General features: G+C 40.9%; 1 protein-coding gene across 2 annotated transcripts; it reads left to right on the top strand.

The window, feature by feature from the left end:
• Positions 1–32,148: 32,148 nt before the first annotated feature.
• On the top strand, positions 32,149–70,433 carry DDX59 (DEAD-box helicase 59). 2 transcript variants are annotated; one of them, XM_049858410.1, is made up of 8 exons: positions 32,149–32,345; positions 34,198–35,012; positions 36,674–36,841; positions 41,407–41,496; positions 55,459–55,710; positions 62,974–63,126; positions 63,855–63,983; positions 66,443–70,433. In XM_049858410.1, the coding sequence occupies exons 2-8, from the start codon at positions 34,209–34,211 to the stop codon at positions 66,704–66,706; spliced, it is 1,860 nt and encodes a 619-aa protein (XP_049714367.1). In that variant the 5' UTR covers positions 32,149–32,345; positions 34,198–34,208; the 3' UTR covers positions 66,707–70,433. The 2 variants fall into 2 exon arrangements, with proteins under 2 accessions (XP_049714367.1, XP_049714366.1); XM_049858409.1 differs by having other exon boundaries at positions 32,150–32,355.
• Positions 70,434–72,089: the final 1,656 nt, after the last annotated feature.

Genomic DNA, 72,089 nt, shown 5'->3' with positions numbered 1-72,089 from the left:
AAGGCATTCAGCCTGGAATGAATCACCACACGAAATGAAAAAATAGAAACACCCACTGATTTCATTATTTGAAGGAAAAAACTTCCCTATTTTACAATAGAGAACAATAAGAAAATGTGGGAAATGGGATGGGAAAATGGACCAGTTTTATTCCAGGGCCTTATTTAATTTATGAATGCTCTTAAATCTATGAACCCATATTCTCAGAAGTAACTTCGTTAAGGATACACCATTTAAACCAACACCTTTGTTTCTTTTTCTCTTGCAATATTAGATTTGTTAACTGCAGAAGATACAGATGAACAAAAATAAAAATCACCAAAAGCCCACCATCCAGGAATAATTACGATTAACATTTAACAGCTCTATCGACATGTTGGAAACCCTGGTGGCATAGTGGTTAAGTGCTATGGCTGCTAACCAAATGGTCTGCAGTTTGAATCCACCAGGTGCTCCTTGGAAACTCTATGGGGCAGTTCTACCCTGTCCTGTAGGGCCGCTATGAGTTGGAATCAACTCAATGGCTATGGTTTGTTTTTTTTTTTAATTGAGATGTAATTCACGTATCTTACAATTAGCCCATTTAAAGTATACAGCTCAAGAGTTTTTAGAATTTTCACAGTGTTCTGCAACCGTCACCACAATCTAATTTGAGAACATTTCATTTCCCTGGAAAGAGACCTATTAACAGTCACTCCCCACTGCGCCTCACATATATATCCCCTCCCTCAGCCGTAGGCAGCCATCGGTCTGCTTTCTGTCTCTATGGATTGGCCTAGTCTGGATATTTTAAATAAATGGAATCATACAATATATTCTTTTGTGACTGACTTCCTTCCCTTACCATATTTTCAAGATTCATTCATCATATCGTAGCATGTATTACTACCCCATTTCTTTTTATTGCCGAATAATATTCCATTGTGTGGATATACCTATTTTGTTTGTCCATTCTTAGCTGATGGACATTTGGGTTTTTTCCACTTTGGGGCTATTATGAAAAATGCTGTTAGGAACATTCATGGACAAGTTATTGTGTAGAGATATGTTTTCATTCCTCTTGTGTACATACCTAGAAGTGGAATTGTTGGGTCGTGTGGTAACTAAGTTTTGCAGAACTACCAGATTGTTTTCCACAGTAGCTACAGCATTTTACATTCAAGTAGGAGGCTCCAATTTCTTCGCATCCTCACCAATACTTGCTATTGTTTGTCTTTTTTATTGTAAAAGAGAATCTGATGGCATCTACGGACTCTTTTACCTACTTTCCCTACCTCAGTTTTACTCCTCTATAATCATTTCTCTATAGTGTAGAATGAATGAAAAATAAACCTTCGTTTTTATAGGCTACTGAGATTGGAGTTATGTGTCACTCCAGCATAACTTGACCTATGTAGACTGATACTGAATTCCTTTCTGTTAGTTGGATGTGTTAAACTCTTACTTTGGGCTTTGCAAAAAGGTTTTCTCTTCTCCTGCCTTTCCTGTATTAATAGTTTCAATTCCTATTCAGCTTGCAGATAACAGTTTCGATGTCTTTTCTCCTTGAAAGCTTACCCTGATCTGCCATGTCTGGCTGACTAAGTTTTCTTAGAACTGCCAGATTTTTTTCACAGCGGCTGTACCATTTTACATTCTATCAGCAAAATATGAGGCTCCAATTTCTTCACCAATACTTGTTATTGTCTGTCTTTTTCATCGTAACAATCCTAGTGGGTTTGAAGTGATATCTGATTGTAGTTTTGATCTGCATTTCTCTAATGACTAGTAATGTTGAACATCTCATATGCTGGTTGGCCATTTGTATATCTTCTTTAGAGAAATGTCTATTCAAGTCCTTTGCCCATTTTTTCATTGGGTTGTTCACCTTTTTATTGTTGAGTTTTAAGAGTTCTTTACATATTTTGGATTGCTAATATTAAATTTTACCTGAATCCTGTGATTTTGGAAAATAATCATGATTAAAGAAGTCACCCCACCCTTTGAGTTCAGGAAAATGGCTTGCTGCCAATAGCCACTTATCCCATACGACTTAGATAAGAACTCATGGATGCCCTCTTGTTTACCTATGACAAGTCCAAGCACAGATCCTCCAAATTCCCACTTCTTGCCTCATTAATTAGTAACTGAATTGCCTGTCCCCACTCAGCAATCAGAAACAAAGTGCTTGCTAGCCAAACTTTGGTTAAGCTTCTCTCCTTCCCCCAAGTCCCTAAGCTTTAGCCCACCCTCAGCCTGACCACCATAATGAGGCTGACAGCCTCCGGGCACCTTTACCAACCCCCAACTTGTAAGTAGAGTAGCATGAGCCACCTCCCCTTCGAACTGGCTTCTCCAGGTGTTTTTTAGGCAGTCTGCCAACCTCCTGCCCAAGATAAGAAGAACAAGGCTGGAAGAACCAGTTAAGACAAAGTCTGGCCCGCCTGACATGCACAGAACCATCAACCCAGTCCTCTGGGTGGCCCTAGAACTTTTCACCCACCTGACGCAACCAAACTGTAGTGGCCTAGGATTGGGGAAAGACTTTCAGAAGCAAAGAGTCCCAGACTAAGATCCGGTTTGAGAGACCCCCCTTTTTCAACTGAGCAAACTCAGCCGATAGAACTGTTCCGGGAGTGCCTTTTTTGGGCCAGACCAATCAAAGACCTTGCTCCTTCCCACCAGCATTCTTCCTCTTATAAACACTGTTCAGGCCATCGTTCAGGGAGCCACCTTGGTGACGCAGTTCTTGGTGTGCTCGTTTGCTTGGCCAACCAAATAAAGCTTCTTCTTTGGCTTTCACCTGTTTTGTCTGTATAGCCTCACCAGGACTTGAGACCCTGGTAACAATACTACCTATCTTTAAGGGCTTCTCCTGGAGAATAGGCTGGCCTCAGCATAAAACATTCATTTATTATCTAATGAATTCAACCTTTCATCCCACTTCCCCCACCTGGGTTTTTTTCTAGCATTGTTTACTCTCAATTTCTATAAACGGGAAAGTTTTTTCCCTAATTCTTGATAAGTTTGCAGATCTTATGGTTCGAGTGTGCTCCCTTTGTCTAGTCTCCCTCCCCAACTACTGCAAGAGTGCCTTTCCCTTTCCCCCTCTTCCTTCTGAGTAAGACTTCTCCCTACACAAGTCCCTTATTGGATAGTATTTGCAAATCACTTCTCTCAGTGGGTTGTCTTTTCACTTCATTGATGGTATCCTCTGCAGCACAAAATGTTTTTAGTTTTGACGAAGTCCAATTTATCTACTTTTTCTTTTGAGACTTATGATTTTGGTGTCATATCAAAGAAGACTGTGCTTAACACAACGTTATGAAGATTTACTCCTATATATTCTGCTGAGAGTTTTCTAATTTTAGTGCAGACAATTAGGACTATGATTCATTTTTGAGTTAACTTTTTTGTATGGTGTGAGGTAAAGATCAGACTTCATTCCTTTGTATGTAGATACTAGTTGTCCCAACACCCATTATCAAAGAGACTACTCTTTTCCCCATTGAGCTGTCTTGGCACCCTTTTCAAAATTCAACTGAACATAAATACAAGCGTTTACTTTGGGATTTTCAATCATATTGCACTATTGTATCCATAGTCCTCTTATCCATCCTTATGAATTACTAATAACATTTGCCAGAAATCCTTCCTTGTCTTTTTTCTCTGTATATTTACTCATATTTATTTTTCCAAACCACTGGATACATACAAAACATACAGTTTTTAACCTGTTTTTTTCTCAATAGATTATTAACATCCTCTCGTGTTATTCATGAGACCACAGCCTTCAGTATGGGTTGCACGTCAACATAAAGAAAGCAAAAATCCTCACAACTTGACCAATGAGTAACATCATGATAAACAGAGAAAAGATTGAAGTTGTCAAGGATTTCGTTTTACTTGGATCCACTATCAACACCCATGGAAGCAGCAGCCAAGAAATCAAACGACACTTTGCATTGGGTAAATCTGCTGCAAAGGACCTCTTTAAAGTGTTGAAAAGAAAAGATGTCACTGACCTAAGCCATGGTATTTCAATCGCATCATATGCATGTGAAAGCTGGACAATGAATAAGGAAAACTGAAGAAGAATTCACGCATTTGAATTGTGGTGTTGGCGAAGAATATTGAATATACCGTGGACTGCCAAAAGAACCAACAAATCTGTCTTGGAAGAAGTACAACCAGAATGCCCCTTAGAAGTGAGGGTGGTGAGACTGCGTCTTACATACTTTGGACATGTCGTCAGGAGGGATCAGTCCCCGGAGAAGGACATCATGCTCGGCAGAGTACGGGGTCAGCAGAAAAGAGGAAGACCCTCGACGAGGTGGACTGACACAGTGGCTGCAACAATGAGCTCAAGCATAACAAGGATTGTAAGGATGCGCAGGACCGGGCAGCATTTCGTTCTGTTGTGCACAGGGTCGCTATGAGTCAGAACCGACTCGACGGCACCTGACAACAACGACTCAGGTTGTTAAACATTTAGCATCGTTGTTAATACCAGTACCGGCTGCTGTGCAGCCAACTCGCACTTGTGGCGTCCCCGTGTATGTCAGAGTAGAATTGTGCTCTATGGCGTTGATTTTCCAATGGCTGATTCAGAAGCAGATAATCAGGAGCCTCTGGGTGGACTCAAATTTCTAACCTTTTGGTTAGCAGCCAGCATGTTAACAATTTGCGTCACCCAGGACCTCTTTCATTTTTAATGGTTACATTGTATTCCATTGTACAGATGTACAGCAGTGAATTTAACTAATTCCCCTAGTGTTGAACACTTAGGCTATTTCCAGAATAGCATCATTTCCCAAATAATGTAATGAACACCTCGAAAATACAGCTCTATTTGTATCAGTGACTATTTCATAAGAAAAAAAAACCCTAGAATAGAAATTGCTACTGTTGAAAGGAAAATTAATGACAGACATCTTTCTTTGATTCTGGAGCTCTGGTGGCACAGTGGTTAAGCGTTTGGCTGCTAAACAAAAGGTCAACAGTTCATATCCACCAGCTGCTCCTTGGAAACCCTATGGGGCAGTTCTACTCTGTCGTATAGGGCTGCTATGAGTCAGAATCAACTAGAAGACAATGGATTTGTTGTTTGTTTTCCTTTGATTTTGAGTTTTTTCTTATCCACAAAACCAAATACTAACCACAGAAAGCCTGACACAAACTGCAAAAGTCTGCCGGACGCTGCTCTATAACATTGTAAATTTGTCTTATGCTACAAAAAGATAATTGTCAGCCCATTGCCTTCTAATTTAAATCCCAAAAAGCCTGATGGCTGCATGTAGGTGAAAGTCCAAATTATTAGGAGACAGACCAGAAATCTTCTTGAAAAACAGAGAAAATACTGAAGTTGTCAAGAATTTCATTTTACTTGGATGTACAATCAATGCCCAAGGAAGCAGCGGTCGAGAAATCAAATGATATATTGCAGTGGGCAAATCTGCAACAAAAGACCTCTTTAAAGTGTTAAAAACCAAAGATGTCACCTTGAGGACTAAGCTGCTCCTGACCCAAGCCATGATATTTTCAATCGCATTATATGCATGTGAAAGCTTGTCAGTGAGTAAGGAAGACCGAAGAATTGATGTCTTTGAATTACGGTGTTGATGAAGAACATTGAATTTATCATGGACTGCCAGAAGAACAAACAAATCTGTCTTGGAAGAGGTACAGCCAGAATGCTCATTATAAGCGAGGATGGCGAGACTTTATCCCTCGTACTTTGAACATGTTATCAGGAGGGACCAATCCCTGGAGAAGGACATCACACTTGGTACAGTAGAGAGTCAGTGAAAAAGAGGGAGACCCTTGTCATGGCTTGAATTATGTCTCCCTAATTTTTTTTTTAAAGATGTGTGTATCAATTTGGCTGGGCCACGATTCCAAGTATTGTGTGATTTTCCTGTATGTTGTAAATCCTGCCTCTATGATGTTAATGAGGGAGGATGGGCAGCAGTTGTGTTAGAGAAGCAGGACTCAATCTACAAGATTGGATTGCATTTTGAGGCAATCTCTTGAGATAGAAAAGAGAGAAGCGAACAGAGAGACGGGGGACCTCGTACCACCAAGAAAGCAGTGCAGGAAGCGGAGAGTCCTTTGCATTCCGGGTCCCTGCGCAGAGAAGCTCCTAGTCTGGGGAAAGATTGATGAGAATGCCAACAGACAGAGAAAGCCTTCCTCTGAAGCTAAAGCCCTGAGTTTGGACTTTTTGCCTACTTTACTCTGAGGAAATAAATTTCTCTTTGTTAAAGCCATCCACTTGTGGTATTTCTGTTACAGCAGCACTAGATGACTAAGACAACCCTCAAGGAGATGGATTGACACAGTGGCTTGAACAATGAACTCAAACATAGTGATGATTGTGAAAATGACATAGGACAGAGCAGAGCTTCGTTCTGTTGTACATAAGAAGCTATGAATCAGAACCGGCTTGATGTCACCTAGCAACAGGAAGCCAGAAGTAAAATGATATCAGCTGATCTCAGTAAAGGGGAAAGGCTGGGTTCAATCAACCGCAGTAAGATTAGTCAATGTTTAATCTATATTTCTCCCTCCTCTTCTCTTTATAAGCCCATTGTTCCTAGTTTCTTCGAGCCATTTGTTTTTTTGGGAATCAAAATGGCCTCGGTAAGAATCCACCAGTGACTCCTTGGAAACCCTATGGGGCAGTTCTACTCTGTCCTATAGGGTCACTATGAGCCAGAATCAACTCGACAGCAACAGGTTTGTTTGTTTGTTTGTTTGTTTTAATATGTGTATAGAATAACCGCTCACAATAAATCTCATGTTTAAAGTTCGGTGAGCTTTGATTATTTTTCACACTAGGTATGAATATTTTTAAGCTCTTCATGTTGTTGTTGTTAGGTGCCATGGAGTCAATTCAATGCATATGCCGAACTTCCATTGTACCAATTGATCAGCAGCATACAACATCATCAGCTTCCCCACACTCTTAAGTTTTGACTAAAGGTCAAATAACCAACTTTCTTCCATGCCTTAAAAATGCCAAATTTTGATGTTATTTTTATTTCCTGTGTAAAGTACTTATTTAGTTTGCTTCACAGGGTAAACTGCCATTGAAAGAAGACATAACATCAATTGGTCTCAACCCACCTGGATCAAAGGAGAATGAAGAACACCAAGGACACGAGGCGATTACAAGCCCTAGAGACAGAAAGGGCCACATGAACCAGAGACTACATCATCCTGAGACCAGAAGAACTAGATGGTGCCCGGCTACAACTGATGGCTGCCCTGACAGGGAACACAACAGAGAACCCCTGAGGGAGCAGGAGAGCAGTGGGATGCAGACCCCAAATTCTCATAAGGCCAGACTTAATGGTCTGACTGAGACTAGAAGGACCCCGGTGGTCATGGCCCCCAGACCTTCTGTTGGCCCAGGACAGGAACCATTCCTGAAGCCCACTCTTCAGACAGGGATTGGACTGGACAATGAGTTGGAGAGGGATGCTGGTGAGGAGTGAGCTTCTTGGATCAGGTGGACACTGGAGACTATGTTGGCATCTCCTGCCTGGAGGGGAGATAGATGAGAGGGTGGAGGGGGTTAGAAGCTGGCGAAATGGACATGAAAAGAGAGAGTGGAGGGAGAGAGGGGGGTGTCTCATTAGGGGGCGAAAAATTGGGAGTGTGTAGCAAGGTGCATATGGGTTTTTGTGTGAGAGACTGACTTGATTTGTAAACTTTCACTTAAAGCACAATAAAAATTATTTTTTTTAAAAAAAGAAAGAAGACATATCACATTTGTTGTCCTAATGTAGTAACCCACCCAGCCCAGTGCGGTCGAGTTGATTCCAACTCATAGCAACCTTATAGAACAGAGTAAAACTTCCCGATAGAGTTTCCAAGGAGCACCTGGTGGATTCGAACTGCCGACCTCTTGGTTAGCAGCCGTAGCACTTAACCACTATGCCACCAGGGCTTCCAATGTAGTAACCGTAAGATATAAACTAAAAGAGACAGGCTGACCACTCCAGCAGGGTCCAACATGTTCACTTTTTATTGATGCAGTCACCAAGGTTCAGGGGTAGTTAGGTAGGTCCTTAAAGTCAATTTTATCCATGTACAAGGGATGACTGGTCTCTGGTGAAAGGACTCTCGATTACGATGTTACAAAACATTTATGTTTAAAAATGGAATGCCTGTTTATTAATTTCTTGGGAGACCTCTCATGGACACAGACTAAGTTGTTCATATTTGCTCAAGCAGGTTTTTCCTGGCATGAAGCCGGGCACATAGAAAGTACTCAATAAATGTCAGCTATTATTATTGTCATTATTATGCAATAGACAATTGCTTTGCTCTTTGTCTCTCCTTTGTTGAGAACACACTCTAATCTCTAAGGTGGCTTTTGATCTTTTAGGGTTGTACTCAGTTTAAGAATCTAATGGCATCTATGGACTCTTTTACCTAATTTCCCTACCTCAGTTTAACCTGCCTCCCCCCCCCACCCTCCAGTCATTTCTCTGCATTGTAGCATGAATGAGAAATAAATTGTTGTCATTATACACGACTGAGATTTGGGGGTCACTTGTTACTCCAGCATAACTTGACCTATGTAGACTGATACCGAACTCCTTTCAGTTAGTTGGATGTGCTATACTCTCACTTTGGGCTTTGCAAAAAGGTTTTCCCTTCTTCTCTCTGTCCTGTTTTAGTTGTTTCAGTTCCTATTCAGCCTTCAAATATCACTTTAGGTGTCTTTTCCCTAGAAAGCTTACCCTGATCCCCCATGTCTGGCTGACCTGCCCACCCTATACATTCTTATGACATCCTGTACTGCCCCTATTAAGGCACTTGCTATGTAATTGTTCTTCTGTCTCCTGCCCTTGACTGTAAGCTCAGTGAAGGCAGAGATTATCTTTCTTGTTATAGTCCCAGGTCTGGCACATGGTAGATGCCACAAATCTGTTGAATGAGTAAATAATTTGATTTTTTAATTTTGAAGATTTGGCCATACTACCTATTAAGACCACAAAATCTGAATTCTAGTCTGATTCAGTGTAACAGTAATACTAAACAATGTTAACAGGAATCAGATGCTGTTAACCTGTACTCTCCTGTCTTCACCATGATATAAATTTTTACAGGTTTTCCAAGACTTAGATGCTAAAAAAAGTAAGCTGTTGCTATAATAGTTACGGGTTTAAGAATCCTGAGAAGAAAGAATGATAGGCATAATTATTTCTATACATGTCTCAACAGCACATGAGACTGGCATACAGGTCAGCTCACATTATTGCAGTATTTCCTGTTCTAAGACACAGCTTACAGCAAACTCTTAAAATGATTATGTAGGATGGATGCATTCCACAGCTCCTGTTTAATTGAGTTACCCTGGATATTTTCCTGTCCCTCCCTGCCATAAAGCATAATAGGAATGCATCAGTAATGCCATCTGTGATTTCCATGTGAGCTACTACAGGCAAGGCTTTATGTGGCCTCAGCTTAAAAAGTCATCATAATGCCATGCCAGTGAAGAACTCTTTTGAAGTAAACAGAAATGGTAGTTTAAATGAACTGGATTGTGCTCTAGTGAGACCCAAGAGGAAATATGAATCTGAGCTCTTTATTAAAGAATATATACTGAGGGATAGCCACAGTCATTCTGAGGTTTGGCTTATTAACCCAGAAAGATGAAGGGCTTGATGGTAAATATTAGGCTCCATACAACATGCCTAACTCATATGCACATGAATCAGAATCAACTTGATGGCACATAACAACAATGACAGGCTGTACATACTCCAGAAATGGGTGAACTGTTGTAGGGTAAAAAAACATCACAAAGTTTAGTAAAGAAAAAGAAAGTTTTATTTGGCATATATTCAAAAAGACAAAAGTGGGAAGCAAACAAGCATGTTGCTAGAGTCTGCCCGAGTCCAAGGAAATATTACAGAACACGCAAGAATGGGAAAATGCACAAGTATGCCATCACGGCCATGTCTGCCTGAGTCCAGAGAATATTACAGAGTAGGCAAGAATGGGAAAACGGACAAGTATGCTGCCACAGCCATGTCTGCCCGAGTGCAGAGAACGTTACAGAGTCATCAGTATAAACTAACACTACAAAACGCACAAAACCTCTGAAAGCTTCACCTTTTCACAGATGGGCTGGAAACTGTGATTCTACATTTTGAATAGTCTTTCTTAATCATTGGTGCAGGTTTCAGTAACGACAGTCAGGAGGGTCTTCATCGGTCCAACAAATTTCAGTTCACTCAATGTTCACAGAGAAAGGTAAGAGCGGAAGGCCCTTTGTGTTCTGGCTTCCCTAAAGCTTCTCTAAGGATATTTGCCAAGATTATTCTATCTACTGTCTTTATCTCAGGGCTCAGCTGAAGCGTCCTTGTGAGCCCAGCAAAGGAGCAGATGGTCCTAAAGCAGATCGTTGACAAGTTCTTTTTGCTACAGTGGCCATCTGTGTTCCTTCCATCTTGTTTTGATGCTTCCTGCATCTTTCAATATTTTATCCATAGAATCCTTCAATATTGCAACTCAAGGCTCCCAAAAAGAACACTTACTCAAGCAGCTCCCAAAACATCCATAGATTAACAAGATGTTAACTGCCTCAAACTTTATGATTAACAAAACAGTGTTTAAGGGATCTCATAATTATCTTATGTCTGTTAAAGCATGATTTTGTAAATGTCAACAAATGGAATTCTTTCCCGGTAAGTTTCTGAATTTTCTGTACTTAAACTATATATAAAAAATTCCGTTCACTGGAGTGCTTTCATGAATTCTCACGAGGTGCTGCCTGATCAAGTTCACTCAATTCCTTCATTAAAACCCTTTGCTTCAATTTTAACAGAAGCTCCAGTTTGCTCTTTAACATTTCTTGGTATCAGAATTATGGGATTCAAAGACTCCTTATGTTAAGTGACCCTGAGAGGTCAAGGACCACTGAGCTCATCCATTTTCACAAGCTCTTGGGAGCCACTAAGATAAGACCTTTGGAATTTTGAGTTCAACTTTCTTGCGTTGAGCACTTTGCGATTTATTGAAAGATCTGTTTCATTTTGTCTTGGTTTGTTCTTTCAAGAATTTGCCTCCACTATTTTTTTTTTAATGGCAATGATGTGAGGTTCTGGGCAAATTGGCAAACCGTTGTCCTACAAGTTTTCAGATTTGTGGCATCTCAGGCTCCATAAGATTTTGTTGAGTGTGAGAGCCTTAAATTTTGAACACACTCGAATCTTCTTTGCAAAAGGGAAATATCATATCTAGAGGCAATATGGAATTCCCCTCTGGTAGTCTTGCCCAATATATGGACATGCACGATGGCTCTGCTACCTACCTGTATCTACCTGTTTTGCATAATCTCACGAAGAAGAATCTGGAAAATATGTGGCCACTTTGGGGTTGTTTTGAATTACCTAAATTGAATTTTCTGCACAGTAAATTAGAAGAGAAGGGCTCCTGAATTAAGCCAAAACAATGGAATGCTTATTTTCATTGGTATCTTGAAGCCTCTATGAGATGTGATAAGAGTAAAAGCGGTTCCCTGCAAGATAATGTTTCTAAATTACCTAAATAAAATAAGGAATTGCAGTTTTAGATTTCTGTTACTACCCAATTTGTCCTGGACCATCTGCTCCTTTGCTGGCCGTCTCCTTTGTATCCTCCTCCACCTTCTTACTCCTTTGATCCTACTAAGGATTCCTCTGATAACTTTGTCTGAACTTCCTTTTTTTCCCCCTAAGGAAGCTACTGGGAACATAAAGCCTATTGCTGAAGTGCCTTTTAAAATCTGTCCCAGTGCATATACTGAGGATCCTCCCCAAAATACTTTTACTCCTTGGATGTGCTAAGAATTACACAAAATTGTGAAAAACCAAAAGCCAAACCCATTGCTGTCAAGTTGATTCCAACTCATATAAAATTGCTAAAGGTTTCCCAAAACTGCAGGAGAATCCTTACAAGTTTGCTGAGGAAATTAGAATCCTTGTCAAGGCTCCTTGATTTATATCAACTATTCATATGATAACTGGGCCAGGGGAGGCCCAGTTGCGGTTAGAACAGGATGAATGGAGAAATCCTAAACATAGTTTAGCTCTAGACCTAAATAGAACAGCTGACCAACTGTTAGAAGATTCTCAGTCTATTAGTAAAAGATTGCTAAAGGATATTCCTAAGGCTTTCCCCCCAATAATAGATTGAACAAAAACCCCACTCCTGCATACAAAACAAAGATAAGAGGGCATATATAATTAGCAGACCAGATTATTTCAAAGATTTGCTGAATATTCCTGTATTGATCCATTATCCCTTGGGGCTACAGGAGCTTTCAATGCAGTATTCATATCTGGCCTCAAACCTGAACTTTCAGCCTTAGTAAAAAGGCATCGACCAGACTGGAAAGCAGCCCTCATTGCTGAACTAGCTAATCTGGCTCACTAACTCTTTCAGACTTTAGAAACAAACCAAACCTCCAAGGCAAATAACTTAATGGCTTTAAAATTACAACAATTACAGTCTCCTAACCAGCAAAACAAGTCCAAGCCCTTTGGAGGCATTAAACCCAGTACTTGCAATTATTGCAAGAAACCCAGGCGTTGGAAAAAGAATTGCTATAAGTTAAACAGCTTAAGCCATGTACATTAATGGAGAGCACTGCAAATTTTTAATTGATCCTGGGTCACCCTTGCTGTAATTAACCCCACTTGTTTACAAATGCCCTCGTCTCAGAGTACCAAAGCTTCAAAATGTGTGGGAGTTACAAATTAAGAACAGACTTAAATTCATTCAAACCATTTTCCTATTTCCTTTGATCCTATTGAAGATTTACATCCCTTTCTGCTTAGTCCTGACACACCGTTAAGTTGGGCCTTTGTCTAAATGGACCTGCCATTTACAATTTTCAGAAAAAGATTACCCTGATTTGTTCATAAATAATCATAACCTTAGCGAATTAACTTTAGAAAAATTAATTAAAAAAAAAAAAAATTAGCTAAAACTGAGGGAATTGAAAAATGGAAGAAAGTAGATTGTTATCAGGATCCCCTAACTAAATTATGGCTCAGGCCTGATCAGAAGCTTGTCTTACTTAAATCATTTTATGTTCCTATTTTGAAAGCTCTCCATGAAAGATCTCATTTAGGATGAGATAACATGATTAAAATTTTGGAAAAAATACTGGTGGGGACAATATTTTGAGGTGCCAAGTATATTCCCTCTCATTGCTCTATTCGTTCCAACTATAACCCAAGCAAACCTTTTAAAGTTTCTCCTGGGAAATACCCATTACCTTCAGGACCAATGCTTGAATGGCAGTTAGATTTTATCCAGCTCCCACCTTCAAAAGTTTATAAATATATATTAGTAATGGTTTGCAGATTTTCACATTGGGTAGAAGGCTTTCCTAGCCTCCATGCCACTGCAACTTTGTAGCTAAGAAACTTCTTGAAGATACAATGCCCAATTGGGGAGCACCAACACTTCTTTGCAATGAAAGGGGAACTAACTTTAGTAGACAAGTTATTACAGAGATATGTGAGATTTTTTCCCATTTATCAAAGACTTTACCCTCACCATCCACAATGTTTTGGGCTAGTAAAAAGAACTAATGGACTAATAAAAACCCAATTGGCCAAGCTTTCTGAGTCCTTAGGCTTATCCTGGACTAAGGTTCATTCCTTAGTCTTAAATTTTAGGTCCACTCTGTTTGGGCCACATAAATTAGCCCCACATGAAATTATTAATGGAAGGCCTATGGCACTTCCTTATTTCTCAATCTATATTGATTCTAGTTTAGTTCAACCTGAATTATTGAAATATTGTCAGTCTTTGATTCAGTACTCTAAAAGGCACATTTCAGGAATCAAAGAAGCTTTTGACAGCCAAAACTTAAGAATAAAAAGATTACCTTCTATTGAACCAGGCAGCTGTGTATATTGGAAGAGGCACCAATTAAAAGATTCTCTGGCGCCTTGTTGGAAAAAAAACATATTTAGTCCTTCTCACTAACCCTTGTGCTGCCGAAATACAGAGTTAAAACTTGGATCCATCTGTCTCAGTTAAAGAAGGCTAAAGATCCTGTTAAAACTACAGAAGGACTTAAGCTGAAGAGGAAATGCTCTTGTGGCTAGAAGCAAATGACTTCAGAAGCAGCTAGCTCTTCCCAAGGTCATGGAAAAGACTTCGTGCAAGTTCTTGGAACTGTAGGACTGTATTTTGAGAATGCCTTATTTAACAAGCTTAAGTTTATTGACTGGTACGAACTTTTTATGCAGACTACTGACATTTTTGCAATTTGTTTTGTACTTGTAGCTATCTTTCTATTAATTGTTGTACTAGATGTTGTTACCCCTTGTTTTAATATTCTCTTTTTTCTATGCAAGTAGCTGAAGGAGGAGTTTCCTTTATCATAGCTATTATTTTTATATTTGTCTTACTCTATTACTTTTAGTTAATATTCTTCCACTATGAAGGCTTTCTTGCATATTCTTTTACTATATATCAGGATGTTTACTGATGCCTGGAATGATATCTTTGTTAGATGAGCTAAATCAGCGGCCAGTACCGGTAATCTGACTAACTGTTGGGTTTGCCATCAAATCCCCGAATCTGGACATACTGATTCAGACCCTTTAGCTCTGTCTGTATTTGCCTATAGCTGTGTACCTGATCTATTGTAAATCCTAATATTTATTTTAAATAGGCTATATGTGTCATGTTGTAACAGCTTCCAGAATTATTAACAAGTCTCCAGGTGCCATGTTTCAATGTAACTCAACACTCTTGAGTCAATGATACAGAGGAAAGCTTGAAAAACTGTTCTGAAAATACAGAGAAGTTTACCCATGTACAGATTGGTCATTCATACTCCCAAAGAATCCCAGGTATCTTCAAACTTTTATACAAGGACCTTGCAGTGGTACCAAAGGTTAGCCATCCTTTCGTCATAGAACTTAACACTCTATATATTGAGGGCTATTGTCTATTTGTAATAAATTTTGACTGAAGAATGGCCCGTAAAAGTCAACCAAAATATTCCTTCTCTACAAAATGGCACCAGGAATACATGATATATGCTCCTAATGGTTATATATTTTTAGGTAGGGGATCAAAATACCCCACTAATAAAAACCCAAATCTGAATAATGAGCTCTTTGCTTAGGCATTACCATGATAGTTTAAAAATGACAGGTCAATGTAGACTTGGCTTTTTAGGAGTCCTCCTGAATCTCCACTCTTATAATGAAAGTGTACACTGGACCAATGATCTGAAACTCTTTTTCTGACACAAAAACAATTATGAAACCCTATAATGATCAGATCCAGGGACAGATGGGCATTTCTCCAAGGCCTTTTTCCACTTGTAGGTATTCTCAAACTTGAGAAATATATTTGCAATTTTTCTGCTACTATGTTGCAAATAACAAATGAACTAGCTGATAGCATAGAAGCCCAACAAGAACATTTAAACTCTATTGTGAGAGTTGTATTGGTTAATGGAATTGCCCTTGATTTTCTTCTAGTACAACAAGGAGGAGTTTGTACAATTGCTATTACCACTTGTTATACTTGGATAAATTCATCAGGAAAAGTAGAACAAGATCTTATACAAGCCAGTTATAAAACTACATAGCTTTAACTACCCCGTATGTCCAACTCCCCTTTTCTTGATATTTTTAGTTGGCTACTTACTGAAATTTTTTCTTGGCTATGTTCAATTTTACAAACTGGATTAATTCTCTTAATCATTATAATAATTACCATAGGATTAATCAAACGTTTTATGAAATATCTTTCAAATGCTTGTACTCACAATGCATTACTACTTGCTATGCAAAAGATCATGTAATTTGAAGAAATGGCAATTCCTTAGAGGACAGTTTTGCTTTTCATCTTGTCCAATGCCCCTTTCTGCCAAATATTCTTATTAATTTGGCCCTACTCTTACACTCCCCTTCTTAAAAGATCACAGAAGCAGAGGTCCAAGCTCTGGCATGGTGAAAACATTGGCAGTGGTGCCCAGCTATCTGTATGATAGCCCCAGGATCTTAAAGTCTTATTAAGGTAAGCAGCTATGAATAAACAGATGGTGTGCAACTGTATGCCTGGAGCCTTAAAAGCTTATTTTAAATAGGCAGCCATCTAATAAATGCAAGAAAAATCAGTCCATGCAGAAGAAGACACTCTTATAATAGTGATCATCCAATTTCTATAGAAATTCTTGATAAGACAGAGGGGTTGTGAAGGAGTCCTACAAACCTAGGTGCTTGGTATCTGCCTAGGAAGTAGGTTGACTCCATTTTTGTTGTTTACACTCATTCTGAGCTGACTCTCAAAAGCCAGCCAGCCAGGATACTTCAGGAAACCTGTGGGCTCCCCTTCCTTCCCTTCCTCTCATAGCATGCTCCCAGGAAGTTGGCCCCCCAAATATCCATAGATTAACAAGATGTTAACTGCCTCAAACTCTATGATTAACGGAACAATGTTTAAGCGATCTCATAACTGTCTTGTGTAAGTATGACTTTGTAAATGTCAACCAATCAGAATTTTTTCCTTGTAAATTCTTGAATTTTCTGTACTTTATATGAAAAATTCTTTTCACTAGAGTGCTTACGTGAATCCTCACAAGGTGCTGCCTGGGAAAGATTGTTCTATTCCTTCAATAATTCTCTTTGCTTTAATTCTTACAGAAGCTCCAGTTTGCTTTGACACTATCAATGCATCTTAATTGCATGTTTGACCAATTTCAGACTGCAGAATTTGGTAAAAATCTTCAATTTCATCTTTGGCATTAATGATTGGTACATAAATTTGAATAATAGTCATATTAACTGGTTTTCCTTGTAGGTGTATGAATATTATCCTATCACTGACAGCATTGTACTTCAGCATAGATCTTCAAATGTTCTTTTTGACAATGAATGCAACACCATCCCTCTTCAATTTGTTGTTCCTGGGATAGTAGATCATATAATTGTCTGATTCAAAATGGCCAATGCCATCTTGAACTATTTCAAGCATGTGATCAAGAGCCGATGGTACTGAAGGAAAAAGTCCAAGCAGCACTGAAGGCAATGACAAAAAACAAGGCTCCAGGAATTGATGGAAAACCAACTGAGATGTTTCAACAAAAAGATGCACTGCTGGAAGAGCTCACCTGTCTGTGCCAAGAAATTTGGAAGACAGCTACCTGGCGAACTGACTGGAAGAGATCTGTGTTTACACCTATTCCCAAGAAAGGTGATCCAACTGAATGCAGAAATTATTGAACAATATCATTACTATCACATGCAAGTATAAGTGGCTGCAGCAATATATCAACAGGGAACTGCCAGAAATTTAAGCCGGATTCAGAAGAGGACGTGGAACCAGGGATGTCAGTGCTGATGTCAGATGGATCCTGGTTGAAAGGAGAGAATACCAGGAAGATGTTTACCTGTGTTTTATTGACTATGCAAAGGCATTCAATTGTGTGGATCATAACAAATTATGAATAATGTTGCAAAGAATGAGAATTCTGGAACTCTTAATTTTTCTCATGAGGAACGTGTACATAGATCCAGAGGCAGTCATTTGAACAGAATGAGGGGATACCACTTGGTTTAAAGACAGGAAAGGTGTGTGTCAGGGTTGTATCCTTTCACCATACCTATTCGATCTGTATGCTGAGCAAATAATCCGAGAAGATGAACTATATGAAGAAGAAAGGGGCATCAGGATTGGAGGAAAACCCATTAACAACCTGTGATATGCAGATGACAGAACCTTCCTTGCTGGAAGTGAAGAGGACTTGAAGCACTTACTGATGAAGATCAAAGACCATAGCCTTCAATATGGATTACACCTTAACATAAAGGAAACAAAAATTCTCACAACTGGACCAATAAACAACATCACAATAAATGGAGAAAACATTGAAGTTATCAAGGATTTCATTTTACTTGGATCCATAATCAACACCTATGGAAGCAACAGTCAAGAAATCAAACAATGCATTGCATTGGGCAAATCTGCTGCAAAAGACCTCTCTAAAGTGTTAAAAAGCAAAGATATCACCTTGAAGACTTATGCCTGAGCCAAGCCATAAAGTTTTCGATTGCCTCATATGCATGCGAAAGCTGGACAATGAATAAGGAAGACTGAAGAAGAACTGACACCTTTGAAGTGTGGTGTTGGTGAAAAATATTGAATATACCATGGACTGCCGAAAGAACAAACAAATCTGTCTTGGAAAAGGTACACCCAGAATGTTCCTTAGAAGCAAGGATGGCAAGACTACGTCTCACGTACTTTGCACTTGTTATCAGGAAGGACCAGTCCCTGGAGGAGGAGGACATCATGCTTGGTAAAGTAGAGGGTCAGCAAAAAAATACGAAGACCCTTGACGAGATGGATTGACACAGTGGCTGCAACAATACTCTCAAGCATAGCAATGATTGTGAGGATGGCGCAGGACCAGGTCGTATTTTGTTTTGCTGCACATAGGGTTGCTATGAGTCAGAACTGACTCAACGGCCCCTAACAACAACAACAACAACAACAACAACAACAACAACATATCAAGCCATATGTGGAGTTCTGGTGGCACAGTAGTTAAGAGACTAGCTGTTAACCAAAAGGTCAGCAGTTCCAATCCACCACCCACTGCTTGGAAAACCCATGAAGCAGCTCTACTCTCTCCTGTAGGGTCACTACTAGTTTGAATCAATCCTATGGAAATAGGTTTAGTTTTTTTTGTTTTTTTGGTATGCCAAGCCATGGTGTTTTTAATTGCTTCATATGCATGTGAAAGCTGAACAGTGAGTAAGGAAGACCGAAGAAGAACTGATTCCTTTGAATTATGGTGTTGTCGAAAAATACTGAATATGCCATGAACTTAATGAACAAATCTGTCTTCAAAGAAGTATAGCCGGAATGCTTCTTAGAATCAAGGATTGTGAGATTTTGTCTCATGTACAGTATTCTTTACCTGGCTTCCTCCCCTACAATGTTATATTGCAAAATCATTTCCTTTGCTGGCCACCTCCCTCCGTCAGTTTTGCATTTGAATCCTGCTTTTGCTTGGAGGTTATATGTAAACCCCATTGTGTCTGTGTAGTCTGGCATAACTTGTATGAACTCCCTACTTCTAAACCTCTTCAAAAGTAACCTGCCTTCCTGCCATCGGCCAGCAGTCTTGGCAGCAATAAGCTCCGACTGACTCCATTTCCTCGGACAACGAAATAAAGGTGCGTTTTTGTTCTCTCACCTTGGTCTCTCATTTATTGGCCAATATGAGTCACGCCAAGTAAGAATCTGGGATTTCCACCTGGTAACATTCCTGGTGAGCCAGTCAGAAGCCATCTGCTTGGTTCCTGAGGGGGCCTGGAAAACAGAACAGCCCCAACGTCTGGCACCACCAGGAAATTTCTCCTAGAGACCTTGGAGCGGCTTTAAAAGTCGATTCCCCTCCCCCCCCCCCCACCGCCCCGCTCCCCCAGGCCCCAAAACGATGGCTCTGTGAGAGACATGAAACACACCTGGGTTGTTTGTTAACTGCCTAGGTAAGGCCTTAGAAGAGTTCCAAGAAATGGGAGAAATTGACCTTTGAGGGTATTAGGAATCTGAGGTTATTTGGTAAATGACAGGGTAATTCCTAGGTAAGGCCTTAGAAGAGTCCCAAGAAGCGGGAGAAATTGACCGTTGAGGTCATTAAGAATCTGAGGTTATTTGGGAAGCAGGGGGAATTGACCACTGAGGGCATAAAAGGCTCAGGTACCTGTTAAATTGGTGCACTGGGTTAGGTTGTGTGAGTGTATAAGTGTGTGTATCTACAGAATGGAGAAAGTTCAAAGAATCCTGAAATGCAGCCCGCTAAAAGATGCATCCTTAAGAACTGGGAACAGAGACACAGAAAGACATGGCTCTGGCAGCATGCTTGTCTGCTTCCCACTTTTGTCTTTTGAATATATGCTGAATAAAACCTTTATTTTTGCTTTACTAAACTTTGTGATATTTTCACCCTACAAGGGTTAGTTGCTGCAGGGATTCTAAAACCGTGAATCCAGTCGTCCTCGAGGAGACCCAGACTGTGGAGCAGAAGCTGGCAAAAAGAGAGGTCCTATCTTCTGGACCTAAGCATTCGCACTTCAGGTCCCTTCAACACCCACAGGGTGAGTGCTCTCGGAAAAGCGAGACTTTACTTATTCTTTCTGTTCTTTTTCTCATGTTTTCTTAAGTTTTATTGAGCATATTTGTTTGAAAAACCATTTGTTTGATTAAGGAGGATATTTCTTAGATTTTTGCTTGATCGTTTGTTTTAAGATAGCTGTAACCCTTGGTGAACCACAGTTTAAGCCTGGATTTGGGGGGTTGAAACATTAAAGAAGTAATTCTATTTTCAAAGAGATCTGAGCCAGGGGTCGACCAGTAAAAGCCATTAGGGTGGTCGCTGGTGCTCATCACGAGGGTTAAAGACTCCTATGACAGGATAAGGTGGTCGCGAGACAGGCTAGAGCACTAGGCTGCCTGCCACCCACAAGATCACGTTCGCACGATGAAGGTACACATTGGCTTAGGTAAAACCTGTCTCAACTCCATGATGTCCCTCATTAGGTTTCTTTTTGTGGCTCAGAGAAAACCTGGAAAATAGTGCTCTGTTTTGACAAATTCTCAGGGAGAAGTGGTAGTTCCACACCTGTTTTATATAATTTCTCAATTAAAAAATCTCAATGTTAAAATTAAAATCATCAAACAATACTTTCCAATTGGAGGAACTAGTATATTTAAGGTCTAAATAAGAGACTAGGTCTCTAGCCATCAGAATTAAGTTTAAAGAAAACCAAAAGCTTGAAACCTGGAGCATAATATCTTGATAAATGTGCTTGAATTCTACTCTCGGCTACAGAGACACTGGTTTGGGGTTCATATTTTAACACTATAAGCTGAGTATACTAGAAGTAATTTGGAATTTCAGTGACCACTTTGGGAAAATGAGCTTTGATTTGTGTTATTTTACTCTTTAGGGAAACTTTCCTTAATGCTCAGGTTTTGTCAAAAGGCCTAATATTCCCCCATCTGAGGCTGTGGAAAGTTAATAAGTTTTATCTAGAACCTGTTTTTTCCATTGCCTTGGTATATACACTTTAAGAAACTAGACTCTCCATATCCTTGTTTTGTGTGGTAATGTTCAGTGTGTTGATGTTTACGTGGTCTTTCTCTTTTTGTTCTGACAGCTTGCTTCTGGTCTAGAGCATTGTGTCTAAGTTTCTGTCTTGTATTAGATTGGTGGCTATGGCTGAGAATTTTTTTTTTTTTTTTTGGTAAGGCTTTGAACCTCAGCTGTTTCCTTGTCAAGAAAAATAGGAACTTGTCTCTGTCTTAGGATTTAGATTTTAGTAGCTACTTGGAGAAACTTTGATATAAATTGGTCTATTTGAAAAGTATACCAAGATCTTTATGTTCTGTACGTCAATCTTAGAAGTGAAACCTTTCCAAGTAACTTAAGCTAGATATTATATGAAATGTGTTTTATTTACAGAAAAGGGATAGTTTTTTCTTAAAGTAAAAGTAGCAGTTCCAGAACAGTAATAAAGAAATTAGTTATCTTTTTTCTTTCAAAATGCCTAGGTCAATTTAAATGTATGTAAATGAATTGTAATGACCTAATCTTGTCTTCTACTTTGAATCAAAAATAGAGAGTGGGCTGGATCAGGCCTCTCCAGCCTCCAGTCTCCAAGGCCATGTAGCTCTAGGGAAGCTTTTGAAAGACCCCTTCCAACTAGGTGGAGACCCTTTTAAGACAAAAAAGGAAGACAGGAAAGAATTGCTGCTTTGGTATAGTTACCAGAAATGGGGTGGATCTCAACTGTAAAAAAGCTATAAATAAGTTCTGTGTTGTAGGGAAACTTTAAGAAGCCAAAGAATGGAAATCACAATGACACACAGCTGAAACGGCCTGGAAGGATGTTTCCAACCTTAGCCAGACACTGAAAATTATATCCATATCAATGAATTGATCAATCGATACTTTGTGATTTCCAAAGCCAGTTGATAAAATCTTTAAGAGCTAAAATTAGATTGGGAAAATATGAGAAATAGTAAAAGTTGAATGAAAACTTAGAATGTTTAAACAGGGTTTCTTTCAACAACAGTTTTATGTTTTATGGTATACAGGCTTCAAATAATTTCCAAGACTTTTAAAGTAACTTAATGATGTTAAATTGAGTTGATAGATATTTGTTATAATTTAAGCTTACATACTTTTACTTTTTATACCACAAGAGAAAGGATATATGTGTGTGTATTTGAGTCTGCTAATGAATGTTCATTTTTGCCATTTAAAGAAATGCAACATAAGAGGTATGAAACAAAGACAATATTTAAGAGGTTTATTAAAAAGAAATTTATTTGATATTGAGACAGATAGGGTTAACTGTGCTGGCAGAACAAAAGAGCTGTTAAAAGATTACCATCTAGAAGTTGGGTAAATAGGAACCACACCCTGTCAACATGAGATAAGGTTGGAACAATCTCCTTCTTAGTGTTTTTCTAGTCCCTTCCCCCTTTACAAGCTCCCACATGCACAGATGAACAAAGTGTGACCACTGTTTAGCCTTCTTTAGCCCTCCAAAGATGGCGATGTAGTGCCAAAGATCGGTATGCTTGCACTATATCCCATAATAAGTGATGCCAAGGGCTGCAGAAAGGACTCCATCTTGAATATCAGTGGGTTCCATCTTGGATTCCAGATGCGCGTGCAACCTAATGAACAGGCACCGCCCTCCTGAGAAGTGCCCACTCCTCGAAAGAAGCCCACTGTTCATTATTCTCTCGTCTCCACCGAACCCATATAAGCCCTAGCCTTGCTTCCCTTTTTGAGTCAGCCTTTTGGAGAGGCTTAGTCCCCCGCTGACTCCTTTTGCTTGACTGAAGCAAAATAAAGCTTGATCAAGATAAAGTTTGTCTTTCGCATGTGTTCTTACTTGGGAAAATACAAGGACGCTTTGTGTCAGATTGGTGATTGGTAACAATATGGCCAAAAGTTTTTTCTGCCTGACCAAAGTTTGATGGTTTAATTTATGAGATTTTTAGGAATTTTAACAATAAATAAAATATAAAACAAAAATTGAGTTTCTTGCTGTTAAAATAACAAAATTTTCTTTGATTTTTGAGTTGAAGGGTTAATTTATTCTTTGTGTAATCTGCCTCAAAGGCAGAGGTTCAGCCTCTCATTAGAATAAGATTCCTAAGCCAAAAACCAAGCTGCACCGGCTTTTGGAAAAAAAAAGCCAAGGTTTTTACTTTAAGATCTTTGGTTAAATAACTTAAATGTTGTTTCAAAGTGACCTATAATAAACTCCTGACACCTCTGAAACTTCATGGAAAGCCACACACACGCACAAAAATTATAAAGGAAAAGTGCTAAAAAGTTTTATTTAATAAATTACGTGGAGGGTGTTGTCAAAATCAAGAAAAAGACCCTGATTCTCTTTGGGTTAAGACTTAAACGTTAGTACTTCCTCTTTTGTTTTTGCCTAATGTTACATAGCAAATGCATAATATTATGTCATAATTTTATCATTATCTCTTAATTGCTAACTTGGTGGCAACTTTATCAATGGCAGTGATTTGAGAATTCACATCATTTACCTATGAGCTTTATTCAGGTATTTAAAGATCTGAGAATCTTTGGTATATTCTTGGTATATCCTGACTTGTATTGTCTCAAGACTATTATGTATTATATCTGAAGCTCTTTAAAAATACAGTTAATGGTTATATTTAGAGATATTTTTACCTGAAGTTTTTTTTAAATGATTTTATTTGGGCTTTACATTACACTTGTAATTAATTTTTTTCAGATCTTTCACTATAAGAGTATTGTTTTTATGAGTTAATCATGGCCATATTAAGTTTTGTTACCTGCAGGTAAGTTTATACTTTGTTGAGAATGTTTGACCAAAATATCTCAACGGAAAAAAATGGACTATATTGGACTTGTGAAAAGGACTGTGACTAGACTGAATAACATTTCCAGAACTGCTATTCAGAAGCTGACTGTGGCTGATCCATAATCATGTGGAACAGAAATTAACTACATAAGACTGAGTAAATGAAAGGAAACTATGAGTTTTATGTGGGAATATTGCTGACGTTTTAGAGTCATACTTTCTAGATATAAGAAACTCCTTTCTTCTAATTATTTAACTGAAGTTCTTCTCTCTTAAAAACAGTTTTGTGACATTTCTGCTTCTGAGAAAGTGACCCATGACTGTTAACAGGTAAGCCAAGGAGGGGCAGCTTGCCCTCGAGAAGAACACTTAGTATGTTTTAAACAGATTAACTGAAGACCTCCAACAGGAGAGGTCAGTCCTATATCATCTTGTTAATCACATATTCTTTAAGGAAAATCTGGTTGTCACGTGTAAATTTTTCTATACCTTGTTTCTAGACAAACTTTGTGTGTGTGTGGTGGATCTAACTACACTGGTTTTAAATGATCCCTTTCCAACTGACAGTGAGTTTACTTGGGCAATCTCTTGTTTAGATTCCTGGTGAATGCATGGGCAATGCACTTTGAGAATTTTAAGATTATCTTTAGATATTCATAGTAATGATACTAGTAACATCAAATTGTTACAACTACAGTCAAAAGAAACCATTGATCTAACACCCAGTGTATAGTTGGTAGATTTAATTCCTACTTATCATATAGTTGAATTGGAGAAATCTTTAAGAAATTTATCAATCACTATGGGACTAATAGCAGACAAAGTTGCTAAAGGGGACGGAAACACAACAGCGATCTACCTCATAAACCAAGCTGACATGAGATAATAGCCTTAGATTTTTTTTTTTTTTTAGCCTAAGAAAGTGTATTTTGTGCTGTAGCAAATACCTCTTGTTGCATTTGGATAAATAACACAAGAGAAGTAGAACAAGGTATACATGGAATTAGACTGCAAGCTATTTGGTCACACTGTAACACCCTTATGAATCCCAGATTTATTTGGTTGGTTACCATCAGGAATAAGTATATGGGTTAGATCACTACTGCAAGGGATAGTTATTTTTTTTTTAATTGAACTTTAGAGGAAGGTTTATAGAACGAACTAGTTTCTCATCAAACAGTACACACGTTGTTGTATGACACTGGTTAACAACCCCATGACATGTCAACACTCTCCATTCTCAACCCTGGGTTCCCTATTATCAGCTTTCCTGTTCCCTCCTACCTTCCAGTCCTTGCCCCAAGGCTGAAGTGCCCCTCTAGTCTTGTTTTGTTCCATGGGCCTGTTCAATCTGTGGCTGAGGGGCGAACCTCAGGAGTGGCCTTACTCTCAGGGTTTCTCCAGTCTCTGTCAGGCCAGCAAGTATGGTCTTTCTTTTTGTAGAAATTTGTTCTACATTTTTCTCTAGAAAAATCTGACAGATCCCTGTCAGAGCAGTCAGTGGTAGTAGCCTGGCACCATCTAGTTGTACTGGACTCAATCTGGTGGAGGCTGGATAGTGATACTCTTAGTCCGCATCCTGATAGTATTAGGCATAATAAAATTTATCTTCTATTGTCTTACACCCCTAAAAGGGGAAAATAAAGGTCTCGGGCTAAAATGTTGTACAATGACTCTGCCCACTCTGGCAATGCAGTTGAGAACATCGCTCTTATTTAATATCCTGGCTGCAACAATTGGCTCAAACATAGCAGCCATTGTAAGGATGGCACAGGGCCAGCCAGTGTTTCATTCTGTTCATAGGGTTGCTGTGAGTCGGAACTGACTTGACGGCCCCTAACAACAACATACGGTATTTATGACTACGGATTTATTATAGCCAAAATATATACAAATGAAGAGACACATAAGGTGAGACCTGGGAGGGTTCCCAGAGCAGAGCTTCCATGTCCCAAGAGATGTTCTACCCTCCTAAGAGCAGATGTTCTACCCTCCTAAGAGCAGATGTTCTAACCAACCAGGAATTTCTCTGAGCCTGAGGGTTCCAGGTTATCGGCCAGTCCTGCATTATAGGCTAAATTGTGCCTCCTGCACCTAGTTGATATCGGCTTCCCAGGTGAGTCTTTTGTGGTCTTCCCAGGCCCCCACTCAGCAGCATAAATTCTCAGGTGTGGCCGAAATTGCTCTTAGGGTTATTTCTCCAGAGCCAAGGACAAATGCCACCTTGCTTGAAGTAAAACTAGGTCCTTTACCCTACAGCTGTATATTAGGTATTAGTATTACATCAATGTTAAACTCTCTAAATTTGAAAATTGTTCTGTGGGGTATATAAGAGAGTATCTTTGTCTTCACAGATACATGCTGCAATTTATTCTCAAATGGTTTAGCAAAAATTCTGTATATATACTCTCTCTTATACATTGTGAATCTCTATAAAGGCTATACTAGAATTCATTGTACCAAATCTGCAAATTATCTGTAAATTTAATTTTTTTTAAATAGTTAAAATTTTTGAAAAATGAAAAGCTATAAACAGGGAGAAGATATTTGCAACACATACAATTGACAAAAGATTAGTATTAATAATATATTTTAAAGGAGGAGGAGGAAACCTGAATGATCAATTAACATATGAAAAAATTCACAAGTTTATCAGCAATTGTTGTTGTGTGCCCTTGAGTTGGTTCTGACTCATAGCGACCCTATAAGACAGAATAGAAATGACTCATAGGGTTTCCCAGGCTGTAATCTTTATTGGAGCAGATTGCCAGGTCTTTTCTCCTGCAGAGCCAATGGTGGGCTCAAACCACTGAACTTTTAGTTAAAGCTGAGCCCACCAGAGCTCCTTTATCAGTAATTAGGGAATGCAAATTAAGACCATAACGTGGCACTGATTTATTCTCAGTAGACTGGCAAAAATTAAGAAGTCTGATAATAACCAGCATAGGAGAGAATGTAAAACAACAGGAAAGGCTGATCAGTGCTACTGGCAGTGTAAATTGGTACAACCACTTTGGAAAATAATTCAGCGTTATTTTGCAAAGCTGACCACCCCCATACCCAAACCACTTGGGATGCTCTGGCAGGTATACAAGAGGCATGCGTATGCCAAGAGGACTGCATCAAATCTTTTGCCCTCCAGTTGATACCAACTCATAGTGACCCTATTGCCCCACAGGGTTTCCAAGGAGAGACTGGTGGATTCCAACTGCTGACCTTTTGGTTAGCAGCCAAGCTCTTAACCGTGCCACCAGGGCTCCTTAGAGGCAAAGCACAAGACATATAGCCTTGTTAGTAATAATCTGGGGCCAATCCAGGTTCTGTGGGGCCAGAGTTTGTATAATTGGGGGAAATGGGACTGTTTAAGCAAATGATACAGAATTCTAAATAAAAGTTCAAAAGTTATTATTTGTTTATAATAGGAAAAGAAATCACCACAAATTAAAACATCACAAAACCCAGAGAAGTATCATATTTTTATTATGTCACACATCTCTAGAGGAGCCCTGGTGGCAAAGTGGTTAAGCACTCACTGCCAACCACAAGGTTGGCCATACAAATCCACTAGCCACTCCACGGGAGAAAGATGTAGCAATCTGCTTCCGTAAAGATTAAAAAAAAAAAACAAACCCATGATTACAGCCGTAAAGATTACAGCCTTGGAAACCCTACGCGGCAGTTCTACTCTGTACTGTAGGGTCGCTTTGAGTGGGAATCAACTAGATGGCAACAGGTTTATCTTTTTTCATTTTTTGGCTGCATATTCTTTGATCCCCTCTTCATTTTTTTTTTCATGTAGCAATAATTTCTGTAATATTGTTTTATATATAGAGAATAAAAAGATAATTAATTAGCATGATTTGGAAACCCTGGTGGCGTGGTGGTTAAGTGCAACGGCTGCTAACCAAAAGGTCTGCAGTTTGAATCCAACAGGCCTCCTTGGAAACTCTGTGGGTCAGTTCTACTCCGTCCAGTAGCATCGCTATGAGTCAGAATCGACTCGACGGCAAGGGAGTTTTTTTCGTAGCATGATCTAGTCGAGATTTGTTTTTTATTATTGATGTTTGGGGTGCAAAGAAAAAAACTCCAGCAGCAGATTCGCTATAGCTCTTTATAGGTTTGTGACCTACAGGGAGTCTTGAGACAGGGAAGAGATCGGGCTGGCTGAATTAAATAATGGCTACATTTCAAGGCCCTGTGTGCTCGACTAGCTATAATTAAATCTAAACGTAAGGGCAGACCACCATATAACTTTTACTGCTGGCACCCGAGAACTACTTGTAATTAACAAATTAGGTGCTTAGACAAAATATGGGGCTACATCTCAAGGCCCTGTGTGCTTGACCAACTATAAATTACCGATAATTCTCCTGAGTTGTTTTTCAAGGTCTCCCAGGTGCAGAATGTGTGCAGTAATGATCAACGTGGCCTATGAATAACCTTCCACATGGGACAAACATGAACAGGGACCCCTCGCTGGGGCTCAAACCAAGATCCAGAGGCATCACGCATGCACAACATCCCAGAATGAGTCCTGTTTGACATCCCAACAACCTTTGTGACAGGCTCCATCTTGGTTCCGGTAACCTCTGTGAGGAAGTTCCTCTTGAATTCTAACTCCATGCACATTTGATTTTCATAACCCCTCCCCTTCTCCTGGAAATCTCTACCCATCTAATTAATAAAGACAATGCCTTCCCCCCCGCCCCGCCCCCGCCTAAGAACTTTTATAAGCCCTAAGAAATCCTTCGTTCAGTGAGAGACTGGAGGCTAGTGTAGGTGGAAATCCCTCTCCATCTCTCCCTCGTGAGCCTTTTTACTTTCTGTCCCTAATAAACCTTGGTTCGTGTGGAACCTCTGAGCCTCTCCTGGTCATTCTTGGTCAGAAGGTAAGAACCTAGGCAGGGCTTAGTCCCGAGCTGGGAAGCCCTGCCCTGTAAAAGTCTGATAAATTTTACTTTGTGTAATTCCTACCAATAAAGAAAAAACGTGAAGTGCATTTACAATCATACCTACCACAGTACTGAAAACAATCCTGAAAAGAGAGAATTTCCATTTGACTAGGCATTGGTCAGAACTAGATTCTCTGCTTACAGTTTTACACATCTGATGACTGATAGAATTTTCTACAGACTACCTTCTGGTTCTCCATTTTCAAACCATATTTCTTCTCTACCATCCACATACTTCTGGAGCTGGGCACAGTAGGACACATTCATATCCTGATAGGGCATCTATCCCTCCAACTTCTTACTCTGAATGGAATAGCAATAGGCTAACAAGAACACACATAAATACCCTCCATTGAACCCAGGTAAAAGTATCTCTTACTCAATTCCACCTTTGCTTATTCCTAAAATGCCTGCAGTTATTCAACACTGCCCAAGGAGAGGGGAAGAGTTGAAGAAGGGGAGGTTGGAGTGCAAAGAGAAAGTAGTCCTAATCCACTGTGCTTTAAATACCTTACTTTTGCAGATTTTACAAAAACATATGACCATGTGAACACATTGCCAGCGCTCCTCTTTTAGGGCTATAGAAGGAGTTCCTGTGAGTGAGGGGCCCTGAACTCCGTTAGACTCATGGTAAATCTGCCTCTGATAATAACAAAAAACGAGATAACTCATGTCCACCGGAAAAATGGATAAACTACTATATACAATCTAGGCTGTTGTTGTTGGGTGCCCTCGAGTGGGTTCAGACTCATAGTGACCCTATAAGGCAGAGTAGAACTGCCCCATAGGGTTTCCAAGGAGCAGCTGGTGGATTTGAACTACCGACTTTTTGGTTAGCAGCTGAGCTCTTAGCCACTATGCCACCAGGGCTCCATATGAGCTACAGTCACTCAATATAGAATCAGTGAAAATAAATGTTTTAATGCTACGCTTAACAACACGTAACGAATCAAGAGGCAAATGTTGAGTGATAAAAGCAAATCCCAGAAGGCTACACCTTGAGAGAATGTATTGTATTTTTATAAAACCTCAAAAGCAAGAAAAACAAAACAAATTGTTTAAGGTTGTATCCAAATATGATAAAACTACTAAAAATAGCAAGGGAAGGATAAAATTCAGGATAGCGTAGCGGGTAAGGAGCAAGCGGTAGAATACTGGCAACGTGGTGGATTCACAAATTTCTTGTTTCATTGTGCTTTAAGACGTAGGTATTTGTTAAATATATACTTTGTATTCATTAAATATTACACTGAGTGAAACACTTCCGATGAAACAACAACAATAAAAATCAGGTATTTCTCAGGACATCAACCCCCGCTTTCCTTCTTCCTCTCCCTCTGCCTTCTGTGACCGCGTCCTCACTTCTCGGCTACCAGCTGCTACGGGCACGTGGCGAAGCAGAGAAACGGCAACCCACAGACGGCACCAGCCGTGACCTGAGTTTTCTTTCTGGTGCTTGGGGGATGACTTACACTCCCAGTAAAAGCAGACTAGGGTTTCCCTGCCCTAGGGCCGCCGCCCTCCCTCCTTCCCTCACACTTCCCACTAAGTGTGCCAGGTCTCCGCGCCACCTCCTCCTTTCCGGGCGCTCTGACGCTTTCTCGGGCCCAGCCCACGGTTCCGTAAAATCTTCCAACAGGAGCTCCAGACCTGCCCTTCAACACGCAGCGCGCCGAGCCCAGCCAGAGGCGGGCTTTAAAACGAAGCGGAGCAGGGGAATTCAAGCATTGCCGGCCGCCAGGGGCGGGCAGCGGGGTGTGGAAAAGGCGCGGAGCTTCCCTCGGCCCGCCCCTCCTGCCTGCCTCCCCGCCCCTCCGCCCGCCCCTCCTGCCTGCCTGCCTGCCTGCCCCCTAGGCCTGCCCTGCCTGCCTGCCCCCTAGGCCTGCCCTGCCCGCCTGCCTGCCCCGAGGCCCGCCCCTCCTGCCTGCCTCCCCGCCCCTCCGCCCGCCCCTCCTGCCTGCCTGCCTGCCTGCCCCCTAGGCCTGCCCTGCCTGCCTGCCCCCTAGGCCTGCCCTGCCTGCCTGCCTGCCCCTCCGCCCGCCCCTCCTGCCTGCCTCCCCGCCCCTCCGCCCGCCCCTCCTGCCTGCCTCCCCGCCCCTCCGCCCGCCCCTGCTGCCTGCCTGCCTGCCTGCCCCCTAGGCCTGCCCTGCCTGCCTGCCCCCTAGGCCTGCCCTGCCCGCCTGCCGGCCCCTCGACCCGCCCCTCCTGCCTGCCTCCCCGCCCCTCCGCCCGCCCCTCCTGCCTGCCTGCCTGCCTGCCTGCCCCCTAGGCCTGCCCTGCCTGCCTGCCCCCTAGGCCTGCCCTGCCCGCCTGCCTGCCCCGAGGCCCGCCCCTCCTGCCTGCCTCCCCGCCCCTCCGCCCGCCCCTCCTGCCTGCCTCCCCGCCCCTCCGCCCGCCTGCCTGCCTGCCTGCCTGCCCCCTCCTGCCTGCCTCCCCGCCCCTCCACCCGCCCCTTCTGCCTGCCTGCCTCCCTGCCCCGAGGCCCGCCCTCTCCTGCCTGCCTCCCTGCCCCTCCACCCGCCCCTTCTGCCTGCCTGCCTCCCTGCCCCGAGGCCCGCCCTCTCCTGCCTGCCTGCCTGCCTCGAGGCCCGCCCCTCCTGCCTGCCTGCCTCCCTGCCCCGGAGGCCCGCCCCTCCTGCCTGCCTGCCTCCCTGACCCCGAGGCCCGCCCCTCCTGCCTGCCTGCCTCCCTGCCCCCGAGGCCCGCCCCTCCTGCCTGCCTGCCTCCCTGCCCCCGAGGCCCGCCCCTCCTGCCTGCCTGCCTCCCTGCCCCGAGGCCCGCCCCTCCTGCCTGCCTGCCTCCCTGCCCCGAGGCCCGCCCCTCCTGCCTGCCTGCCTCCCTGCCCCCGAGGCCCGCCCCTCCTGCCTGCCTGCCTCCCTGCCCCCGAGGCCCGCCCCTCCTGCCTGCCTGCCTCCCTGCCCCCGAGGCCCGCCCCTCCTGCCTGCCTGCCTCCCTGCCCCGAGGCCCGCCCCTCCTGCCTGCCTGCCTCCCTGCCCCGGAGGCCCGCCTCTCCTGCCTGCCTGCCTCCCTGCCCCGAGGCCCGCCCCTCCTGCCTGCCTGCCTCCCTGCCCCGGAGGCCCGCCCCTCCTGCCTGCCTGCCTCCCTGACCCCGAGGCCCGCCCCTCCTGCCTGCCTGCCTCCCTGCCCCGGAGGCCCGCCTCTCCTGCCTGCCTGCCTCCCTGCCCCGAGGCCCGCCCCTCCTGCCTGCCTGCCTCCCTGCCCCGGAGGCCCGCCCCTCCTGCCTGCCTGCCTCCCTGCCCCCGAGGCCCGCCCCCAGCCAAACTCCGCCTCCCGCGGTGGCTCCACCTCCCTCGCCGCGCAAAAGGCCCGTCGCGGCCCCTTCCCAAAACCCGGAGAAGTGGATCCAGCGCTCCGTACAGCCCCGCCCAGGCAGCAGTCTAGACGAGCCCGTCCGGGCGTGTCGGCAGGAAGCCCGGCCCAGCGCCTCGAAGAAGGAGCCGTTTCCGAGCACAAGCGGATGCGGCCCCAGGTCCGCGCGGGTGAGCTTGCCGCGGGCCCCGACAGCTCGGGCCTCCTTCCGGTCCCGCTCCCCGTGCTCCGGGATCCGGGCGCTAGGCCGCCGCTGCAGTATATGTTCCCCCTCCCCCAGCTCCCCATCCCGGTCCTCGGTCGGGAACCCGGCACCCCCTCACCGTCTCCTAGCAGCGCCGTGACGTGTTCGCGCTTTAGGGGTGTGGGGCGACGCCCGAGGCGGGGTCCGGGAGCGCGCGAGGGGGTGTTGGCAACCGCGGAAGGGTGCGTCGCCCGCCTGCCCTGTTGGCTCTGCTGGAGCGGTTCCGTTTCGCCATTTGGGGACTTCGCGTTCCAAGCTCTTCCCCGCCCACATAGGGCCACCCCCTTCCCTACGCTACCCCTGACATTATCGGAGACTAGTAATTCTAGATCCTCGTTTGCACTTTTGTTGGAATTTTCCTGGAAAGTGGGCTCTGGCAATTTATCCTAAGAAATTTTTTTTGGAAAAAAAAATTAGTTTATTTGATAGTCTAAAAATTAGATTGAAATTCTTTATATCAACCACTATCCTTTTGCAAAAACATATTTTTTGTGGTAAATAGGTATAGTTATTATGGTTGAGAGTTCGGAGCCAGAGTACCAGAGTTCTAACATTTAAGAATTGTGTGAGCTTGGACAAGTGACTTAATCTCTCTGAGGCTTAATTTCCTAATGTGTAGAATGAGCCTAAAATATTTGTGAGTATAGATTAGGTAGTACTAACCTAATTTTGGAACCCTGGTGGTGCAGTGGTTAAGAGCTGTGCTGCTAACCAGAAGGCGGGTAGTTCAAATCCACCGGCAGCTCCTTGGAAACCCTGTGGGGCAGTTCTACTCTGTCCTATAGGGGAGTTCTACTGTCCTATAGGGTCACTATGAATCGAAATCCTCTTGAAGTTTGGGGTTTGGTTTGGTTAACCTAATTTAGGGTACTTCGGTGAGACAAGAGTTAAGCACTGGGCTGTAAACCGAAAGTTGGTGGTGCAAACCCACCGGCCACGCTGCTGGAGAAAGGTGGTAGTTTGCTTGCCTTGGAAACCCTATGGAGCAGTTCTACACAGGGCTACTATGAGTCAGAATTGACTTGATTGATGGCAGTGGGTTTTGTTTTTTATTTTTTGGTATTAACCTAATTTACATGGTTGTCAGTTGAATCGACTAAGACAAACAACAATATGTAAAGTACTAAGCACTGCTTGACACATAATAAGCATTATGTATGTGTTGGGTTTTTATTATTATTTATTATTATTATATAAAAATAGTATTTTTCTCTATGGCTTCTGTGACTTCAGTTTTCAAGATTCTAATTGGAAGACCCTCAGTGAGATGGATTGACATAGTGGCTGCAACAGTGGGCTCAAACATAACGATTGTGAGGATGGCTCAGAATGGGGAAGTGTTTCATTCTCTTGTATATAGGGTTGCTATGAGAACTGACTTCACAGCACCTAACAACAACAATTGTGAAGTATCGCCTCCCATCTTCTTTTGTAAAAATATAGTAGAAGAATGTATTCCAGAGTTTCTGTCATTTCAAAGTGAAAGTAGTAAACTAGAAATAGACTCTGTGCACGGGAGTGTGCAATGCTTCACCAGTGGTATGTGTGGCAGACTGCTCTGTTTTTTTCTTGGAGGAAAATTGCGAATGGAAGAAAAGCTTGGTGTAAGCAGTGTCATGATGTCTTCTCGATTCCTTTGAGTCTAAGTCCAGGGATGCTGGACTGATTCTAGGGTCATCACGTGGCACTTTATGTAAGGTACGAACTTTAAAAAAAAGGTACGAACTTTACTGAGGGTTAAATAAATTTTGTATAATTTCCTCAACAGAATATTGAAAGATGTTTGTTCCAAGGTCTCTCAAAATCAAGAGGAATGCTAATGATGACAGCAAAGGCTGTGTGGCTAAGAAAAGTAGATCACAAGCAGAAGACCTTCAGCTGGATGAAGACACAGGTGCTGCAGATGCTTTAGGTACAAAAGAAGCTTCAGCACTGGACAGGCCCAGCCCTGAATCAGGCCTCTCCCCCAATCCAGGTGACCAGGTGGCTGAGGTTTGTTTGGTAGGATCTGAGCAGGGTACAAAGGACAGTGATCTTTCTGAGGAGCCTGTGAAATCATTTTCCAAAACACAGCGCTGGGCAGAACCTGGGGAGCCGGTCTGTGTTATCTGTGGTCGTTATGGTGAGTATATCTGTGATCAGACAGATGAAGATGTGTGTAGCTTGGAGTGTAAAGCAAAACACCTGCTACAAGTTAAGGAACAGGAAGAGAAAGGAAAACTCAGCAGTCCACAAAAAGCTGATTCGGAGGCAGAATCTCCACTTAGTGCTTTTTATGTCTATAAAGAGCACCCCTTTATTTTGAGCCTTCAGGAGGATCAGATCGAACATCTTAAACAGCAGCTAGGAATTGTAGTTCAAGGGCAAGAAGTCACCAGGCCCATTGTTGAGTTTGAACACTGTGGTTTCCCTGAGGCTTTGAGTCACAACTTGAAGAAATCAGGCTATGAAGTTCCAACCCCCATCCAAATGCAGATGATTCCTGTTGGACTTCAGGGAAGAGACATTCTGGCCAGTGCTGATACTGGCTCAGGAAAAACGGCTGCCTTTCTTCTTCCAGTTATCATTCGCGCTTTATTTGAGGTAAGTTAAAGTTCACGGGCATCAGTCTCAGAAACAAGTGAAATGTACCATGTTTCATCCTTGACTAAGGAGCCCTGGTGGCTTAATGGTTAAGCTTTTGGCTGTTAACCCAAAGATTGGCAGTTTGAACCCCCCAGCTGCTCTGCAGCAGAAAGACCTAGGCTTCTGTAGAGATTACAGCCTAGAAAGCCCTATGGGGCGGTTGTATGCTATCGTGCGGGGTTGCTGTGAGTCAAAATCAACTCAACAGCATCTAACAACAACATTCTTAACTATATTAAAATTGGATACAAAGACTAAATATTTAGAACTTAGGGAATTTTTCTTTTATTATATTAAATCAGAGATCTGTTTATTGAAGTTCTGAAAAAATTGTTTTCCTTCTAAAATGTTATATTTTTAATAAATTTTCTCTTAAAGGAATAAGCTTTTGATTTGGCAGGGGTGGGGAGGATCCAGCTGACCAGATAAGGTACAACTTTTGTCTCAGTTTAGCTTCCTTGAATTTTGTGTTTTGAAGAAACTAACTGATTTATATCAGAGTTGGAACGCTATTATGGAATTTCAAGATACACCTTTCAATGTGATCTGTGCTTGTTCTTCAAATACTGTCATACTTGACCTGTTAGCTTACAGTGTATAAAGCACTTTTTACAAATAATTAGTTTAAAAAACATTTTGAGTAATGATTTGCCAAGTACTGGTGGCCTTGTGGCACAGTGGTTAAGAGCTACAGCGAGCTACAGCTGCTAACCCAAAGGTCAGCAGTTCAAATCCACCAGCTGCCCCTTGGAAACCCTGTTGGGCAGTTTTGCTAGGCCCTTAGAGTCGCTATGAGTCAGAATGGACTTTACGGCAACACATTTGGTTGTTTGGTTTTTGGTGGCCTTGTGAGGTATGGCAAGGGGGGAAATGAATGAAAAAAATGTGGACAAAGAGAAGAAAAATAAAGGAGGAAAATTTGGAAAAACTAAAGAGCAATAGAAAATAATGTGAGGAAAAAGTAAAAGAAAGCACTAGATGGTCAAAGCGTAGGTAACACCAGAGGAACAAAATGCAGCTAGAGGGCAGGGGCTGAGGTGTGTATGTAAGTTAGCTGTTAGAGGGCAGGGGCTGAGGTGTGTATGTAAGTTAGCTGTTAGAGGGCAGGGGCTGAGGTGTGTATGTAAGTTAGCTGTTAGAGGGCAGGGGCTGAGGTGTTCATGTAAGTTAGCTGTTAGAGGGCAGGGGCTGAGGTGTTTACGTACATTAGCTGTACAGGAAAGAAGCGAATGTACCAGGGAGCTGAGGAAAAATGAAGGGTGGAATGCCACATGTTAACCAGGTCTGAGGGCGCCTACTGGGTGTTTTGTTCAGAGGAGGTCCCGGAGAAAACCCCCTGTTTTCCCACGTTGGTTAATGTGGACGCCTCGTAGCAAGGGCTCTTTCTTGCCCTAATTGTGATCTTTCATTGTGTTCTGTAAAAAATGGGTTCATTTATAATGGTTTTGAGGAAAAAAATCTGTAGTGAGCAAAAACCATAAGAACTGGACTCAGATTCAGTAGAGCTGAGGGGAATATATGACAGGGAAATGTTCCTGGAATCCCTGTGGAGATTTCATTTTTAGATCAGCAGGAATTAATTCCTTGTGCTTTTAGACTTGTTTGTCATATCTTTGCAGGACAGAAGTCCATCTGCACTTATCCTGACACCAACAAGAGAGCTAGCCATTCAGATAGAGAGACAAGCTAAAGAGCTGATGAGTGGCCTGCCTCACATGAAGACAGTGCTTCTCGTAGGAGGCTTACCCTTACCCCCTCAGCTTTATCGGTTGCGACAGCGTGTTAAGGTAAGCACAGTTTGGTAGCATGCCTTTGAAAAGTTCTGTATGAGATACAGGAACTAATTTTTTTTTCTCTTGAGGGACTTTTGAGTGTGATTTTAGGTAGCCTTTACATTCTTGCCCTCAACACCTTGTGTGGGTGAATATCAGCCTTTCTTATAGGAATGTTGTGAGGATAAAGTGAGATGTATTTGACAGATTTAAAACATGTAGAATATCATTTTAAGAAATTGCAGATTGATGGTTAATGGGATATTGGATCAGTGATTTTCAGTGTGGCCCTCCAATATATAAAACAGATAAAGGTTAAACAGGTTTTATTAGTAAAAAAAAAAAAGTATAAGTTCAGCAGTACATACTTTCAAAGTAAACAAAAATATTTTTGATGGACATCAGCTCTGAAGTTGGGGTAATGGATTTTAACCGCAGACTCGTATCAGTCTCCGCAGTGAATATATTGTCATCGCACAGAACAGATATGCGTGAATAAGTAGCTACAGATTCTAACGGATTTTAAACAACTAACCTTGTCTTCTCAGGGTACTCTTTGATTAAACACAAATGACCAAGAAACTACAGAAAAGCTTTTTCTGAGATGTTAAAAAGTAAGTTAATGCACTGGTGGTAGTCGCTAAAAAAAAAAATGTAACATTTAGAAGGTAACATGGACAAGTGGGCACAGTGTTTTGATAATTTTTCTTAAACAGTCTCAAAGAGAAGTTACAAGTGTAGCATAGTTTATTTTCCCCCTGAGACTTTTGAAATAAGTTCCTGACATGATGCCCATCACCCCTGTATACTTCAGTGTGTGATTCCTACAAAGACGTTATCCTGTATAACCACAAGACAATTATAGAATCAGGAAATTAATCTTGATACATCTAAATACATTAGAAATTAACATTGATATCATCTACTCCTCTGACCCCGCCCAGGTTTTGCTAATTGCCCCATCAGCTTTTTTTTAATAGCCAAAAGATCCAGTTCAGAATTGTGCTTTGTATTTAGCTGTCATGTCTCCTTGATCTCCTTCAATTTGGAGCAGTTCTTTTGGCTTCCTCAGTCTTTCTTCTTTTCCCATGGTCCTGACACTTTTGAGATTACATGATACTTACTTTGAAGAACATACCTCAGTTGATTAGAGTCAAGTTATGTATCTTTGACAGGAATATCACAGAAGAGATGCTTTGTTCTTTTCACTGCATCCTTTTAGATGACACTCAATTTCAATTTGTCCCTTTATTGGTGATGTTATCTACAAAGTAACTAAAGTTTTTTCCTCCTTTGTAGTTAGTTTTTTTTTGTTCTTCAACAAACTCATTCTTTTTCTCTCCTTGTGTTTTTCATCTATCAATCAATCTATGTATCTATCTCACTATGGACTCATGGTTTCCTATCTTATCCAAAGGCTGTAGTTGTTAACTATCATTTATTTTGATACTTCGCTGTCTTTAATTTGACCAGTGGTTGCCCCTTCAAGTAGGTTTCTGTGTCCTTTTATTATATCCTTATCATTCTTTGATTAGTTTGTTACTTCTCAGGCTCATCTTGTTGTTTCCTTACCCTAGTCCTGGAATCATCCCTTTCTCCAAGGAGCACTAGTGTTTTTTAGTAGAGAATCATATTCAGAAACCAAGGTCTGGGCTCAAGGTGTACTCATTGCTCTTGAACTATCACTGCTTCCAGGACATCTCAGTGGATGGAGGTAGGGGATAGATGAATGTGTGTGAATTTCTCTATCTGTGTTTATTGGAGACCATAAGTATACATGGATACTTCCAATTTTGATTCAACCCAGCAAGATTTGTTTTAGGTTTTCTGTTTCCATATTTGTAACTCCCTTCTCTGACAGTAAGAAACCTACCAGTTGTTATCCTTTATATTTTATTTATTTGATAAATCCCCGTATATGTAACCAATCTCCCAACATCACTACTGCCTTCTTCCTCACAGTGATACCCTCCTCCCTGGACTTCACCACTTCAAGCTGGGGCATCTCCCCTCCCCCTGATGTACCTTCCTCACCCCCTCAGGCTCCAGTACCTGATGCAGGGCCGCCTGTGCAGGGCCGCCTTTTTGTGGAGACTTCCTCCTTACCCTGCTGCCACTCCCCCTCCCACACCGGGGTGTGCTCCCTCAAAGGCACCCTCTCTGAAACAACTGTCTGCTCAGCAAAACTGTCTTTCAACAGCAAGGGCTAAATAAAGACCTTTTCATATAAACAAAACTGAGTTTATGACCAGTGGGCCACCTAAAGGAACTTCTAAACTGAAAGAATTTGCAAAGAAGGACAATGACTCCGGAAAGGAAGGTATGGGATGGAAGAAAAAGTGGGGAGCGAAGGGAATAGTAAACATGTGGGCAAATGTAAACAAACATTTACTGAAAAAATGGTAATGATAATGAACAGTTTGGGTGGTTGAGAAAATCCAAATGCAGAAGAGATGTGGTTGACTTAAAGCATTTGTCCTTGATTACATAAGAAAAAAGTAAAAATGTTGATAAACTTTAGACTTTATTAAGTTATATGTTTGTTAAAATTCGAGGAGAAACACTGAAAGAATGAAAAAAAAGAAAAGGAAACATTTATAACTTCCAGACCAGGAAAAGGGGAATAGAAGGGGTAAGCTCAATTCACAATAAATAATTATTGTCAATGTTTCTGGTATTGCTGGAAGGACCTAAGCAGAACCCTACAGTTTTGTGGATCCAGATACTCATAATTCTAAGATTTTGTGATTTTCAGTGATACTCCCATCCTTTCAATGTGTATCTGAAAAGTGGAGTACAATTGAATTTATCAGATCATTTATAACTCTACTTTGTGTCAGGTGCTGTCTCATTTAATCCTCACAATAATTAATATGAATATGAGAACAGAAACTCACACCATTATTAAATGCTAGAGCTAAGTTTCCTACCTATTTTGTTTGACTAAAGAGCCCTTACTGTTTAAGCACTACTTCAACTGATAACTTATAAAACCATGAAATGCTTAAAGCAACCTCTTAATTTAAAAATGAAATAACAGGCTCAAAGAGGACAAGGAATTTGCACTTGTTCACAGAGCTAGGTAGTGGACACACTGCCTTCAAGACCTGCCCTGTTTTGGTCCCTGTTGAGTTCTTGAGCTTCATGCCATCCTCCCCCTCCCTCACTATAGACATGCCTCACTCATCCCGCAGCCTTGGAACCTCCCCTCCGTCTAGACCACCTCTCACCCTCCTCACTTCTGTTAGTCCTTTAGGTTTTAGCTTAAGTGTTGGGTGGGGCTGGATAAAAACCAAAACCAGATCAGTTGCTGTCAAATCAGCTCCAACTCATGGTAACCCATGTGTGTCAGAGTAGAACTGCTCCATAGAGCCTTGAAGGCTGTGACCTTTCAGAGGCAGATCTCCATTTCTTTCTTTTGAGGTGCCGCAGGGTAGGTTAGAACCACCATCCATTCAGCAAGTAGCCAAGCACTTATGGGCTGGATAAACCAAAACTTGTTGCCTTCAAGTCGATTCCAACTCATAGTGACCCAACAGGGAAGAGTACAACTGTCCTATAGGGTTTTCAAAACTGGAAATCTTTATGGAAGCAGACTACCACATCTGTCCTCTGTGGAGTTGCTGGTGGATTCGAACTGCCAGCCTTTTGGTTAGCAGCTGAGCGCTTAACCACTGTGCCACTAGGACTCCTCTAGGGCTGGATAGGTCCCTCCAGAATGGGTTCTTACTGCATACTGTACTTTTGAGAGTTTATTTTTCTTTCCCTTTATATAATAATGGCATGGGGGAGGTGTCTGAGTGCCTCCAACCACATAAAGGGGAAGGGGAACCAGCATCAGCAGGATGAGGCTGACTTCCATGAGGTGGAGGCCTGACAAGCCTCCTCTCTGCACCACCTTTACCAATTCTGACCATCCCTCCACTAGCACTCTGCTTCTTTACTGGGTATGATAATTCATTGCAGTGGCCACACAGAACTCTCAGACAATACTCACGATTATGGGGTTTCTTAGGGAAGTAACGGTTACAGTTCAGGCTTGGGAGCACTCAGGATACAGTGCTTCCATCAGGACAGCCTCTCTCCAGCCGTGCTTGCAGGCATACCTCTCCTTGGCCCTCAGTCTCTGCCCAAAGGCACTCAGCTTTATCCCTTCGTGGGCTGGGAAGCCCACTGCGCTGTGTCCTTGATGCTCTTTTGCTGGTCTCTCCTTCCTTTGTGATGGTGAGCTCTTCCCTTCCCTGCCTCTGGGGTGGCTCATTTCAGACCCAGTGGGATGACCAGTCCCTTTGGTGGGCCACAATTACCCTATCACACAATCTTGCCCAATCATCTGGGTGGGAGTTACAAGACAATGGCTACACAGGCCACACAAACGTGATCTCTGGCACCGCACTTGTTATTGTAAACGTGTATATAGTCATGAGATAAGGGACTATGTTTGTCTTACTCATTATTGAATTCCAAGTGCTTAACACAGTATCTGGTACATAGTAATAGCCACTTGATAAATATAGAATAAATGAATGAGTGACTATTAACTAATTTGTGCTTTTTTTAACTTCTTCTCTTTCATTCAGGTTATCATAGCAACCCCTGGGCGACTTCTGGATATAATAAAACAGAGTGCTGTAGAACTCTGCAGCGTGAAAATTGTAGTAGTAGATGAAGTAAGTAGTGTTTGAAAAACATTGGTATATAATTTTAAATAACTTACAGAAAGTATGTAATAGTTATATGATTTCATTGTGTACTCAGGCTTTTCTCTCCTAAAGGAAAAAAAATTAAAAAAAAAAATGCAGCAATAGTTCTTAAGCTGGTTCTGTCCAACACTGCAGCTTAAACTAAGGTATAAAACCGTAGAAACCCGTTGCTATCGAGTTGATTCCGACTCATCGTGACCCTCTAGGACAGGGTGGAACTGCCCCATAGGGTCTCCAGGGATTGGCTGGTGGATTCGAGCTGCCGACGTTTTGTGTTAGCTGCTGAGTTCTTAAACCACTGTGCCACCAGGGCTCCAGACTAAGGTATAAACTTAGAGGTATAGTGCACTAAAATTAAACTTTAGCAGTCTTTTCCTTATTGACAGAAGACACAAATTCAGTGGATACTGTATTCTCAATGATAGGAATTTTGAAGATTTGATGCTTAGAAGTAAGTAAATTGGATGGCCTTTATTATTTCTTTTTTTTGTGAAAATATATATTCATCTGTAGTTTTGATTGTTACACACACAACTTAATAGCTTTTATGTCTTCATTTTGCTTCATAAGATGAGGTGTGTTACTATTTCATGATAGTCCACCATGTGAACAAGCATCAGAGCACAAAACCATACGCGAGCCCACACTGAGCCTGTGCCATTCCTGCCTGCAGGGCACATCTCCTGCACACTTGTCCCACAAGCAGGATCATAGCAGAGGCTGGCTTACCTGCAGTGATTGGAAAGGTGGGGTGCCAGGTGCTCACCAATGACAGCAACCTGGCCTGCCTTCTGGGGCCCCAGTAAGTAGCAGTCAGATACCAAAGGGGTGGTAAGAACATGGTAACCAGACCCGAAAGACTGGGGTTTGAGCCTTTACTCTACCTACTGTGAGACCTTAGGCAAGTCATTTAATCTTCCAGAGCTGTGGTAAGGATAAAATAATGACTGAAAATGGCTTATAAACTTAAAGTCCTGTATAAATGTAAAACAGTATTATTCAGTCCTATAAAAAGTACTGGTAAATCACTTTTTCCTAGCATGGCCTTTTGATGGAACTGATTTCTTGTATCTGAGTATCATTGGGCTTCCCTTTGATGATAAGCCCATGTTCTTAAGTTCTTGTCTCATGAACCTGATAAATGATTGTTAAACAGAATTTAAAGTTAGGTCCCAGTCACCCTCACATCTCTTCAACATTTTTGTTTATTTAACAAGATTTCATAGATCACCTCAGTGCTGTGCTCGTTGTTACGGTACAAAAGAAATATTCTTTCAACAAACATGTACTGAGTGCCTGTCATGTGCAGCCTCTCTTCTAGCTCCTCGGAGTTTAAAGAATATAGGTCTGTGTTCTAGAGCAGGAATGAGCTGGTAAATAACACAATTGGTTCTGACCAAAATAGCAGAAGTGCTATTTATATGCAGATTGACCAATTCCAGATAAGTTTGGTTGTCATCACAGAGAAGTTTTAAACACCATTCAAGATCACAAGGTGCAGAAATCTTGTTGAAGAGAAAAGACACATCTACTTGAAGTAAAAGCGAGAACATTATCATATATACAGTACTGAGATAAAGTACTAGAATGTGTGATGTAGACCAGGGATCAGCAAACTTTTTCTGAATCAGGTAGTAAATGTGTTAGGCTCTGGGGCCGTAGGGTCTCTGTAGCAACTACTTAATACAACCCTAGATAGTGTATAATGAATAGGTATAACTGTTCCAAAAAAACTTTATTTAAAAAAGCAGAGGGCCAAATCTGTCCCAGGAACCATAGTTTGCTGACTACTGGTATAACTGCAAGGGGCAATTCTACTCTGTCCTGTAAGGCCGCTATGAGTCAGAATCAACTTGATGGCAATGTTTTTTTTTTTTTCTTGGTGTAGGATGTAAGTAAAATAATAGGACTGTATACGATATGCTAATTGTTCAGGGAAAACAAGGTTGGGAGGAGAAATGAGGGAATAAATTTACTGGCACTTTAAAAAACGGCTTCTCAGAAAGATGGGAAAGGATTTAGAAAACTAGAGTCTATCAAGGTAAAGAGACTAATGCAAGCAGAGAAGGAAAGTCAGAGTGTGTGTGTGGTGAGGGCTGAAAAGAGACTTGCCCTCCTGAGAAGTTCTTGAGAAATAATAGGAAGTAAGGTTGAGTAGTGAGGGTGGGGTCAAATTATAGAGAGCCATGAAAGGGAGACAGAGGAATCTGGGTTTCATGTGGGAGACGATGAGGGTTTCTAAATTATTGAGTTGGGGTGTAGCATGTTGAAAGTGGTGGTTTAGGAAGGCTGTTCTGCTGCTCTGTGCAAGAGAAATTAAAGAAGAAAGAATCAGAGACAGAGCAGCCAGCAATCCAGACAAGAGGTGAGAAGGGTCAGGGGCAGGGTGGAGGCAGTTGGAGTCAAGGAGAAGCGTTAAATCTGAGAGTCACTGTAAAGGAATAATTTATGAGTCTCATGATGACTGAGTATGAGAGAAGGAAAGGAACACATTACAGATGCCTCCATAAATTAAAGAATACTTGTGTCTTTAATTTTAAAAAAGGGCAGTTGGGCAAGGGGTGTGATCTTGGTACTATTTGAGTTTGGTTTTAGACATGTTGCACTTCATGCGAGCAACGGCTGCATTCACCCAAAACCAAACCCATTGCCTGTCGAGTCGATTCCGACTCATAGCGTACATGTAGGACAGAGTAGAACTGCCCCATAGAGTTTCCAAGGAGCGCCTGGCGAATTTGAACTGCAGACCTCTTGGTTAGCAGCCATAGCACTTAACCACTATGCCACCAGCGATTCCAATGGCTGCATAAGAGGAAATAATTCTGTATATAATAGGAAATGTGCATCAAAATCCCTGAGAAGTTACCCTTTCTCTAAGGCAGGAAGCTTAGAAATAGGCAGAAAGAGAGAGACAAGGACTAGAGCCTGGAGTTTGAAATTGAGCCAGTAAACAGAAGTAGTCTGAGAGACCAGAGAGGAGCTGGGAACCAGTTACATCCCTGAAGAAGAGAGAAGACAGGGTTCAAGGAGGAGGGTGGGCCACAAGAATGGTCGAGAAAAAGAAAGAAAAAAAAAGATAATTCCTTTGGAATTGGAAGAACTTGCTCTGATACCCTTTGTGTCTTCACTCATACCTGCCATTTGCTTGCTCTTCCACCCCAGCCACCTGCCCTTCATTCTTTTATTGTCCGTGACTCTGTGAAACCTTCCTCCACACATAGACCTCAGGCTCGCTTTCCTCTCTGCTCTGTTGAACTCTTTACAGACTTTATTATTTCTCTCATATTGTGTTCCCTGCTGTATCCCTAGAATCAAGCATGGTGTTTTCTCCAAGTTTCCCTACTGATAAGAATCACCTGGAGTACTCAGTGACTGTGATAGATGACCGGCCATTTTACTTGGATATTTTAATTTAGTAGGTCTGAATTAGGAGCTCTGGTGGCTCAGTGAGTAAGCACTCGGCTGCTAACTGAAAGGCCAGCAGTTCGAAACTGCCAGCCACAACCTGGGAGAAAGATGTGACAGTCTGCTTCCCTAAAGATTTACAGCCTTGGAAACCCTATGGGGCAGTTCTACTCTGTCCTATAGGGTTGCTATGAGTCAATGTCTGGGCATCCGCTCACCAGCAGTGGGGTTTTTTGTTTGTTTGGTTAGGTCTGAGTTGGGGCCCAGGAGTCCTTTAGACTCATTCCCAGTGATTCTTATCTTCAGGGAGGTTTGGGACACACTGACTAACAAAGTGCCTGACCTGTGGTTAGGTACTTGTTAAGTGCTTAGAATTAGTGAATGTGCATTTGTTTATCAAATACATTTTTAGGTCTTTTTATGTGCTAGACACTGTTCCTAGTTCTGGGGATACAATGGAAAGTGAGGCAGATAACCACTGTGTCTCATGGAGCTGTGACAAATGTACATAAGGTAATGTGGCAGACACCTGGGGGGTTACCTTAGGTTGGTAGTCAGGGGAGGGCTTTCTGAGGAGGTGCCTTTCAGGCTGAGATGTGATTGAGACGGAGCAAGCCATGCGTAGATCCATCTGGAGGGAACACTTTCAGACAGAATAAGCACTGCGTAGTCACTAACGTGGGAATGAGCACGAGGCATTCGGGGTCATGGAGAGTGAGGACCGAGAGCGGTACGAGATGAAGTCAGAGGTGGGCAAGGACGAGGACTTGTAGGACATTTAAGCCATGATTAGGAGTTGGATTTTATTCTAAGTGTGATGGACAGCCCCTGGAAGGTTTAAGCAGAGGAATGGCAAGCTCTGATTTGTGGTCTAGAAGGATCCGTCTGGCTGCCTGAAGAGAAGGGAGTATGGGATGGGTGTGGAGTGACATGTCCAAACATATTTAGGAGAGATTGGAAGTAAGGGGAGGCTGTGGTGATGTCTGCAGTGTGGGACAATATATAAGCTTAGTTCTTTATTAAAAAAAAAAAAATTTTTTTTTTTTTATACTTATCTGTTATTTACCAAGTTTTATACAGGGAGCATATTATTTGTTATTAGAAAAAAAGGAAATCATATATTTAAAAAGATTTTTAAAAAGGTGAAATGGAGGAGGTGGAGCCAAGATGGTGGAGTAGGCAGACGCTACCTCGGATCTCTCTTACAACAAAGACACGGAAAAACAAGTGAATCGATCACATACATAACAATCTACGAACCCTGAACAACAAACACAGATTTAGAGACGGAGAACGAACTAATACGGGGAAGCAGCGATTGTTTTCAGAGCCTGGAGCCAGCATACCAGTCAGGTACGGCACAAGCACAGAGAGCTGCTCCACCCCCCTGAACTAACCCCGGGAGGGGGACCAGCCGGTTCCGCAGGCGGCGTGGGACGCAGCCGGTAGGAGAAGTCCCCGGGAGGCAGTGACTGGTCTTGGAACGGGGAGAGCAGCGTCCCAGCCAGGGAACCATCCCGCCGGGATTTGGACTGGATGCAGGTATGGCATAAACACGGAGAGCTGCTCCACCCCCCTGAACTAACCCTGGGAGGGGGCCCAGTTGGGTCGCGCGGGCGGCGTGGGACGCCGGTAGGAGAAGTCCCCAGGAGGCAGCGACTGGTATTGGAGCGGGGAGCACAGCGTCCCAGCCGGGACACTTGGTCACGGCACAAGCACGGGGAGCTGCTCCACCCACCTGAACTAACCCCGGGAGGCGGCCCAACTGGTTCACGGAGGCAGCACGGCAACACGGCTGGAGGGACGAGAAGTCCCCGGGAGGCAGCGACTGATTTTGGAGTCGAGAGTGCACCGTCCCAGTAGGGGAGCCTTGACGCTGGGCATGGGGCTGGAAGCGGAGGATCTGACCGTGACTCCAGCAGGCCAGACCCCCCGGGGGCAATCTCCACACAGCCAGCACACATAGGCGACGCGCCCCACGGGAATCTCAGATATAATAGTCATTCCAAGCAAGACAAGCAACTCTGGCTATATTCTGAGGTGCTACTCTCCTATCGCTCTGTTCCCTCCCCCACCCTCCCCAGGAGGCTTCATTAACATCCGAATAGCCTGAGCCAGAGGGAGAACTCTGATAGGGATCTGACTGCATTTTTTTTTCAGCGGATTTTCTGGAAAAACTAGTTTCCCAGAGATGGCTCGGAGACAACAATCCATATCAAACCTCTTAAAGAAGCAGACCATGACAGCTTCTCCAAGCCCCCAAACAAAAGAATCAAAATCTTTCCCAAATGAAGATACAATCCTGGAATTATCAGATACAGAATATAAAAAACTAATTTACAGAATGCTTCAAGACATCACAAATGAAATAAGGCAAACTGCAGAAAAAGCCAAGGAACACACCGATAAAACTGTCGAAGAACTCAAAAAGATTATTCAAGAACATACTGGAAAAATTAATAAGTTGCAAGAATCCATAGAGAGACAGCATGTAGAAATCCAAAAGATTAACAATAAAATTACAGAATTAGACAACGCAATAGGAAGTCAGAGGAGCAGACTCGAGCAATTAGAATGCAGACTGGGACATCTGGAGGACCAGGGAATCAACACCAACATAGCTGAAAAAAAATCAGATAAAAGAATTAAAAAAATGAAGAAACCCTAAGAATCATGTGGGACTCTATCAAGAAGGATAACCTGCGGGTGATTGGAGTCCCAGAACAGGGAGGGGGGACAGAAAACACAGAGAAAATAGTTGAAGATCTCCTGACAGAAAACTTCCCTGACATCATGAAAGACGAAAGGATATCTATCCAAGATGCTCATCGAACCCCATTTAAGATTGATACAAAAAGAAGAACAGCAAGACATATTATCATCAAACTCACCAAAACCAAAGATAAACAGAAAATTTTAAAAGCAGCCAGGGAGAAAAGAAAGGTTTCCTTCAAGGGAGAATCAATAAGAATAAGTTCAGACTACTCAGCAGAAACCATGCAGGCAAGAAGGGAATGGGACGACATATACAGAACACTGAAGGAGAAAAACTGCCAGCCAAGGATCATATATCCAGCAAAACTCTCTCTGAAATATGAAGGCGAAATTAAGATATTTACAGATAAGCACAAGTTTAGAGAATTTGCAAAAACCAAACCAAAGCTACAAGAAATACTAAAGGATATTGTTTGGTCAGAGAACCAGTAATATCAGATATCAGCACAACACAAGGTCACAAAACAGAACGTCCTGATATCAACTCAAATAGGGAAATCACAAAAACAAACAAATTAAGATTAATTAAAAAAACAATACACATAACAGGGAATCATGGAAGTCAATAGGTAAAAGATCACAATAATCAAAAAGAGGGACTAAATACAGGAGGCATTGAACTGCTGTATGGAGAGTGATACAAGGCGATATAGAACAATACAAGTTAGGTTTTTACTTAGAAAAATAGGGGTAAATAATAAGGTAACCACAAAAAGGTATAACAACTCTATAACTCAAGATAATAGCCAAGAAAAACGTAACGACTCAACTAACATAAAGTCAAACACTATGAAAATGAGGATCTCACAATTTACTAAGAAAAACGCCTCAGCACAAAAAAGTATGTGGAAAAATGAAATTGTCAACAACACACATAAAAAAGGCATCAAAATGACAGCACTAAAAACTTATTTATCTATAATTACGCTGAATGTAAATGGACTAAATGCACCAATAAAGAGACAGAGAGTCACAGACTGGATAAAGAAACACGATCCATCTATATGCTGCCTACAAGAGACACACCTTAGACTTAGAGACACAAACAAACTAAAACTCAAAGGATGGGAAAAAATATATCAAGCAAACAATAAGCAAAAAAGAAGAGGAGTAGCAATATTAATTTCTGACAAAATAGACTTTAGACATAAATCCACCACAAAGGATAAGGAAGGACACTATATAATGATAAAAGGGACAATTGATCAGGAAGACATAACCGTATTAAATATTTATGCACCCAATGACAGGGCTGCAAGATACATAAATCAAATTTTAACAGAATTGAAAAGTGAGATAGATACCTCCACAATTATAGTAGGAGACTTCAACACACCACTTTCGGAGAAGGACAGGACATCCAGTAAGAAGCTCAATAGAGATACGGAAGATCTAATTACAATAATCAACCAACTTGACCTCATTGACTTATACAGAACTCTCCACCCAACTGCTGCAAAATATACTTTTTTTTTCTAGCGCACATGGAACATTCTCTAGAATAGACCACATATTAGGTCATAAAACAAACCTTTGCAGAGTCCAAAACATCGAAATATTACAAAGCATCTTCTCAGACCACAAGGCAATAAAACTAGAGATCAATAACAGAAAAACTAGGGAAAAGAAATCAAATACTTGGAAAATGAACAATACCCTCCTGAAAAAAGACTGGGTTATAGAAGACATTAAGCAGGGCATAAGGAAATTCTTAGAAAGCAACGAGAATGAAAATACTTCCTATCAAAACCTCTGGGACACAGCAAAAGCAGTGCTCAGAGGCCAATTTATATCGATAAATGCACACATACAAAAAGAAGAAAGAGCCAAAATCAGAGAACTGTCCCTACAACTTGAACAAATAGAAACTGAGCAACAAAAGAACACATCAGGCACCAGAAGAAAACAAATAATAAAAATTAGAGCTGAACTAAATGAATTAGAGAACAGAAAAACAATTGAAAGAATTAACAAGGCCAAAAGCTGGTTCTTTGAAAAAATTAACAAAATTCATAAACCATTGGCTAGACTGACTAAAGAAATACAGGAAAGGAAACAATCCGAATAAGAAACGAGAAGGACCACATCACAACAGAACCAAATGAAATTAAAAGAATCATTTCAGATTATTATGAAAAATTGTACTCTAACAAATTTGAAAACCTAGAAGAAATGGATGAATTCCTGGAAAAACACTACCTACCTAAACTAACACATTCAGAAGTAGAACAACTAAATAGACCCATAACAAAAAAAGAGATTGAAACGGTAATCAAAAAACTCCCAACAAAAAAAAGCCCTGGCCCGGACGGCTTCACTGCAGAGTTCTACCAAACTTTCAGAGAAGAGTTAACACCACTACTTCTGAAGGTATTCCAAAGCATAGAAAATGACGGAATACTACCCAACTCATTCTTTGAAGCCACCATCTCCCTGATACCAAAACCAGGTAAAGACATTACAAAAAAAGAAAATTATAGACCTATATCCCTCATGAACATAGATGCAAAAATCCTCAACAAAATTCTAGCCAATAGAATCCAACAACACATCCAAAAAATAATTCACCCTGATCAAGTGGGATTTATACCAGGTATGCAAGGCTGGTTTAATATCAGAAAAACCATTAATGTAATCCATCACATAAATAAAACAAAAGACAAAAACCACATGATCTTATCAATTGATGCAGAAAAGGCATTTGACAAAGTCCAACACCCATTCATGATAAAAACTCTTACCAAAATAGGAATTAAAGGAAAATTCCTCAACATAATAAAGGGCATCTATGCAAAGCCAACAGCCAATATCACTCTAAATGGAGAGAACCTGAAAGCATTTCCCTTGAGAACGGGAACCAGACAAGGATGCCCTTTATCACCGCTCTTATTCTACATTGTGCTGGAAGTCCTAGCCAGGGCAATTAGGCTAGACAAAGAAATAAAAGGTATCCGGATTGGCAAGGAAGAAGTAAAGTTATCACTATTTGCAGATGACATGATTATATACACAGAAAACCCTAAGGAATCCTCCAGAAAACTACTGAAACTAATAGAAGAGTTTGGCAGAGTCTCAGGTTATAAAATAAACATACAAAAATCACTTGGATTCCTCTACATCAACAAAAAGAACACCGAAGAGGAAATAACCAAATCAATACCATTCACAGTAGCCCCCAAGAAGATAAGATACTTAGGAATAAATCTTACCAAGGATGTAAAAGACCTATAGAAAGAAAACTACAAAGCTCTACTACAAGAAATTCGAAAGGATATACTTAAGTGGAAAAACATACCTTGCTCATGGATAGGAAGACTTAACATAGTAAAAATGTCTATTCTACCAAAAGCCATCTATACATTTAATGCACTTCCGATCCAAATTCCAATGTCATATTTTAAGGGGATAGAGAAACAAATCACCAATTTCATATGGAAGGGAAAGAAGCCCCGGATAAGCAAAGCACTACTGAAAAAGAAGAAGAAAGTGGGAGGCCTCACCTTACCTGATTTCAGAACCTATTATACAGCCACAGTAGTCAAAACAGCCTGGTACTGGTACAACAACAGGCACATAGACCAATGGAACAGAATTGAGAACCCAGACATAGATCCATCCACGTATGAGCAGCTGATATTTGACAAAGGACCAGTGTCAATTAATTGGGGAAAAGAAAGCCTTTTTAAGAAATGGTGCTGGCATAACTGGATATTCATTTGCAAAAAAATGAAACAGGACCCATACCTTACACCATGCACAAAAACTAACTCCAAGTGGATCAAAGACCTAAACATAAAGACTAAAACGATAAAGATCATGGAAGAAAAAATTGGGACAACCCTAGGAGCCCTAATACAAGGCATAAACAGAATACAAAACATTACCAAAAATGATGAAGAGAAACCCGATAACTGGGAGCTCCTAAAAATCAAACACCTATGCTCATCTAAAGACTTCACCAAAAGAGTAAAAAGACCACCTATAGACTGGGAAAGAATTTTCAGCTATGACATCTCCGACCAGCGCCTGATCTCTAAAATCTACATGATTCTGTCAAAACTCAACCACAAAAAGACAAACAAACCAATCAAAAAGTGGGCAAAGGATATGAACACACATTTCACTAAAGACGATATTCAGGCAGCCAACAGATACATGAGAAAATGCTCTCGATCATTAGCCATTAGAGAAATGCAGATTAAAACTACGATGAGATTCCATCTCACACCAGCAAGGCTGGCATTAATCCAAAAAACACAAAATAATAAATGTTGGAGAGGCTGCGGAGAGATTGGAACTCTCATACACTGCTGGTGGGAATGTAAAATGGTACAAGCACTTTGGAAATCTATCTGGCGTTATCTTAAACAGTTAGAAATAGAACTACCATACAACCCAGAAATCCCACTCCTGGGAATACACCGTAGAGATACAAGAGCCTTCATACAAACAGATATATGCACACCCATGTTTATTGCAGCTCTGTTTACAATAGCAAAAAGTTGGAAGCAACCAAGGTGTCCATCAACGGATGAATGGGTAAATAAATTGTGGTACATTCACACAATGGAATACTACGCATCGATAAAGAACAGTGACGAATCTCTGAAACATTTCATAACATGGAGGAACCTGGAAGGCATTATGCTGAGCGAAATCAGTCAGAGGCAAAAGGACAAATATTGTATAAGACCACTATTATAAGATCTTGAGTAATAGTAAACCTGAGAAGAACACATACTTTGGTGGTTACGAGGGGGGGAGGGAGGGAGCGGGAGGGAGGGAAGGTGGGAGAGGGTTTTTTATTGATTAATCAGTAGATAAGAAATGCTTTAGGTGAAGGGAAAGACAACACTCAATACATGGAAGGTCAGCTCAATTGGACTGGACCAAAAGCAAAGAAGTTTCCGGGATAAAATGAATGCTGCAAAGGTCAGCGGAGCAAGGGCGGGGGTCTGGGGAACATGGTTTGCAGGGACTTCTAAGTCAATTGGCAAAATAATTCTATTATGAAATCATTCTGCATCCCACTTTGAAATGTGGCGTCTGGGGTCTTAAATGCTAACAAGCGGCCATCTAAGATGCAGCAATTGGTCTCAACCCACCTGGAGCAAAGGAAAATGAAGAACATTAAGGCCACACGACAACTAAGAGCCCAAGAGACAGAAAGGGCCACAAGAACCAGAGACCTACATCATCCTGAGACCAGAAGAACTAGTTGGTGCCCGGCCACAATCGATGACTGCCCTGACAGGGAGCACAACAGAGGACCCCTGAGGGAGCAGGAGATCAGTGGGATACAGACCCCAAATTCTCATAAAAAGACCAAACTTAATGGTCTGACTGAGACTAGAGAAATCCCGGCGGCCATGGTCCCCAGACCTTCTGTTGGCACAGGACAGGAACCATCCCCGAAGACAACTCATCAGACATGAAAGGGACTGGTCAGCGCGTGGGAGAGAGACGCTGATGAAGAGTGAGCTAATTATATCAGGTGGACACTGGAGATTGTGTTGGGAACTCTTGTCTGGAGGGGGGATGGGAGGATAGAGAGAGAGAGAAGCCGGCAAAATTGTCACGAAAGGAGAGACTGAAAGGGCTGACTCAAGAGGGGGAGAGCAAGTGGGAGTAGGGAGTGAGATGTATGTAAACTTATATGTGACAGACTGATTGGATTTGTAAACGTTCACTTGAAGCTTAATAAAAGTTAATTAAAAAAAAAAAAAGTGAAATGGAGCCTAATAACTAGCTGTTGAACTTGACAGCTGGGGAGGCACTGACGACCTGATGGAGAGTAGTTGCAGCGAGGTGAGAGAAGTGAAGACTGGGCGTGAGAGTGAGGAGGAACGGAGACAGCAGGACTAGACTGCTCTTTCAGGAAGCTTGAGTGAGAAGAGTTGCTGAAGGAATGTATTTCTAATGGCCGAGAGAAGGCCATCTACAGAGATGCTTGGTGACATTATTAAGGAAAGTGGGTGGGGGTGTTTGGAAGACACAAAGAGCGTGTGCAGGTATGTGTGTGTGTGTGTATGTGTGTGTTGTCTAGGTTTCATAATTGAAACATTGGCTAAGACTGTGTTGTACTCCCCTAAGTATATATACTTTACCTCATTAATACTCTTACTGTCTTATGAGGTAAATCCATTAAAAACCCATTGCCATTGAGTTGATTCTGACTCATAGCGACCCTATAGGGCAAAGTAGAACTGCCCCTATAGGGTTTCCAAGGCTGTGATCTTTACAGAAGCAGAGTGCCATATCTTTTTCCCATTGGAGTGGCTGGTGGTTTCAAACCACCGACCTTTGGGTTAGCAGCTGAGCTCTTTATTCACTGCATCACCAGAACAGGCAGTCCCCGACCAACTTTTTGAGTTATGATGAACTGCACTTAAAACTGTCCTTTTTTTCTGAAAGACGACGATTGGATTTTTAAAGACACCGATAATAAAAGGCAGTAATACTGAAAAAAAAAAAAAAGTGAGGTATTCGACTTACATCAGAATCAACTTAAAACAGGGGCATCAGAAGGGAGTCGGAGAGTACCTGTACTATAATTCCCATTTACAAAGGGGAAAAAAATGAAAGCATAAAGCCATTAATTATCTTACACAGGGTCAGGGTGGAGCCAGGATTCAAAGCCAGGTAGTCATGATTATTTTGAGTTTTTTTAATGTCATAGAATGAATAATATTAAAATGATCATTCAGACTTTGACAGTACAATGGCTTTGTAGTTTCAAGTATTATTTTATTGTTCCCAAGTTATAGGTACCTGAATTGTATTTGAAAATCAAGACAGCCTTAATCTTTATTTTTTAAAAGCAGTACTGACTTAGAAAAAATTAATTTTCTTGTTTAGGAATACATATTAAAAAAAAAAAACCAACAGTACAGAAGTGTATACAGTACTGGAAGCCCCCCAACATTAAATGTTTCAATTTAAAATAATATTTTATTATAAATATAGTATGTGTTCATGGTAAAAAAAAAATAAAGAAAATTCAAGCTATGCAAAAAGCTGTAAATGAAAAGTGAAATTGCCTTACCCACCCAGGCTTTAGTCTTTCCCCCCATTTGTTTTTTGTTTTTTGTTTATGTTTCTTCAGTATATACACATATAACATTTTCTAATGCAAATGATAGACTGTACATACTGTTCTTTACTTTGTTTTTTTCTCTTAACAGTCCTTCTGTATCATTTAATAAAGGGCCTTCTGATCATTTTTTTTTATATCAGCATAGCGTTCCAATATGTATACCGTAATTTATTTACCAAATCCCTGTTAATGGACAGTTAAGATGTGTATGTTTTTTTGTTACTACTAATAATGCTATAATGAAAATAAGGGAGCCCTGGTGGTGTAGTGGTTAAGCACTCTGCTGCTAACCCACCAGCTGCTCTGTAGGAGAAAGAAGTGGCAGTCAACTTCGGTAAAGATTACAGCCTCGGAAACCATATGGGGCAGTTCTACTTGGTCCTATAGGGTTACTATGAGTTAGAATTGACTAAATGACAATGGATTTTTTGGTTTATGATGAAAATCTTTGCAGAATCATTGTAAATATATGTAGTTTCACAATATATAATTTTATATAAATATATATTTTTGTATAATTGGTCCTTCGTCTTTTGACATTGTGGTATATTTTTCTGTGTAAAGGTGTTTGTTTATATTCCTAACAGTCTTTCCTGGGGTGGCAATGGGTTTTAATGGCAAGCAATACTAACTTATAAATGGTTTTATTTTAGGCTGATACCATGTTAAAGATGGGCTTTCAACAGCAGGTGCTTGACATTTTGGAAAACGTTCCTAATGATTGTCAGACCATTTTGGTTTCAGCCACAATTCCAACTAGCATGGAACAACTAGCAAGCCAACTTCTGCAGAATCCTGTGAGAATTTCCACTGGCGAAAAGAACCTGCCTTGTTCCAATGTACGCCAGATTATTTTATGGATAGAAGAACCATCCAAAAAGAAAAAATTATTTGAAATCTTAAATGTGAGTCATTTAAGCAGTCACTTCAGTTTTGTAGATTGTGTGTGTGTATATGTATATATAATAATGAACCTGAGCACTTTATTAAAGCATACTCGTCTTCAAAGGCTGACTTACTGTAGCTAAGTAGATGCATTGCCGCCCCACAAAGTTTTACAAATCGAACCACTTTTGTGTACTGGAGATCGATGAAGTATTAATAGTAGAATTATTCTCCGCTTACTGTCCCTTCAGACATACAGAAGTGACCATGTCTCCCTGAAGCTTCACTACAGTTGCTAACTAGTCACTCTTGAATGATTCCTACATAAAGTAGCAGTGATGTGAATGATAGTAGCAATAAAGTTGCTTTTTTGCAACATCAGGAACCTTGCAGTGTCCCTAGGAGACTTGCAAATGTGAAGAAGTTCGACTTGTTCTGTCTGTTGCCAAGGTTACAACTGAATCTGGCCTTGAAATGTGTTGACTCTTTGTTACCCAGATTTCAAATAGTTCTTAGTAGCACTTTGTTCCTTTCATTCTTGTGCAGAACTTCTAACTGGGTCACATTTATATGTTATTGTTGTTAGGTGCTTGTTGAGTCGTTTCCGACTCATAGTGACCCTATGTGCAACAGCACAAAACACTGCCCAGCTCTGCGCCATCCTTACAGTTGTTATGCTTGAGCTTATTGTTGCAGCCAATGTGTCAGTCCACCTCATTGAGGGTCTTCCTCTTTTCTGCTGACCCTGTGCTTTGCCAAGCATAATGTCCTTCAGGGACTGATCCCTCCTGACGTGTCCAAAGTATGTAAGACGCAGTCTCACCATCCTTGCTTCTAAGGAGCATTCTGGTTGTACTTCTCCCAAGACAGATTTGTTCATTCATTTGGCAGTCCATGGTATATTCAATATTCTTCACCACCACCACAATTCAAAGGCATCAATTATGCTTTGGTCTTCCTTATTCATTGTCCAGGTTTGGCATGCATATGATAAGATTGAAAATACCATGGCCTGGGTCAGGCGCACCTTAGTCTTCAAGGTGACATCTTTGCTCTTCAGCACTTTAAAGAGGTCCTTTGCAGCAGATTTACCCAGTGCAATGTGACGTTTGATTTCTTGACTGCTGTTTCCATGGCTGTTGATTGTGGATCCAAGTAAAATGAAATTCTTGACAACTTCATTCTTTTCTCCGTTTATCATGATGTTGCTCATTGGTCCAGTTGTGAGGATTTTTGTTTCCTTTTTGTTGAGGTGCAATCCATACTGAACGCTGTGGTCTTTAATCTTCATTAGTAAGTGTTTCAAGTCATTTTCACTTTCAACAAGCAATGTTGTGTCATCTGCATAACGCAGGTTGTTAATGAGTCTTATTCTAATCCTGATGCCCCATTCTTTTTCATATAGTCCAGCTTCTTGTATTATTTGCTCAGCATACAGATTGAATAGGTATGGTGAAAGGATACAGCCCTGACGCACACCTTTCCTGACTTTAAACCAATCAATATCCCCTTGTTCTGTCTGAACAACTGCCTCTTGATCTATGTAAAGATTCCTTGTGAGCACAGTTAAGTGTTCTGGAATTCCCAGTCTTCACAGTGTTATCCATAATTTGTTATGATTGACACAATCAAGTGCCTTTGCATAGTCAATAAAACACAGGTAAACCTTCTGGTATTCTCTGCTTTCAGCCAGGATCCATCTGACATCAGCAGTGATATCCCTGGTTCCATGTCCTCTTCTGAATCCAGCCTGAATTTCTGGCAGTTCCATGTTGGTATACTGCTGCAGCCGCTTTTGAATGATCTTCAGCAGAATTTTGCTTGCATGTGATATTATGATATTATTCGATAATTTCCGCGTTCAGTAGGATCACCTTTCTTGGGAATAGACATAAGTATGGATCTCTTCCAGTCAGTTGGCCAGGAAGCTGTCTTCCATGTTTCTTGGCATAGACAAGTGAGCACCTCCAGCGCTGCATCTGTTTGTTGAAACATCTCAATTGATATTCCGTCAGTTCCTGGAGCTTTGTTTTTCGCCAATGCCTTCAGAGCAGCTTGGACTTCTTCCTTCAATACCATCGGTTCCTGATCATATGGTGCCTCGTGAAATGGTTGAACATCGACTTAATTCTTTTTGGTATAATGACTCTGTGTATTCCTTCCATCTTCTTTTGATGCATCTTCTGTCATTTACTGTTTTCCCCATAGACTCCTTCACTATTGCAACTAGTGAATTTTTCTTCATTTCTTTCAGCTTGAGAAATTCCGAGTGTGTTCTTCCCTGTTGGTTTTCCATCTCCAGCTCTTTGCACGTCATTGTAATACTTTACTTTGTCTTCTCGAGCCACCCTTTGAAATCTTCTGTTCAGTTCTTTTACTTCATCATTTCTTCTTTTGCTTTAGCTGCTCGATATTCGTGAGCAAGTTTTGGAGTCTCCTCTGATATCCATCTTGGTCTTTTGTTTCTTTCCTGTCTTTTAATGACCTCTTGATTTCTTCATGTTTGATGTCCTTGATGTCATTCCACAACTCGTCTGGTCTTCGGTCACTAGTGTTCAATGCGTCAAATCTGTTCTTGAGATGGTCTCTAAATTCAAGTGGGATATACTCAAGGTCATATTTTGGCTCTCGTGGACTTGCTTTGATTTTCTTCAGTTTCAGCTTGAACTTGCATATGAGCAATTGATGATCTGTTCCACAGTCGACCACTGGCCTTGTTCTGACTGATGATATTGAGCTTTTCCATCATCTCTTTGCACAGATGTAGTCACTTTGATTCCTGTGTGTTCCATCTGGCGAGGTCCGTGTATAGCTGCTGTTTATGTTGGTGAAAGAAGGTATTTGCAATGAAGAAGTCGTTGGTCTTGCAAAATTCTGTCAATCAATCTCTGGCATTGTTTCTGTCATCAAGGCCATATTTTCGAACTACCGATCCTTCTTTGTTTCCAACTTTCTCATTCCCATCACCAGTAATTATCAATGCATCCTGATTGCTTGTATGATCAATTCCAGACTGCAGCAGCTGATAAAAATCTCCTATTCATCTTTGGCCACAGTGGTTAGTGCATAAAATTGAATAATAGTCATGTTAAGTGGTCTTCCTTGTAGGCATATGGATATTATCCTATCATTGACAGCATTGTACTTTAAGATAGATCTTGAAATGTTCTTTTTGATGATGCATGCAACACCATTTCTCTTCAAGTTGTCATTCCCGGCGTTGTAGACTATATGATTGTCCGATTCAAAATGGCCAATACCAGTCCATTTCAGCTCACTAATGCCTAGGATGTCAATGTTTATGCGTTCCTTTTCATTTTTGACAATTTCCAATTTTCCTAGATTCATGTTTCATACATTCCATGTTCAGATTATTATTGGATGTTTGCAGCTGTTTCTTCTCATTTTGAGTCGTGCCACATCAGCAAATATAAGAATGGTTAAAATATGTTATATCCATAATTTAGTCTCAAAACAATTCAACTAATTTTTTTTAGTTTATTGTGCTTTAGGTAAAAGTTTACAGCCCAAATTAGTTTCTCCTTCAAAAATTTGTACACGATTTATTTTGTGACATTGGTTGCAGCATCCACATTGTATCAGCACTCTCCCCATTTCCCTCTCCACCCCAGGTTCCCTGTGTCCATTCCTCCAGTTTTCCTGTCCCATCTGCCTTCTCGACTTTGCCTTTGGGCAGGTGTTGCCAATTTGGTCTCATATAGTTGATTGAACTAAGAAGAACATTCCTCACGTGTGTTATTGTTTATTTTATAGGCCTGCCTAATCTTTGGCTGAAAGGTGGACTTTGGGAGTGGCTTCAGTTCTGAGTCAGCAGTGTGCCTGGGGACCATAGTCTTAGGGGTTCCTCCAGTCTCTGTCAGACCAGTAAGTCTGGTCTGTGTGTGTGTGTGTGTGAATTTGAATTTTGTTCCACATTTTTCTCCCTCTCTGTCTGGGACCCTCTATTGTGATGCCTGGCAGAGCAGTCAGTGGTGGTAGCCAGGCACCATCTAGTTGTGCTGGACTCAGGCTGGTGGAGGCTGTGGTTCATGTTGTCTCTTAGTCCTTTTGGACTAATATTTTTCTTGTGTCTTTGGTTTTCTTCATTTTCCTTTGTTCCAGATGGGATGGGACCAATAGATGTATCTTAGATGGCTGCTCGTGAACTTTTAAGATCCCAGATGCTACTTACCCAAGTAGGATGTAGAACATTTTCTTTATGGACTGTGTTGTGCCACTTGACCTAGATGTCCCCCGATATCATGGTTCCCAGCCCTTAGCCCCAGGAACCTGGTCCCTCAAGGTGTTTTTTTTTTTTAAATTTTTATTGTGCTTTAAGTGAAAGTTTACAAATCAAGTCAGTCTCTCACACAAAAACTCATATACACCTTGCTACACACTCCCAATTGCTCTCCCCCTAATGAGACAGCCCGCTCTCTCCCTCCACTCTCTCTTTTTGTGTCCATTTCGCCAGCTTCTAACCCCCTCCACCCTCTCATCTATCTCCTCTCCAGGCAGGAGATGCCAACACAGTCTCAAGTGTCCACCTGATCCAAGAAGCTCACTCCTCACCAGCGTCCCTCTCCAATCCATTGTCCAGTCCAATCTATGTATGAAGCGTTGGCTTTGAGAATGGCTCCTGTCCTGGGGCAATAGAAGGTCTGGGGGCCATGACCACTGGGGTCCCTCTAGTCTCAGTCAGACCATTAAGTCTGGTCTTTTTATGAGAATTTGGGGTCTGTATACCACTGCTCTTCTGCTCCCCCAGGGGTTCTCTGTTGTGTTCCCTGTCAGGGCAGTCATCGGTTGTAGCCAGGCACCATCTAGTTCTTCTGGTCTCAGGATGATGTCTCTGGTTCATGTGGTGTTTTGATATGTCTAGGAAGCTTCTATGACTTTTTCTTGGTCAAGTTGTGCTGACTTGCCATATATTGTGTGTTGTCTTTCCCTTCACCAAAGTTAACACTTGTCTAGTTAGTGATTTCCCCTCCCCAACCCTCCCCTTCCTTGTAACCATCAGAGATTGTTTTTTTCTGTGTGTAAATGTTTTCTTGAGTTTTTATAATAGTGGTCTCACACAATATTTGTCCTTTTGTGATTGACTTATATCACTCAGCATCATGCCCTCCAGATTCATCCATGCCGTGAGAGGTTTTGCGAACGGATTCATCATCATTCTTTATTGTTGCATAGTATTCCATTGCGTGTATGCCTGTAATTTGTTTATCCATTCATCTGTTGATGGGCACTTGGGTTGTTTCCATCTGTTTGCTGTTGTGAACAGTGCCACAGTGAACATGGATGTGCATATGTCTGTTCGTGTGATGGCTCTTGTTTCTCTAGGAGTGGGATTGCTGGATCTTACGGTATTTCTATTTCTAGCTTTTTAAGGAGACGCCATATCATTTATTTTCCTTAGTGGTTATACCGTTTTACATTCTCACCAGCAGTGCATAAAAGTTCCAATCTCTGCACAGCCTCTCCAACTTTTATTTTCTTCTGTTTTTTGATTAGTGCCAGTAATGTAGGGGTGAGAGGGTATCTCAGTACAGTTTTGATTTGCATTTCTACAGTGACTGGTGATTACGAGTATATCCTCATGTGTTTGTTAGCTGCCTGAATATCCTCTTTGATGAAGTGTCTGTGCGTATCCTTTGCCTGTTTTTTAGTTGAATTTTTTGTCTTTTTGTTGTTGAGATATTGAAGCATTCTATAGATTTTAGAGATTAGACCTTTGTCAGATAGGTCATAGCCAAAAAATTTTTCCTGGTTTGTAGGTTCTTTTTTATCCTTTTGGGGAAGTCTTTTGACAAACGTAAGTGTTTAATTTTTAGGAGCTTCTAGTTATCTAGTTTATCTTCTAGTGTTTTTGCATTGTTAGTTATGGTTTGTATCCTGTTAATGCCGTGTATTAGGGCCTCTGGCGTTGATACTGTTTTTTCTTCCACGATCTTGATTGTTTTGTGTTTATATTTTTAAAAGCACTTACGAGAATGTTTTTAGGTCCAGCTTTTGGTGGAAGTGTTTAGTAATAAATTGCTTTACCTAGCTCAGAATTCTGTGATGATCAAATGATTTTTTGTGTGTGTATGAAAACAGTGAAAAACTGTTTAAATGCAGGACTGGTTTTTCTTATTACAAAAAGACATTTATATGTAGAAATTATTCCTAAAGAATTATTTTTCTTCTTTCAACAATTTCAAGTAGTTTTTATATAAATGGTGGGGTGAGGGACTCAGTGTCTCTCTTGGCTTTCCTGTTCTTGAGAAATAGAATTTTTAAACTGTAAGTCTCTCAACAGATACTAGGTAAGTGAGTGATATGTGCACAGCATAGTTACTGTAAGATACATTATTAAGGTAACTGTGGCTTTTATTGACTTTTGAACAGTATTTATATCAATTGCACTTAAAATTTATGAATTTCTACTTTGGTGAGTAGCGTTTGGGGTCTTAAAAGCCTGTGAGTGGCCATCTAGGATATTCCACTAGTCCCACCCCTTTGGGAGCAAGGAAGAATGAAGAAAACTAAAGACCCAAGGGAAAGATTAGTCTAGAGGACTAATGGACCACATCCACCATGGCTTCCACCAGACTGAGTCCAATACAAGTAGATGGTGCCTGGCTACCACCACTGACTGCTCTGACAGGGGTTACAATAGAGGGTCCCAGACAGAGCTGGAGAAAAATGTGGTATTAAATTCTAACTCAGAAAGACCAGGCTTGCTGGCCTGACAGCCAGAGAGTATGGCCCCTGGATACCCTTTCAGTTCAGTAATGAGGCCACTCCTGAGGTTCACCCTTCAACCAAAGATTGAACAGGCCCATGGAACAAAACAGGACCAAAGGGGCTTACCAGCCCTGGGGCAAGGACTAAAAGGCAGGAGGGAACAGGAAAGCTGATAACAGGGAACCCAGGGTTGAGAAGGGAAAGTGTTTACATGTTGTGGGGTTAACCAGTGTCATACAACAATGTGTGTACTAACTGATAAAAAACTAGTCTGTTTTGTAAACCTTCATCTAAAGTTCAATTAAAAAAAAATTTATGAATTTTTTTGTAATACTAATGAAATGCTGGAGAAATGTGAAGGGCAATAGACTGTTTGGCTTCTCTTTGTGCATTTTTTTTTTTTTTAAATGCTCATTTTAACAGAATATGCTTTCTCTCCCCTTAACAATATTTATAAACCTATTGACAAGCAGCTTGTACTGAATGCTTTCAGAAAAATTTTCCATTGTAAATTATGTTACCTGACTAATTTAAATATATTTCCAATTTTTCAGGATAAGAAACTCTTTAAGCCTCCGGTGTTGGTCTTTGTGGACTGCAAGCTAGGAGCAGATCTGTTGAGTGAGGCAGTTCAGAAAGTCACAGGCCTCAAATGCATATCTATACATTCAGAGAAGTCACAGATAGAAAGGAAAAACATATTGAAGGTTTGACAATATTCCATATTCTTCTCTTCCCTGTAAACCTGTTTTGCCCTGTTTTCAAGAGACATCATATTACCAGCTAGCTTGTAAAGCAGACCTTGTTTTAATAACTCTAAAACTCTAGGCAAGCAGTGACTGAACTTAATTGTTCTCGTGCTCAGGTCTCATTGTTTTGGGCTTTATTGTCTTGAAAGCAATCAGCTTTGTTCTCTAAGGAGTGTGTACTAAATAGATTACTAATTTAGAATCCACCATTTCTGAAATCAGGTCAGTTTGGATTGGGGCAGAGCAGTAATTTACCTTTGGAAAAAGTTTGCCTGATTAAACTAATAGAATATATTTAATGGGGGTTGAGTGGAACTTGGGAGTCCCTGGGTGGTGCACACAGTTGAGCATTCAACTACTAAACAAAAGGTTGGGGGTTTGAACCCACCCATTGGCACCTCAGAAGAAAGGCCTGGTGACCTGCTTCCAAAAGCCATAGTCTTGAAAACCCTTGTGCTTGAATGGAGCACAGTTCTACTCTGAAAACATGATGTTGCCTTGAGTTGAAATTGACTCAATGGCAGCTGGTGATGATGGTGGGGAACTTAAGCCACATCACTTTTCAAGGATGCAAAGACCTTTACGTACTGAGAAGATACTGCAACAACAGTATTGAAGTAAGCATTGACTAGAAAACCACATAAAGTAAATTCTGCTGTAATGAATTTTGTTGCTTTTCTGGAAAGGGATTGCTCGAAGGAGACTATGAAGTTGTAGTGAGCACGGGAGTCCTGGGACGAGGCCTGGACTTGATCAGTGTCAAGCTAGTTGTCAACTTTGATATGCCTTCAAGCATGGATGAGTATGTGCATCAGGTAAAGAGGCCTTACATATTACCACCGTTTTGTTCATGAGGTTTTTCGGGCAAAGTGTTGTCAACATAATGTTAAGTAAAAAAAATTAGGACATAAAACATTATAAATTTTTGCTTTAAAATAGATATGGATATAAACTAAATTTAAAAAAAAAACTATGTGTATACCTGAAATGTATAGAAAAATGGCTGGAGGTAATAACCAAAAAAAGTTAATTAAAAAAAAATTAGTGGATTTTTGGTTTGTTTTTATTTTCTTTATTTTTCTTATTTTCGTTAGTCAGCATATTAATGGCTTTTGTAATCAGGAAAAAGAAAAAAAAAACTGTGTTTAAAAAGATTGTTTGAAGTTGATATATCTGGCCAAAATAAAATTGACCCTTCAGAGTATTTCTTTTTTTAGGAATCTTCATCTCCTCTCACTCTCTGTATTTGTTCTAGTCTTTCACCTTTTGAAATTTTCTTCCTTTCCTTTGCTGCCAAACATAACAATAGCTCTTCTTTCTAGCAGAAATAGAGCGGTCTCCCAGCGCCACGTTGTCTCACTGCCTCTGGCGTCATTTACCACCTCTTCAAGTAGAGCCTTTTTCCTTTCCCGTATTCCTAGAATCACCTCTGGATGCCACAGTTACTTGAATCACCCACTGAAATGCTCTCAGTGCCTTTAATGTGCTGTTGCTTTTATATTTACTTAGACTTAATAATACAGCAGTGTACCCCCTTTTTTGGCCCCACTTCATTGTTTACCTGTCCGTCAGGGAGTCGAGTGTTCTACAGGATTGTTTATTTTCTTTCAAACTTTTATTTTAACAACTTTAGATGGAAGTCCTTTTAAAATATTAAAAAACTTGTCTGCTTCTTAAACAGCATCTGCTGATTATAATGGTTTAACCGTTTCTTGATATCCCAAAGTCAACTCTGTGGCTCTTAATTATCCCCAGGACCCAGGCTATAATGCAATGAAGGCCTCAGGGATTGTTGAAGGATGTAGGGTTTCCTAAGTCTACTCAGAATGCCCCACGATTCCCGTGCTTATCTAGTTCTGTTGTTTCAATAATTGAAGTGCACGTACCCACGATAACATATAACTCAGATAGCAAAAGATATAAAATGCAAAGTCAGTCTTTTTTCCATCCCCTCAGTCCTACCCTTGAGTGGTTACCAGTTAACTGTGCAGAGAATATAAATGCATATAGATGTGTGTGCGTATCCTTTTATATTCTTTACGTAAATGGAACCATATCAGACCGACCGTTACACACCTTGCTTTCTTTGTTAAATATATATTAGACAGCTTTGTTTATCATTGTACGTAATAGCTGCTACTTAATACATGGTAACATCTATTGAGGAGTCCCTGGGTGGCGCACACGGTTAAGCACTCAACTACTAGCTGAAAGGTTGGCGGTTCGAACCCACCCAGAGGCACCTTGGTACAATTTTGTCACATGATTAAATAAATCAGATAATAATAAAGGTCAGAATAAAAAATGGCATTCCTTTGGCTCACTTCTCTCCAGTCTTATTATCTAGAGACGACTCCTGTCAACTTTTTTAGAGATTTCTCTTGCAATTAAAAAAATTCTCTACATGTTGGCAGGAACCATCCATTCATTTAAATGTTTCCAAATAAATTGTACATTTCAATTAAGGGGCAGAAATTGACTATGATTGTCTATTTTCCTCCCTCTTCTGAAGAGTTTCTCAGTAGATTTTTATTACTGTACTTTTACACAAATAGCATACACCTTCTATGTTTGTCAACCATGCCCCCCGCCCAGATATTTTCGCAAATGTGCTATACTGATTTTTTTTTACAGCAACATGTAAAAAAAATTAGCATATCGGTGCTTATGAAAATACCTGTGGGCGATAGGGCATGGTTGGCAAATGTAGAAGGCGCACGTTAATTGTATAACAGTACAGAATATATTTGGAGACAAATTGATTTTGTTCTTTGTTATGAGTCTTCATCATGAATTTGTGTCAATTTGATTCTGTCAAAGTGAGAAATAACTTTATGTAAAAATTAAATAATTGAAATCTCACATTCCAAGGCACTTAAGTGCTCTAAAGCAAATAGTTCTGTTGTGGTTAATGCAAGGATTTTCAAAATATTTGACCTTGGCCCCCTACAGTAGGAAACATCTTTATGTTATGACCCCCGACACACACACACACACACACACACACACCCATACAACTGAAATGCAAGTTTTACAAACAGTACTTGCTGTATTTGATCACTCTCATTTATTTTGTTCTACTTCATTAAAAATATGCTGATGACATCCCACTAAGTTGATTTCACAAGTACATTGAGATCCACAGATTGAAAAATGGTATCAGAATGAATGTTAATCTTAGTAAAGCTTCTTTAAATAATAGTCTTTACTTTCTTTCAGAGGCATTAAGATTTTCTAAATATATTTTGAAAACATCCTTTGCATTTCATTTCAGGTCGGAAGAGTGGGAAGATTAGGGCAGAGAGGAACAGCTATTACTTTCATCAATAACAATTCGAAAAGACTTTTCTGGGATATTACAAAAAGGGTAAAACCCACGGGAACCATTCTTCCCCCACAGCTACTCAATTCCCCTTACCTTCATGACCAGAAGAGAAAGGAACAGCAGAAAGGTAAACAGGCACAGAGCAATCTGGTTACAGGAGCTAATCTTATGGACATTATTAGAAAACATGATAAAAGCAATTCTCAAAAATGATTTGTTCTGCCACTTCAGATAATTTTTTTTTTGTATTGTTAGCAAAATTTCTGTATATTATTACTGTATGATATTTGAGTAAATGGGACAGGTACATGAACTAAAAAACTTTATGGTATGATTTTTAAAAATTTAACCGAATATAAAACTTTCACGGCGAAGTTGTATTTATTTCCCTTCTTAATTCTCATAAATTAAAAACAGCTTCAGAAAATTAATTGCTAAATAAATTTTTTTTTCTGTTTTTGAAGAACCCTTTTTTTTTAAAAAAAAAAAAATTTTTATTTTCAATAAATACTTCACAGAGCTTACTCTCAGAACCAGAAACCTCCACAGCAAGGAGTCTGCCTCAGAATTTTTTTAGTATTCCATTGGTGCTTGGATTATTGTTGAAAGTAAACGATGGGATCTAGAAGAAATCTAGAACTTTTTTAAAAGATAAATATGAAATATGTATTTTTTTATTCTTGGTTGTTTTCCCTTCAGCTTGGTGTCTTAGTTATCTAGTGCTGCTATAACGGAAATACCACAAGTGGATGGTTTCAACAAACAGAAGTTTTTTCTCTCACAGTCTAGTAGGCTAGAAGTCCAGATTCAGGGCATCAGCTCCAGGGGAAGGCTTTCTCTCTCTCTCGGCTTTGGAGGAAGGTCCTTGTCATCAGTCTTCCCATGGACTAGGAGCTTCTCGGCACAGGACCCCAGGTCCAATGGATGCACTATTTTCCTGGCTCTTGTTTCTTGGTGGTATGAGGTCCCCTGTCTCTCTGCTCCCTTTTGTCTTTTGTATCTCAAAAGAGATTGATTTAAAAAGCAACCTAATCTAGATTGGATCATGGCCTCATTAACATAACTGCCTCTAATCCTGCCTCATTAACATATAGAGGTAGGATATACAACACGTAGGCAAATCACATCAGATCACAAAATGGTGGACATTCACACAGTACTGAGAATCGTGGCCTAGCCAAGTTGACACAGTTTTGGGGGACACAATTCTATCCATAACAAATGTTTTTTATATTCAATATAAAAAAAAAAATGTCGAATTATGTCAACATTACTTTGCTATTATAGTTTTGTGTTAATGTCACTTTGCTAATTCAATTAGTAATTTCAAATACTGGAAGGATGGTTAGGTGTTTTGCTTTGATAATTCTATACTTTCATTTCTTTAAAAATTGTTAGTGTCAAATTACTTGGGAAATTTAGATACTCAGCAAATTTTGGTGTTTGTGCTTTATAGCCTCAGCATTCTCCCCAAGCCAATTAGAGACTAGTGTCTCAGTGTAGGTGGTTTCTTAGTGTCGTCTCCACCCAAAGGAGAGAATGAGGTCAGAGGTTTTCCAAAGAGTGTATGAACCCTCAGGACTCCGGCTTCCATCTTTTTTCTTCTCCCCCTTTCTGTTTGTAGCATAACTGTCGAGAGGTGAGTATGTTTGATTTCAAGGAAACAAGGACCAGGCAACTATTAAGGTGCCAGAGCCCTGTAGCAGAGGTACACTGAGAGGCTGAAGGCTGATGGGTCAGCCTAGGGGAGGAGGAGTGAGGCCAGAGCTGGGGGCATTTGTAAGGGCATGCGTAGGAGTGCATTTAACTAGCTCCCCTCCCTGTACCCAGAGGAAGGTGAAATAATGAGAAGTTGGACAAAAGATACTAAACATTCACTTAACCACAGGGTTTTTTTTTTTTTTTCATCATGAGTGCTTTGAAAAAATTTGAGCTACTATTGCAATTGAAAAGTAAAATTGGACAATTTTTGGGAGGAGTCATTGGCCAGAATCATATTGCCTCTGGGGAAAAATTTAATCTTTTGTGTTAACAGTGAGTATCTTTGGGGAGTGGATTTGAGGGTGGTGGGACTATGGAGGCTTTTATTTAGGCATTTTCCAGGAGATATCTGCAGTGTTTGTACTTTTTACACCTTGCATATAAATTATAATTGGTATTGGGGAAAAAACGGAGTTTTACAATTTTGGTATTTTAAGACCTCTGTTAGATTTCACCCCGTGGAACCAGCGATCAAGAAATCAAATGATGCGTTGCATTGGGCAAATTTGCTGCAAAAGATCTCTGTAAAATGTTTAAAGACAAAGATATCACTTTGAGGACTAAGGTGTGCCTGACCCAAGCCATAACATTTTCAGTCGCCTCATATCCCTGGTGGCATAGTGGTTAAGTGGTATGGCTGCTAACCAAGAGGTTGGCAGTTCAAATCCACCAGGTGCTCCTTGGAAACTCTATGGGGGCAGTTCTGTTCTGTTCCACAGGGTCGCTATGAGTCAGAATCGACTCGACGGCAGTGGGTTTGGTTTTTTGGTCTCGTATGCATGTGAAAACTGGACAATGAATAAGACCAAAGAAGAATTGATGCCTTTGACTTGTGGTGTTGGTGAAGAATATTGAATATACCATGGACTGCCAGAACGAGCAAATCTATCTTGGAAGATATACAGCCAGACTGTTCCCTTAGAAGGGAGTATGGCGAGACTTTGTCTCACGTACTTTGGACGTATTATCAGAAGAGACCAGTCCCTGGAAAAGGACAACATACTTGGTAAGGGAGAGGGCCAGCGAAAAAGAGGAAGACCCTCAACAAGATGAATTGATGGAATTGACACAGTGGCTGTAACAACGGGTTCAAACACAGCAGCGATTGTGAGTATGGCGCAGAACGAGGCCAGTGTTTCGTCATGTTGTACATACGGTCGCTATGAATCGGAACCGACTCAACGGCACCTAACAACAACAATATATTTAAACAAAAATAAATAATGTTGTTCTGTAACGTAACCTCATTGGTTAGCATCATTTGCTGGTAGTCTGGCTTCTTTCCCCACCACTGTGGCTCACACTGGTCTTTCAGTCGTTTCCAATGACCTTGTTATAACCAAACCTCTCGGCTCTCATTTTAAATGTTTCTTGCATTACTGAGCACGCTCTTTGAAAGTCTCACTTTCGTCAGGCAGCAAAGTAGGTAGTGATAGGGGAAAGAGCCCCTAATTCACAGGTTCATTGTGAAGATTAAATACAGTTGCCTTATATAAAGTACCCAGTAGGGAACAAGTTGAACCAGTTGCCGTCCAGTCAGTCCCAACTCATGGCATCCCCATGTGTGTCCGAGTAGAGCTGTGCTCCGTAGGGTTTTCAGGGCTGAGTTTTCCGAAGTAGATTGCCAGGCCAATTTTTGAGGTGCCCCCCAGTATTCGATCTTTCATTTAGCAGCAGAAGCATTAACTGTTCATCTCATCCAGGGACTCTTCTGGTAGCGTAGTGGTTAAGAGCTCGGCTGCTAACCAAAAGGTTGGCAGTTCAAGTCCACCAGCTGCTCCTTGGGAACCTTATGGGGCAGTTCTACTTTGTCCTATAGGGTCACCATGAGTCGGAACCTAACAACGACAAGGACTCCCCTAATAGGGTAGAAGCCAGATATTAATGTCCTTCTCCCTTCCGTCCTTCCTTCTCATTAAACAATCTTTGAACTTTTCTTATTGGTTCTTCCTGCTTCTCTAAGTCTCAGCTATTAGCCTTTTGCTTATTCCTTAAGGTCTTTCTTTCCCTTGGTGACCTGTTCCTTCTCTCACATCTCTGTTCCTCTATCACTCAGGGTACAAGAATGCCGTGGCTTTCTTGCTTCTGTTTTACAAACCAAGACGTTACAATTTTTGTTGGACTTGGTCCCAGTATTGCTAATACTTTTTTTCAGTTAAAGATGGTATTTTTTAAAAGCTACCGTCTACTATCATCATCATTTCATGAGAGAAAGAACATGTAATATAAAACAAGAAAGAAGGGGATACTCTCTGAATAAGGGGCAGTTTTTCCCAGAACGGACAGATGACAATCTTCCACCAATATACTGTATTATGAAAACTTAATATATTTTTGTCAAATTCATGCAGTTTGAAATTTTAATTAGCTGAAAAAACTAATCATATGTACGGTCAGACATTTATTTTACCGCTTCTAGTAATCGTATTACATGACAGAGGTGAAAATCAATTTTGGAGGTTTTTTTTGCTGCATCAAAGCAAACATCTTTTATATATCAGACATCTTAATGCTTGAAATTGTGACTTTTAGACTGCAATATTTGTGCTACTTTGTAAGATCTTTTCAGTGCCATTCTATTAGTATTCTAATAACCAAGTACATTTTTCAATTCAAGTTTTTTTTTTTTCAAAAAGTTAAAAATTTTTGTGGTTTCATAACATCTTTACAAAGAACATTGCCATGTATTTAAACTATGACTAATACCGATTAATTAATTTCAGTAAATCTAAGCTGAATCCATGAACTATCACTTTTCTGATAAAGCTACACTATTTTCTTTTGACAGGCTGAATGTTGCTCAGGTAATGCTCTTTGGTGCAGCTAATACCAGCCTCTTTTTGTTGTAGATTCTATTCAACACAACACAAAATTGCTCCATAAATTTAGGTAGCTATGGTACAGGAGGTGACACGTCATCCAAGGTGACTTTGCTGGCAGCCATGAGTAAACCAACTCTGGACAGATAGGACTCCAAGGCACACTTAGAATGACCCAAGAGGCTCTGAGGCCATGAGGTGGAAACCAAGCAATGATAACTAAGTGAATACAGTTCTCACTCTACCATTAGTGTGAGGACCTGCTTTGGAGTTATTTTTTATGATGTCTGGCACATTTGGTGTATTTTGACAGAATTACAAATAAACACAAGACAAAGTATATGTAAATGTATAGTAATTTTTAAAATTGACTAAATTTTAGCTTTATGAAAAATTTACATTTCATCCTCATGTTTCTGATTTCATCTCAGAAAGCTGAAAACTTGACAAAGGTGTTTGCAAGTAACTGGATTCCAGTTATAGCTCTACCATTTTTTTTTTTAATGGTGCAGATTACTATCTCTCATCTTTTACTTTGCTCATCTATAAAACGATATGATTTGCTCTAAGGTTCTCTGAGGTCTTTCCAAATCTCCATTTTCTATTCTTCATACTTTTAAATATCTAGCTCCATGTCTAGAATTTGTTTCAGAGTAATACGGGGTGTCTGGGGAGAGTGGGTGGGGAGTATGGATGGAACAAGATTGGTCAAAATCGTTATTGAAGCCAGGTTATGGGGATGTTTATTAGTATTTAGCCTACATTTGATGTATTTTAAATATTCCATAATAAAAACTTTGATGTATGGAATTATGTGTGCCCTAGCCACATATCTTCAACTTTGCACTGAACTTTCTGGCTTGAATACTTAGAGCATCACCTCCCAAATTTATCGTTTTCTTTACAAAAAGTGTAATTCCTCTTTTTGGTCTTGCCTGTTGCCTCTGGTGCTAACAGCCCCAGGCCATGCTCAAAATCATCCTGTCATCACTGACTCATTTCTCTTCTCACTCTTC

Source organism: Elephas maximus, chromosome 18 (assembly GCF_024166365.1).
Source record: "Elephas maximus indicus isolate mEleMax1 chromosome 18, mEleMax1 primary haplotype, whole genome shotgun sequence".
NCBI classification, from domain to species: domain Eukaryota; kingdom Metazoa; phylum Chordata; class Mammalia; order Proboscidea; family Elephantidae; genus Elephas; species Elephas maximus.
Note: the sequence above shows the minus strand (reverse complement) of the source record. Positions and strands in the feature narration are given on the sequence as shown.

What these genes read in the sequence shown, in the direction of transcription:
- DDX59 (XM_049858410.1), top strand. Translation starts at nt 34,209, where the DNA reads ATGTTTGTTCCAAGGTCTCTCAAAATCAAGAGGAATGCTAATGATGAC. An exon ending in AAATTGTAGTAGTAGATGAA is followed by an intron (nt 41,497 to 55,458) that starts GTAAGTAGTGTT and finishes GTTTTATTTTAG; the next exon opens with GCTGATACCATGTTAAAGAT. An exon ending in TGGATGAGTATGTGCATCAG is followed by an intron (nt 63,984 to 66,442) that starts GTAAAGAGGCCT and finishes ATTTCATTTCAG; the next exon opens with GTCGGAAGAGTGGGAAGATT.